Genomic DNA, 63732 nt, shown 5'->3' on the forward strand with positions numbered 1-63732 from the left:
ACCCACCTCCATCCAGGTCTAGTAAGGTGAGCATCCAAACTGCCTAGGCTCCCACAAAGCCAGTACGTCCAGTAGGATCAAAAACCCATTGCCATTGTTCGTGAGTACTCAGTAGTCCTCATTGAAAGTCTTGTACAATTCTGAGCTGAAACCATCTTGTCCTGGGCTTTTTTTGGTTGGGAGACTTTTGATGACTGTTTATATTTCTTCAACAGTTATAGGTCTGTTTAATTTGGTTATGTGGGCTTCATTTAATTTTGGTAAATGATATTAATCCAGAAAGTTGTCCATATTCTCTAAGTTTTCCAATTTTGTGGAGTACAGATTTTCAAAATATGAGCTTATGATCCTTTGAATTTCCTCTGTGTGTGTGTTGTTATGTCCCCCTTTTCATATCTGACTTTGTTAATTTGGATATTCTCTCTCTGTCTTTTAGTTAGTTTGGATAAGGTTTGTCTATTTTGTTGATTTTCTCGAAGAACCAACTCTTTGTCTTATTTATTCTTTGTAGTGTTTTCTTTGTTTCTATTTTGTTGATTTCAGCTCTCAATTTGATTATTTTGATATTTCCTGCCTTCCAGTTCTCTTAGGTGAGTTTACTTCTTTTTGTTCTAACATTTTCAAATGTTCTGTTAATTCACTAGTTTGGGATTTTTTGAGCTTCTTTATGTAGACATTTAGTGTTATAAACTTTCTATTAACACTGCTTTCACTGTGTCTCATAAATTTTAGATGTCTGTTAAGTCTATTTGACTCATAATAACTGTTAGTTCCCTTATTTCTGTGTTAATTTTTTTCTCTGACTGACCTATCCAGTAATGAGAGGGGAGTGTTGAAGTCTCCCACTTTTAGTGTATGGGGTTTAATGTATGATTTAAGCTTTAGAAGTGTTTCTTTTACATATGAATGTGTCCTTCTATTTGAGGCATAGATGTTCAGTATTGAGATTTCTTGATGGATTTTTCCTGTTACTAATATGAAATTACCTTTTTTGTCACTTTTGATTGATTTTAGTTTAAGGTCTATTTTGTTAGATACTAGGATAGCTACACCCACTTGTTTCTTTGATCTATTTGATTGGAATATTTTTTCCCAACCTTTATTCTGAGATGATGTCTGTCTTTGAGGTTGAGATGTGTTTCTTGTATGCAGAAGAAGGATGAATACTGTTTTGTATCCAATCTGTTACCCTATGCCTTTTTATAGGTGAGTTGATCCTATTTATATTAAGGGATATTAATGACCAGTGACTGCTACCTCCTGTTAATTTAGTTTTCATTGTTGTTGATGCTGATTTGTGTGTTTTTCCCCTCTTTGGGATTTGCTGCTACAAGACCATCAATTGTCTGTGTTTTTGTTGGTGTAGCCAACTCCTTTGGGTTGGCATTTTCCTTCTATTATTTTGTGTAGGGCTGGGTTTGTGTCTAGTTATTAGATAAGTCTGGTTTTATCATGGGATATCTTGCTTTGTTTTTCTATGGTGATTGAAAGTTTTGCTGGGTATAGTAGTCTGGGCTGGCATCCATGATTTTTTAATGTCTGCATAATGCTTGACCATGATCTTTTGCTTTCATTGTCTCCAATGAGAAGTCAGGTATAATTCTGATAAGTCTGCCTTTATAAGTTACTTGGTCCTTTTCCTTTGCAGCTCTTAATATACTTACATTACTCTGTATGTTTAGTGTTTTGATCATTATGTGGTGAGGGGACATTTTTTTAGATCCAGTCTATTTGGTGTTCTGTAAGCTTCTTGTATCTTCATACAACTGCCTTTCTTTAGGCTGGGAAAGTTTTCTTCCAGGATTTTTTAAAATATATTTTCTATGATTTTGAGTTGAACTTCTCCTTCTTCTATACCTATTACACTTAGATTTGGTCTTTTCATGGTGCCCCATATTTCCTGGATATTTTGTGTTAAGCTTTTGTTAGATTTAATATATTCTTTGACTTTTGAGTCTGTTTCCTCTTATATCTTCAACACTTTAGATTCTCTTTTTCATCTCTTATATTCTGTTGTTCATGTTTGTGCTTTTGGTTCCTGGTTGTTTTTTCATAATTTCTGTTTCTATAATCCCCTGAGTTTGTGTTTTCTTTATTGTCTCTGTTTCAGTTTTTAAGTCTTCAATAGTTTCTTTCAATTTTTTTTGATTGCTTTTTCTTGGTTTTCTTTAAGGGATTTTCTGATGTCATCCCATTTGGTTTTTTTTCCCCCTCCATTTATTTGAGGGACTTTCTCATTTCCTATTTATGCGTTTCAAACTGAAATTATTTTTACTGTCATTTTCTTCTGATTCATCTATATTTGGTTGTTCCAGTCTTGTTGTTGTAGGGGTTTTAAGTTTCTCTTGTGTCATGTTGCTCTTTGTGGTGTTACATGTGTTCTTACCTTTTCTACTCATCTTTTCCTCTAATAGTTGTGATTGGGGCTATCTGTGATTTTGTTGATTAATCTTCTAGGTGCCAGTGAATCCAAAGCTCAGATGGTTGTTCCATGTTGTGCATGGCACTAACTGGTTCTAGTTTTCCCATTGGTCTGTGTTCCTGGAGATTGCACAGTGCTCCCGGGCTTTGTCCACTCCCTTGAAGTTTGCTATCTCAAGCCTACTTTGGCCTAGGTTACTGGCTTTGATATGTTTCTGCAAATCATGGTCTCGATCTGCTCCTGAAGGGGTCTCTAGCTTAGCAGTTCTCTGGTAAAATTCTGGGGGCTACTTATGTATCCTATCATATCATCTGCAAATAGCAAAAGTTTGAAAATTTGGTACCTTTACACACCTCTCCCATGTCTCAAAATTATGCCTAAACTCACTGCCTTTTTTATCCAGTGCTAATTTTTTCCACCTATGTCCCTATTGTCCTGGGCCAACCACTTACCATATACTGTTCCCAATTCAAATCAGCATGAAAACAAGAAAGGGAGTAGCAAACAGATTATCAAAATATGTCCTGCATGTTTTAAACTAGATTCTATATGATTGTATTCTCAAATATAGAAAATCCTAGATGGTTCCTCCTGCTTCTGAAATGTTCCAGAAACACAACTCCAGCTAGCCATTTTATTTTGAACTCAGTTTTCTAGTAAGAAAATTAAAATAATTTCAAATTTCATGTTTTATTTTATTGACAGTAGGTTTCCAAAAAAGACAGGCATGATTATAAATTTCAGAACATTTTTATTGAGATTTACATTTTTCTCTCCTCCCTTCCTTGCTTCTCCCATCCCCTTCAGTCCTCCCTCAAAGTCCCCATACTCCCAATTTACTCAGGAGATCTTGTCTTTTTCTACTATCTATGTACATTAGATCTATGCATGTCTCTCTTAGTCCTCATTATTGTCTCAGTTCTCTGGGATTGTGATTTGTGGGCTGATTTTCTTTGCTTTATGTTTAAAAATCACTTATGAGTTAGTACATGTGATACTTGTCTTCATGTGCCTGGATTACCTCACTAAAAATGATGTTTTCTAGTTCCATCCATTTTTGAACAATTGTGTGGTTTTGAGTAAATCAACTTACCTCTCTGCTTTTGGTAGTACATAAATAAATGGAAATTCTCATAAACTCTTGACCTACTTTCTTTTGAGAGAAGAAAGAAGCCACTTTTTATCATCAATAGGTATGCAAATGTTAGCTACTCTTTTAAATAATAATTACGAAGGATCTGCTTTCTTTTCTGAAAGAGTGTAAAAGTAGACAGCAGATGTTGTTAAACAAAGCAAACATCAGCTCTAGATTTTTATTGTGGTAGAGTTTTGACATTGGTGTTAGTTTCTAATTACTAGACTAAGAAGAAGCAACTAGAGGAAAGTAAATATCCAACTCAGATATGCAGATTCTGTTCATTTCTAGGGGCAAGGATTATTTGTTTTATTTAAAACCAACTACTGTTCTTATCTATCCAGATAAATGATTAGTTGAATTATTTGGTCATAAAGAAGAAACTGAATAAAGATGGGGAAACAGCTGTGTCTGGATGGACATGGCACATTTCCAGCCCTTATTGATTCATTTCTCCAAGCAGTTTTTATTTAAGAGAGCCACCCATAATGCATTGCTTCAGGAATGAATCAAAAGCAATTGATCTAAACTGTGACCATTAATAGGTGTAACACAGCTGGGTTGTGGTGGCACATGCCTTTAATCCCAGCACTCAGGAGGCAGAGGCACGCAGATCGTTATGAGTTTGAGGCCAGTCTCATGTCAATAGAGAAAGAAATATATATATCCAATTCAGAAAAAAAATATCTGAATAGGAGATATTAGGAAAATGCTTTGAGGTGCTAGTAGAACTCTCTCAGTAAAATTCACATTTAACAAACTATAAAAAAATGACACAAGAGCCATGCATGTAAAACAACAATAGAAGAACACCAGAATCATGAACGTATGCAATATCTCATGAAAGTAAAAAGCTGAACATTCTATGGTCAAACAAAAAATTGTAGCCAGTGTGGCTCACAGAGGTGGTGAACATATGTCTGCCATATTGGACTGGACTCAGTCAAAAGGCAAAGCAGCCTTAGTCCTTGCCATATTGCTTAACATTTTAAGAAGTACTCCTGGACAGAAAAGAATCACAGATATACAATAGGACAGATTCAGACATAAAAGACTTCTAAATGAGACACAGTGTATCTAAAAAAATGTATGTAGCCTAGGGAGAGAAGAAAAAAGAGAATAGAGTTATAAAAAGAAGTAAAGTCTTTAAAGAGAGAGTAAAGGTAATATAAAAGAGTACAAACAGTCATAGATTAAAGGTGTAAAAAATAAGCCACATAAAGATGGAATAAACACAAAGAGTCTGGATTACAAATATTATTATGTTTTCTTTGAATATTTTGACTGTGAATGAGCTAAGTACAGAGAAACATTTCATCATGTGTGCTGCTAAGATAAACACATATATGACTTCAAAATTTGACTCTAAGAATATGTTACTTTGGAAAAGAGGTTCTGCTCATTTTACAACAGAAGATGTGAACCTGTGGATTCCTTCCAGGATAATGTGGTCTGATAGACCATGACCCTGCCCAAAAAGATCTCTGTGAATCCTCAAAAAGAAAATACTTTGCCCAACAAAGAACAAGAGGCAGTTTAGAGAGAACTACACCCAAATTCCTTAAGTGATTGTTCATAAATGTTTGTTTACATTTAAAGGGGGATATGCTATAGAGATTTGCAGTGCTATGGAACATGGTCTATTGATACAATTTTAGTTCAATTGTAGTAGGACATAATAAACTGTGTCCTACCACCCAGCTAGCTTACACCCAAAATAACAACACAGAAATTATTTTAATTAAAGTACTGCCTGTCCCATTATCTCTAGCGTATTATTGGCTAACTCTCACATCTTGATTTAAACCATTTCTAATAATCTGTATAACATTATGAGGTCGGGGCTTACTGGGAAAAATTCTAACCAGTGTCAATCTCAGGTAGGAGCTTCATGGTGTCTGCCACTCGCCCTTCTTCCCAGCATTCAGTTCTGTCTTCCCTGCCTACCTAAATTCCTGCCCTATAAAAGGTCAAGGCAGTTTCTTTATTCAACCAATAAAAGCAAAACATAGAGAGAAGGATTTTATATTCTGTCTGTTATATTTTAAATAAAGGCTGACTGGCTAGTAGCCAGGCAGGAAGTATAGGTGAGAAAACTAGACAGGAAGTAGAGGTGGGGCAATAAGAACAGGAGTATTCTGGGAAGAAGAAAGCTCTTTTCCTGAGTTCTGTTCAGACACTGAAGAAGCAGGATGTGTCCTACTCCACTGAAAAAGGTACTGAGTCATGTATCTAACATAGATAAGAATAATGGGTTAATATACATTATAAGACTTAATAAGAAGCCTGAGCTAATGGGTCAATCAGTTTATAACCTATGGAGACCTCTGTGTGATTTTCTTTGGGACTTACTGGCTGGACAGAAACCCCAACTAGCCTACTCCTCATGTTACAGCCGATTTTGTTATATGTATATTTCTGCTCTTGATTAAGGTATTGTGTTTGTGCAGCTCATTTAAAAATATATAATTGTTCTTATTGTATATAGTTTTGTATTAGGTATAGAACTCTCTTATTTAAACAAAAGGGGAGAAACTTTTTGCTGTAGAAACTCCTTCATCAAGTAGCCTTTAAGATACCAGCCCACTTGGGTGTGACCTCTTATACTAAAAATGTTGATTTAAAGTACTTGCTCACTCTCTTCCAGCTGCTGGATTTAGTTCCTGTTCTCCATTTGTGCAGAGGACTGTGATCTATACGTCTACTCCTAAGTAAATAACCCTTTATTATACTCAATTATGAGCTAGTTTCCATCTTCAGAGAGGCAGAAAAAATGTCAGCACTGATGGGGATGTGAGGGACATGTAGAATAAGGGAGAATACACAGAGGTATTAGCACCAACTGAGTAATAGCAGGGTGATTCAAGGCAACCTAGTTGTCCCAATCGGCTGCAAAGAGAAATTTCCTGACGAAGGGTGAAGACTACACTTCTCTATGGTTATAAGAACAAATATTTGACCTCTACTTGGATTGACTTAATCCACCTCTTCAATGGTGGGCCCTGAAGAAGCACCACCAGATGGAGGAGCTCCTCCACCAGGGAAGCCGCCAGGCATTCCTCCAGGCATCCCACTAGCAGTCTAGTACAGCTTGGTAATGATAAGGTTGTAGACTTTCTCCAGTTCCTTCTGCTGGTGTTCAAATTCTTCCTTCTCTGCAGTCTGGTTCTTATCCAACCAACTGATGATCTCATTGCACTTGTCTAGGATCTTCTGTTTGTCCTCATCATTGATCTTTCCTTGAAGTTTCTCATCTTCAAGGGAAATAATTGAAGGACCCAAATTTAGCAAGTTACATGGCAGTTTCAAATTCAAACTGCTACAATAAATTTATTGGGCATTCTCAATACTTGAACATAGAACGTGTGCACAGACAGTGAAGTAAGCATTGCACTTTATAAGCACTGTATCCTAAGTGGAAAATGCAATGTCTATAATAAAACAGGTGAAAAATGGAATGTCTAATAAAATATTTAAATTGGCAAAAAAAAAGAACAAATGCTTATAAGTTGTTGTTAGGGAGTATGTTGATTTACTAAATTAGTGGTATAAGATTCTCTTCCAATAACCATGGCTTGGTTAGCACTGAGTAGTTATAGAAAACATTACCAATCAAAATGCAGGTTGTGGAACACAGGATACCACTACCAAACACTCCTACAACTAAGGTTTAGGGAAACATGTAATAGAGGATAAGATCCTCTGGTAAGAGGCAGAGGATCAGGAGGTTTGTTATGAGATGGTCTCTTCTAGTAATGGCAGAAACTAACCCCATAAAGACTCATCAACATGACCAATCAAACAAACATGCAAAAGAGGACAGGGAAAACTCCTCAAGGCCACAAACCTACACAAAAATCTATGAACAACTGAGGGAAACTGGGATCAAGATAGGTGGTCTTCTCTACATAAGAGCACTTGCCAAATGGTCATCTCTGAAAACACACATACATATAGCAGTATATGGACAGAATTAGTTATATTTAGGAATATATGTATATAGATACAAATAGATTTATGCAATAACAATTAATGAAAAAGAGTCAGGATTTTGAAGGAGAGTAGTGAGTGGTAAATGGAAAGGTATTGAGGGATAAAGGGAAGAGAGAAACATTGTAATTATACTATAGTATCAAAAATAAAATTTAAGAAATCAAAAAATAAAAACATAAGCAAATAACAGAGTTTGCAATATAACTCAACTAGGAGAGTATTTCCCCAGCATACACGAAAAATTGAGTTCAATCTCAGAATTTCATAGACTGGTCTTGGTGGTACATGCCTATCAGCTCAGTACTCAGAAGGTAGAAACAAGGGAATATGAAGTTCGATGAAATCCTTGGCTACATAGTGTGTTACATAACAGCCTATGATCATTGGGACAATATCTCAAATGTATAAGTAAATGAATGAATGAATGCAAAATAAACACACACACACAAATTCAATATGAAGTCATTGTCAGTATAGAAGAAAATATAGGAAAAAGGAGATTTGCAAAACTTTCTATATTATTATTTAAAAAATCACCATTCCTACTTTTAATATTACTTGGTTAGTTTTGTAAGATAAAGATTTAGGATCCTCTAATATGGCTAAACCCCAAACTCTTGTACTTTGATTTCTTATCTACTATTTTATCTTCAGAATTAGAGGGAAAAAACCTCCAGTGCTCTTAAAATGGACTTCATGAATATTAGATGGAGCCCTTATTGTCCAAGACGGCCAACAAGTCTTTATAACCATTTTCTACAAAGCATTCTATAAGGGATTTCGGTTTAAGCACCAGGAAAAGATTCACAGAGAAAATATTTCAGTGATCACAGCATACACTCATCAGGTTTTCATTTTTTTCTTAGTTTTTTTGTTTTTTGAATCATGACATCTTAGTGTAAAAGCTCTGTCAGTACCACGGGATGAGTCTTAATTCCCAGTATAACTGCTACTTTATTTCATATTTGATTCCCCTTCTCCATTGCACTGAATTTTTCATTGCCCCTGTATCCTACACTTTAGAAAATCCAAGTTTTCTCTTCTCACTTAATAAAAATATTGCCAACTATTTTTGGAGGCTATATATAATACTGGAAAGTTAATTTACATATACATCTGCATATGTATATTCATGTGTATTTTTACATGCTGAATAATAAACAGAAGTCATAAACATAATGTCTTTATCAGTGCTTATTTTTTGCATCATTTTATATTCCTATTTTGTTTATACAAGTTTATTTATCTGGATCATAAGAAAATAAGGTATTTTTATGGGCTTTATTCCAAAAAAATTGATGAGATCCCTTCATAATAAGTTACAAAAGTTTTAACAGTGATGATAATGGTGGCACAACTTATAACATGGAAGTGTCTAAGACAGGAGGATCATGAGTTCCAGACAAATTTGGGCCAAATAAGGTGATACTGTTTCAAAATAAAAAGTTTTATCATGTATATTAATGTGTTATTTTATTTAGTTCTGGATTTAGTTGTCTACTACAGTTACATTTATGTTGATAAAAGGAGAGAGAATAATTGCTACTAGAAACTATAGGAAACAGAAGCCAGTTAGCCAAAGGACATATTAAGATTTAGCCATGTAAAATTCATTTCACAGGACCTAGATCTTTACTTGTTATTGATACTGCATCATCATGTATGTAAAATACATGGAAAGACATATTTATTACTATGAGCCATAGTAAAAATATGTTAAAATGTGGTTAACATAGAAATTAAACTGCACTACAGAGCCTGGCCTTTGGAAATAAGCAGCAGGGTACTCTCTGTCTACGAATCCCCAACTTATATTTTGATGGTTTTCTAACTCAAATTCCAAAACAAGCTCAAATCAATAGCAACACTCATGAGACGTAGTATCACTCTTGGGTCATATATTTGAATGCTTGTTAGAAGGTTGACAGAACTTTTTGGAAGCATTAGGAGGTATATCCTTGATCCAGAAGATATATCACCAGGAGTGACCTTAAGATTTCAAAGGCCACACCATTCCCAGTTAGATTTCCTGCTGTCTGTCTCTTGCTTGAGGATCAGACATGAGTTCTGAACTACTTATACAACACCATGGCTGCCCGCTGTCATGCTTATCATAATGGTCATGGGCTCTCTGGAATAGTGAGCTGCAAACTGAATTCTTTCTCCATAAGTTGCTTTGATCATGGGTCTTTTCACAGCAATAGAAAATAAACTAAAATAGTTAGCTGGAGAATGTTGTAACTAGATAACCTGGTTCAAATTCTGGCCCCACCTTTAAGTATTCCTCCCTCAAGCAATACTTAATTCCACCTTAAGATGTTTCTTCTTCCTCTACTGAAAATCACTGACAATAATCCTAAATTACAAGAATTATGGTGATAGTTATAAAAATAACTTAATATATCCATAATACAGTCTCTGCAAGGTGAACTATAATAATTTTTATGGCAATTATTTTATTTTTACAGCCATATTTAAAATGAATACAAATGTTTGTGCTATATCTATGTTTCTGATAACACGACATAAAATGTATATGGTGTGTGTGTGTATGCATTCTTTGATTCTCCCTCTGAAAGCAGCATAGGACATGGATTTAAGATCAGTGGGGACACAGTGGCTGATTTGCTTTAATCAAGTACAGAAGATGAACAGAATTATAAAATGGTATTTGAGTATCATCACCAGACATATTCCCTTAGTGATTATGATTTTTATACTCCTAAACAGAACACTTCTCTTTTACTATTGTTATCTAAGGAGTCTAACTCATTTTTATTAGCATAATTTTACTGATTCCTTGTGAATTTCACTTCATGCATCCCAATCTCAGTCCTTTCCCAGTCATTCTGTATTGGCTCCTCACCTCCAGAGTAACCCCAAAGAAAACTTAAAAGTATTAATTAAAAACAAAGCAATCAAAAGATTCACTTTGCTCCTCCATGATTTTCACCTCTCCAACACTTCCTCATTTGTTTTAGTGGCACTGGGAGTTGCAGTGTGTCATGGAGTATACCCTTTTCTCTACTCAAGTTTACTTACAAATGTTCATTTCAATGAGATGTTGATCTGGTTCAAGCCTCTGGCTTCTGGTATATTATCAATATGGACACTCACAAAACCTCCTGTTGGATATCCTTCTGTTTCCCCAAGTCATAAAAATTCTGTGGTTATGATTTTGCAGAACCAGTCCCTCCTGCATATCATAGATAGGGTAGATGTTCAGGTGGACCAATTCAAAGGCGAGTCTGGGTGGTAGCGGACTTGGTCAATCCTGGCTGCTGTGACTACCCCTCTTTGGCAAGGGGTCGAGCCAGCTCTTCTGCTGCAGTGGACAATGAGGTGGCAGGGCCAGCTCTACCAGAATCAACAAAGGGTGGTGCAGGTTCAACCTAACCCTCAAATTTTAACACACATGGTTCCTCTGCCCCCCTGTGGTAACATGGACCACAGATATCATCTTGAACCCCAGGTGCAGCAGGACCATGAACCTAGGCATGACCCCCAGCACCAGATTGGGCCTGAGCATTACCATGTCCCCAGTGGCAGCAAAGGCTACTCAGATCAGTATGCCCTTGGCAGCAGCATGGCCCTAGAACACCAACATAGCCTCAGGTGTGGGATTAGATCTTGGGCATCTGTGTGTGGGCTTTTTTGTCAACAAGGGCCACAGACATCAATATAGACCCCAGCTGCAGTAGGACCACAGAGCCAGACATGCTACTTAGCAGAAGTTTTGGCCTTTATGTGAACGTGGCTCCAGCTGGCAACTCAGATCAGCAGGGCTCCAATGGCAGTGTGACCCTCAGACACCAACATGGATTTGGGTAGTATGCCAGACCCAGGAATCCACATAGCCTTAGATGGTAACAGCAATCATGGATAGCACAGATTACTCATATCAGCCTGGCCGCAGGGGCAGCATGGTTCTCAGACAGCAACATGGACTCAGGTTGATGATTAGACCCCAGGTATCTGCTCAGTCTTCAGTTGTAACTGAAGCCATAGATATCAACACAGACTCTGGCTATTGTAGGGCCATGGACCCAGACCCTTAGCAACATTTCAAGCCCAGACTTCATCAAGTCCCTGGGTGGCAGCTCAAGCTACTCACTTTGGCATGGCCCTGGATAAAGCATGGCCTTGAGACAGCAACATGGCCACGTGTGGTAGCCCAGACCCAGACTGCAGGTATCCGTGTGGCCTCTGGTGCCAACATGGGCCATGGACATCAACACAGACCCCTGCTGAGGAGGACGACAGGATATCTAATTCTTAACTCAGAAATTATTTGTTAAATGTGTAATCAAAATAATAAAATACTACAATGAGAAAGTTTCACATCAAAATTTCATGTGAAACTTAATTCTTATTAAAGCTTAATTAAGACATGGGCCTTTAGGGATATGATTAAGCCCAATTGACTTTCTACCTACAAAAACTAATTAATATCGCATTAAAGAGCTAAAGGCAATAGGAATCCTCCACTCAAAAACTTTACATCTTTCCATCTCCTTTGACATGTCATGACACAACAGCTCTCTCTGACTTGAATCTCCATAAAGGGGTTTTCCTATACTGTAAACATTGTCATGCGAGTCTCTAATTCCTTCATTCATAGGATACTTGCTAAGAACTTTCTTTCCTAGTCTTCAGCGATCAATTCCAAGTCATGTAGTCACTCTAAATCACTGCTGTTGGAGTGATAAATACTTTTAATTTTCAGGCTGATTGATAAGACCACTACAATGATGAATAATGGTGGATTATACAGGAGTTACTATGCACTTGTTTTATCCCCACCAGGTCACACAGAAAAGTAAAAGAAATTTAGAAAAAAAAATAATGTAGGGAGAAAAATATTAAAGTCACCACAATTTGCAATAAATAACTACAAGATTTAATAAAAAATAATCTGCAAGATAAATTTAAAAACAATGTTTAATATTTAGAATAATGATGCTCCAAATTATATGTACAGTGTTTTAATTATGATATTATAAAGGATAGGTCATGCACATTCTACAGCTGGAAGATTCAAACAGATGCCACTTATGAAAACTCTATACTTTATTATTGCCACAAGATTGATAGTAAAAAAGTTAATTTTTATAAGAACACAAGATATTAGTTTCCCAGACCCTGCAAAGGGCCTGCACATCAATAGATTTAAAATAGGTTCAGGGAAATTGTCTCAAGAGCAATGGGGGAGGAGGAGAAGGAAGATATCTCAGGCATGATCTATTAACTATGATTTAATCTATCTTATCTAGAGGGATCCTTTATTATTCCCTTTTTAATGGAAATCTCTCTTGACAACCAATATTTCAGAATATTAATACCAAGAAAAAGTATTGTAATTTGAGGGCTTGATATGTATATATTTTTGTATATCCACACATTCATTAGACAAGCATTTTGTGCCTAATACATACAATCATGGGCTCTTAATCTTCTCAGAGCTAAGAATCTAGAAGATAACTGTAAAATAGGTGTATGACAAGTACAGAAAATAAACTGCCGCAAATCTGTTACCATTAGTTTAGTAAGAGCTTACAAAGTCAGGGTATGTAGTGAATAAAACAAAGTCAAAGTGTGTACTGAAGACGCAGAGACACAGAAAGTCCTGCTCTAAGGAAATCACAAATCACTTGACTTCCTTGTCCCAAGGATAGTAAACTTCTTTTGAATTTCTCTAATGTTTGCAATGAGAAGTACAAAGTACAGCCTGCCTGCTATATTTTTCACTACCCTATCCTTTCTGAAACACAATAAAAAAATCCTTCTGTAACATTTTGATGTGGGAGTGATTTCTTTCTAATCTTTTGCTTTCATTGGTTAATTAATAAACTGCCTTGGCCCATTTGATAGGCCAACCCATAGGTGAGTGGAGTAAACAGAATGGAATGCTGGGAGAAAGAAGCTGAGTTAGGCAGTCGCCATGATTCTCCCACTCCAGACAGACGCAGGTTAAGATCTTTCCTGGTAAGCCAGCTCGTGGTGCTACACAGAATATTAGAAATAGGTTAGATCAATATGTAAGAGCTAGCCAATAAGAGGCTGGAACTAATGGGCCAGGCAGTGTTCAAAAGAATACAGCAGTGTTCAAAAGAATACAGTTTCCGTGTAATTATTTTGAGTATAAAGCTAGCCAGGTGGCGGAATGCAGCCTTTTCCACACAACAGAGTGGCTCCGCGGGCGGCTGGGTGCCAGGAACGTAGCCCGCCGCTCATATTTCAACAACATTTAAAGCTCTTTTATTAAAAAATGTCAGTAAAGCAATAGATGTTGGATGTCTAAATCATTCTCATGGACTATGTACTAGTTCCAAAAGGACTAACCAAGATTATTCCAATTTCCAGCGGTGGAACAGTGACCCAAGAGCAAAGATTTCTTGGAGAAAAAAGCTATGTCTTTTCATATGTACTTAAATAAAGAATTCCTGCAGCAGAATTTCCTAGTGTGGTTACAGATATAGATCCCTTAAGCTAATATGGAGAACTTGTTTGAAATCCATGGTTATCGATAGCACCAGAGACCTACAGAGTTGAGAATCTGTAAACTCAGGGGTCATGTATGAATCTTTCATTCACTATATTTCAGAACTTTAAGTTACACAAGGTAGGGAGTGGGCAGCCAGTCTTACAACATTTCTGGCTATCTATGTAGAGGCAATAGAAATAATCTCCATGGGGAAGAAAATGAAAACAAAGGCAATGAATAAAGTTTACTTGGTAGACTACATATCTAGTATGTATGAAGCCATGAGTATAATTCTACCCACCACATAAAACAGGTACAGTAATCCTAGCACTTAGGAGGTAGAAACAAAGAGGATCAGAAATACAAGGTCACATTCAGCTACATAGCCAGTTCAAGGCCAGCTGAGGACTCGTATAATTCTGTTTCAAAAATAATCAAACAGAAGAACAAAGAAAAAATCCAGACAATTCACTACTGTGCCATTAAACAAATCTTTGTGGGTTCTACTTAGTAATAAGTTTTTCTACACATATTAGTACACTATGATAAACAAAACCAAGGTAAGTGTTCCTTTGATAGAAAACACTCCTGTTTTTCCTTGTCACAGAAGCCACAGACTATAATAAAGTCAAGCAAGGGATATATTTCAGCTAAAACCTCAGTTTCTTTGGATGAATTCAAGGGCTCCACAAGGTGCCTCGTGTGTGTTGCCAAAAAGTTCCTATGTGGTCACATCTGCAGTATTAATGGTACAATGGTTTCAATACCATCACTTATTTACCAAACATTTATGTAACCCCACTACTGACAGAGACAGACATAAGGAGCACTGTGCTTTTCTAGTTCCCCTTCTGCAAGCCTGGGAGATTAATTCGGTCCACTTTTATGCTTCAAGTTCTAATAGTCACATAGTCTAATAGTCAGTTTCTGCCTGTCTTCTGTCTCTCTTTGTCTCTGCCTCCACTCACCCATCCCAATACACACACACAATATAGTTGCATATGCTAGGCTGGCACTCCTAACCTTCATGCTGTACCTCATGACTTCTGAGATTAGAGGTATGTGTTATCTTTTGGAACTGAGAAATATGTTCTCTAACAAGAACTGTGTTGCATGCATTTGAAGCTTTAAACAGATCCATGTTTTATACTTGCTTACTTGCCACAGACTGAAGTGGTGTGATTCTCATTTTCTGGCATCTTCCTGTTCAAAAAAATCGGTTGTATTCTTCATGATATATTGAGGACATATGAAAGATGCCCACTGAAAATATGATCATCTTTTCTTACAATGGTTTTTTAAACATGAAAGGTCTTCTTTGGGGATAAAATCCCGAAATTCCCTTTCTCAAATTCTGGAAATAAAAAATTGATCACCGTGTTTTGTTTTCAATTATGGGGAGTTATTTAATTTTGTACTAAGTATTCACTACTCACAGTGACTATTTCTTGGCTGAGTTGTTAACTACTAATGCTTTGCTTTGTAAGTAATTAAACAAACCCAGAACTTTCAATAGCTTTTCAAATGGATTTTTGTAATATTGTAAGATAAGTAAAACAACCAATGTTTTGTGATATTCTGGAGAGTTTGGGGCACATTTCCATTGTGCTAAGTAATCAGGACTCCCTTAGTTTCACAAGTAACTCAAGACTTTGAAAGTCTACATACCATGATCCCAAGATCAGAGCCACATTTAGAGTGCAAGGAAAGGAGGAAGGACATAAGAACAACTGCAACTCTCATTAGAGTCGGCTAGAACACAGTGTGACGAATAAAGACCTGGAAATTTCCTTTAGGTTTCCTTCCCAGAACTAACTTTCCCCAAGACTCTCATGGGCCCCTTTGCATGGTTTCATAGCTAGGACTTGCAGTCACAGCAGCACACGTGGGAGCAGAAGAGAAATCAGGGCTTTGGCACTCTGAGTAAATTACTTTCCACTGTATGAATGAAAGAGAACAGACTGCAGCAGAGAAGAGCATTGTAAATAATTTTAAGTGTGCAATAGCACATAACATCGATTTGACTGACCTGGTAACTTGGCATCAGCCCAAGCAATCATTCCCTAAGCAGGATTTATATCCTGTGTTGTCAAAAAGAAGTACACATACACATTTAGGTACTGCCTTGTTAGTCTTTTCAATTAGAAAATACTATAGGATTACCTTGCTGTAAAAAATCAACCCCCATATGTTTTTCCTGTAAAGTTAATAATTTCCAGTGGTATTAAGAAATAATTTATGTTTCACATTTATTTAAGTATTCAATTGAATCTTTTTGAAGGTATATACAGAGATTTATTTGAAAAGTGTTGGAGGACTATGATACATATTTATGATTACAAATATAGGAATTAGACAGAAAAACTTCCATTTTTATTTTGGAGGTATTCTTTATCTTCATCTAAAATTATTCCTGGGATTTAAGTGAAATTGTCAAGGCAATTAAAATTGTTTAAGTGTTCCTTTCTTTCTTGGTTAAGTGGCAATGCTGAGATCCACACTTAAAAACATAAAACAGAGATACAAAAATATCCACTGTTAATGTTGTGTCTTCATATTACCAGGATAAATGCCAAGGAGTATATCAGAGTTAGTGACGAGACTTCCGTCAAGGGCTTCAGAGTCTATGGCTCCATATGAGACTGAAAAGCTTTGGGATTACAGTTGGATTGCCAGCCATAATGGCTTGCACAATTAGACCTTGTTGTATTTTTCTTTTTATTTTGTAATAGCATATTTTGTGATCATGAGGTATAAACTCAGCTTTAATTTGGGTAATAGAGATGCCTGTCAAGGGCTAACATACACTTCTTATCTGTTGTATGTCTTTTCTTGCTTATACCTTGCTAAAGCTGTACGACACATGGGGATAACCCCTAGAGAAATTTTCATCTAATGTATACAAACTAAATCTATACAAGTTTTATTAGTCTATTGTTGTAAAATGGCTGCTTGTTTGTTCCCAGCTGCCCAGACTCCCGAAATAATCACAGAAACTATATTATTTAAAACACTGCTTGCCCAAGGACTCTAGCATATTTCTAGCAAGCTCTTACATATTAAATTAACCCATTTCTATTATTTTATATTTTATCACCGGGCTTGTGGACTACCTAGAAGCTTGTGTCTTTCTCCTCTGGTGGCTCCATGGCATCTCACTGACTCTGCCTTCTCCCAGCATTCAGTTTAGTTTTCCATGCCTACCTCTATTCTGCCCTGTGCACGCCTAAGACAGTTTCTTTATTAACCAGTGGTATTCGCAGCATATAGAAGAGAATCCCTCATCAATGAATGACAGAGACAGAGATTTCTGGATTCTAACCTGTGGGTTTTATTTTTAATCACTCTCTGACTTTTCTCTGAAAATCGGCTTACAAACTAGGCTCCTTTATGTTTCTGTCCACCTTATTTTGTCGATTTTGGTTTGGCAAGCTTTCTTCAACTTTTATTCTCTTTTTTAGAATAGATACCTTTTATAATCAGGACAGCAAGGGGAGAAATTTGGTAGTGTAGCCCAAATGGTGAAAGGCAATGAAATGCAGGTTAGAAAAAGAAGAGATTATTCTGTTATCACAAAAGTGTTGAACTGTCTCACTAACCCTCCAATAGCAGCACCCTAAGTAGTCTTTTCTCCACCACAGTTTCCTATGTAGCTGTCAACTAATGTAAGACTAGAAAAAGTGACAAAATTTCTGGGGAAAGAAGAGCAAATGAACCACACAGAGCACAGCCTTAGAGGGCAATGTGAACTCTACTAAGAGAACAGAAGTGAGGACAGCCCAGAGCTGTGAGATGTTACCCCAAACTCTAGACTTTCCAGATACTTATTGTATGGAAGTGTTTCAGTTTGATGAGCACCCGGTTATGAGTCATTTAAAATGAATAACTATTTTGGTTTATCAATTGTTGGGAGCCATGTGGGATCTCAGATCAGCATATGACCCCACTGGGTTTCCTAAGAGCAAAGCATCCATGGAAATGGACTCTTCTTGAGGATCAGTAGTCTATGGGACAGCATAAAAATTTGCAAATTTGTGCAGATTGCAAGTTCTTTTCTTTCTCATTATATTGGTGATTCTTTGGGTAGGTTTTAGATTTACTTTGTCAGTCATACATACATACAATAACTGCAATTTTCCCTGGAAATTCTTCCCTTTCTCAACTATTTTTCCTTAAGTTTCAGCAGGGGACTAGTGTTTCTCAAATCTCTTATCTGGAATTATTAACTACGACTCCTAATCCTGGGCACTTTTCTCACTCAATAGACACAGTTAGGTACATATAAGAAACATCACTTGGAACATTTCCTATGTCTCATAGATCTGGAAGGGAGAGCAAGGCATGAAGACATAGAACAGGGAGAGGCCTCAAGAATACACAGTGTCAACTGTTGTGAGTGTTCCCTGGACACCAAGTGTATAGAACCAATGATAGCATCTAGTATGACCCAATGGGGGAAATGTAATAAAAAAATACAGGAGAGAGAGATCCATCTTTACCATATATAGGAGCTTATAATGGTGGAAGAAGTGTGGTATAGTGGATGAAAAAAGAGTGCCTTATCAGAGTCTGCATTTTACAGAGAGACTGAGACATGGGACCCTCTTGTAGAAAAGGGAACTGTATAAAATCATTCATGTAGACATTCAAGAATTAATTGGGTTTAAATATTGTCCATTAAGGCACTGTATCCATGCCTATTACTTTGTAACTTTGTAACCATAAGTAGCTTTCAGCTGACATAAGTGCTGCAAGAGCAAGATATGTCTGCTTCCTATTTAGTTAAGCCTGCAAAAATGCTGAACTCTATATCTAGAATAAGGTAATGTAGGGGGTGGGAGAGTGTAATGGAGAATGATAAGAGATTTCATAATTATGATGTGTTCATTAAAATATGATGCAGTTCTTAAAGGTCAAAAATTGGAGTCAATAATAAAGATGTTCATGTAACCCCGGTAAGAAAAAACTCTGTTTATGTATAAATAAAGATGGCTTGAGCTATTTGGGGCCACTTGAGTGCAATCCATTTGGTGGTCAGATTTTTTCCTGGTGCTGATGCCCCTTCCCTCAGGACCCGACCTGAACCTGATATCAGACTGGACCCCAGCAATTAATGAGAATAATTTATTCTAAGTTGAGCACAGAAATCTTGTACTAACTTGGAGGTCAGCAGAATTTTCTCAACTGTAAAATAAAAAAAAAATCAACTAGCTTAAATGCTAAATTAAATGTTCCAATTTTAGTTTAAATATACAGAAAGAGAATATTAGTGGAAGTTGACTTGGTGTTAAAAATGGGTCTTGGGTACCAGGAAAACTACTAGATAACCCAAAGCATCTCAATATGGAGAAAGTTTTCCTTTTACAGAGGGTAAATAGCCATATCAAAACAAGCAGGCAAGCACACGCGGGTCCCGTTTGGTTTTTATTCCTAACACTGAGGCAAAAAAGGTCCTGTGGCTCACTCTGAGTGGTCAAAACTTAGCTTCTCATTCTTACATGATTGGAAATTCAAAGCAGCACAGCTGATAAGCAAGGAGCAACTATTCAGAGGAGGATGCTATGCTCAACATATATTTTGATTTCAAGGAATGCTGGCCTTGGAGGAATGTAAATTTGTGCCAACCAACTTTTTTGGGGGAGGCAGTTGTTTTGAGACAGGGTTTCTCTGTGTAACAGCTCTGGCAGTCCTGGATCTCACTTTGTACAACAGACTGGACTTCAACTCATAGAGCTATGTCTGCTTCTGCCTTTGCAGTGCTAGTATTAAAGATGTGCGCCAATACCACCTGGTTAACTTTATTTTTAATGAGTTTTGCCTTAGCTAACTTTTTGATATAAAAGACAACACATTTCTATTACATTCCCCCCCATCCTGGAAAAGAGTAAGCTACAGAAATAAAAGATGTCAGTATCAACTTGTGTCAAGATCACAAAATGGCTTACAGGGTAAGTAAAACATCACAAAATTTTATCTTCTACTTCCAAATGGGGTATGTTATATGACTTCACTTATTATTTAAAAAGGGGGGGGGGGCTGTAGATCATTTCATTTCACACCTAGGACTCAGAGAAGAATGAATACTCATAGGAAGGGCTGCTGAGTTTCAAGTCAAGCGAAATTGGCATAGAGCCATGACAGAACAGTGTAGATATGGAAAGGTAGAATGCATGTTTTATGACCAGCCAAGGGATTCAAAGCCAAAAGCCATATTTAATAGAAAGAAGGCACAGAGATAACTATGATTAACTAAAAGTTAGTTTCACAGTGGTGATTTCTGGACCAATAGCATGCTTGCAAGAGAGAATGGATACCTAGAAATGCACAGAACATCTTGGCTAGGGATGTTCCAGTGGCCCCTCTAGAAATGTAGCTGTAGTTTATAACTCACATTGCATGCTTCTGAACAAGTGCAACTAGGCAAGAAAAGGAAGCAACATTGAAAGAGCTTGATGCAGTTTCATAGAGCTGCATTCTCTCCTCTCTTACACATAAAAGCTGTGAAACGGGGAGAAGACCATTCTTCTTTTAAGGATGAGGAAGGGTGCAGACAGCTCTCAACCCAGGGTTTTCTTTAGAGCTCAAGCAAGGGAAAGCATGTCAGTCCTGTGATCAACTTAGGAAATAAGCACAAGCATCGCAGGAAGCCAAAGCTGCTGTCAATCGCCCTCCTCCCCCTCAGCCGTGGATATATTTAAACCAAGTAATAATGAAACAAACTGGCAGCTGGCACTTGCACAGTGCCAACTTGAAACTCCTCACAAGGAAACTTTATTTCTAGACAGTTTTGATTTCTCTTTTGAAAATTTTCATTTGTTGTTTATTTTAAAGTTGCATTTCTAAGTAAAACATTGGAATGAGATGAACAAAATTGCTAACAAAATGTGACTTGTGTAATTTGTAGGTTTTAAATTTTTCAATCTTCTGCTACACAGGCATCTACATGTGATCCATGGTATAGCACAAGCCCATCAATTCAGATATTCAGACCACAGTTTCTCACATAGCCAGGCTCTAAATCTTCAATCAGCCCCTTAGGGCAGATGAAGAGCCCTATTTAAACTACTGGCCTTCTTATATATCACAGTCACTAAGACTACATTGTCATCCTACAGTCTGCTGGACAATTATTTGCATTCTACAAGTTAGAAAACCAAGGCTTAAAAAAATAATTTGCTGAGGGAAAGGCAGCTTTCCATGGCAGATTCCAGCCTCACATCTTTTTGCCTCTGTTGCTCTAGCTCTTCTGGATCTCTGACAACACATGATGTGCTTCCCCCTAAGAACTTATTTTCTGTTTTGTTTGGGGTCAGTTTTATTTAGCTTTAGGAAAAGGAAGCCTAAAGTGATTGCTACTTAAAACAGACACACCACTTTAATTCTTTAGGAAAAAGAAGCCTAAACTGATTGCTGCTTAGAATAGACACATCTAATTCTTTGACAGCCAATGTGAAAAAGAACATGCCACATGATGCCAGATGTTTGAGTTCATGTGACCACATCTGCATATATTATGGTAGCTGTACAGTCTTTGAGCCATCTGAAACTACTTTCCTGTCTTCACCTGTTGTATGAGAGCTAGGCCTAAATGTGTGTATTATAAAGCCAAGCACATAAACAAATAAGTGAAAAAAAATGGCTGGTATGCATTTTACCACCTAAACAAGAATATTAAAATTTAGCAACACTAAATTCAGACATAGTGGAAATTCTGTAGAGAATTTCATTACCTTGCATGCTCACTTCTAAAAACAATACAGGGAAGAATTCTATTTCTTCTGAAATAGACTCTGGAGAAGAAGCTGCAGGGCATCATGCTTTCACTAATATCTGAGAAGAAATGATCCCGCTGGTGCTGCCAACACGTGCCAATGTGTCTCAGCTTGTGCTCCCAGTAACAGGTGTTTGCAGGCTGGCAAAACGGAGGGTGAACCTCCTCCTCCCAATTTGCCTGTCTTTCACTTGTCAAGGGTTTTGACAGGCATTTTACAGTTCTCTGTCACACATTTTTCAGCATGGCTGAACAGGATGCTACTTAAAGCAATCAAAATCAAAGAACTCTGAGAATGGCCTCTCTGGATTTCTATTTAATGACAAGCATGGGGTGTTGGTAGTCTTTCCCCTTGACATATGCCCCCTTCACTCATTCTTCTGGTGGGTGGTCATTAAGTTCAAAAGTTTGTCCATTGGTAACTGGGCTGTTCTGTTGATTTAGTGTCATCTTTGGCTTTAGTCCCTGTTTAAGGGCTAAATTATTGCCTTCTTTGTGCCAAGAAATCATACATATAAATAATCCTTATCCACATCACTCTTCTTTTAGTGTTCATGTCTCTAATTTTTAACGTCTCAGAAGAGCTCCCAAATGATACTCCAATACATTATAGTATTTATTATTAGAACTAAATTTAGACACATAAAATATTTTATGAAGTAGCTTATTCTTTGCCAATTTCATGTTTGCGTATAATATATTCTTGTCATCACTCATTACTCCACCCTTTCTTATTCTTTCTTCATCTGACACCCAATCCCCCATTAAATCTCTATCCTATTTTCATGCCTTTTGTTTTGTTCTTATTTTGCCCTTATGACCACAGGTTTTAACCAGGCCAGTTCTGTCCACAAGTAAGGAGCATGAGTAAGGAGCACCAGTGGCTACAGCACTGCAGACAATGACTTTCTTCGCCCAGCAGCCCTCAGTTTCTGGTGGCTTCATCAGCAACTGAATGTTTATGGGATCAGTCCCATGGAGGCTCTGCAGAGGAACTGCAGCTGCTGTGAGACATGAGTGCCATGTCCATGCACTCCCCTAAGCCAGTATTTCACAGGCCTCCTTCCCAATCACTCAGGTTTTCTTTCAATTCTTTCCCAGTGATTTGTAAACCTTGGTATGCGTGCATGTGTGTGTGTGTGTGTGTGTGTGTGTGTGTGTGTGTGTTGGGGGGTGTTACAGGTGAATTGTTAAGTCTGAGCAGTCAACAGTCGCATGTTCTCAGTTCTTTGCCCAGCCATGAATCTCTGCACCAATTACCATGCACTGCTGAGAGACTGAGAACAGCACTGTAGCCAGAGCAAACTTTTAATGAGTTTATTACTCACTAAAAATCAGGCCACAAGCTACTCATGACTTGGGTCCCACTGATGTGCCAAAACATGTGTATAGAGGTGGGGGTGGAGTTGTTCAGAAAAGAAAGACAAACAAAATGCTTAATTAACATGGAAAATCCTAGTTAGATGTTGGCTGGCACTAGCTAATGGGAACATTTCTTTCCTAGGATATGAGCATTTGTACTGATTTTCATTTCAGTTTGTTTATAAGTGAGCTGAAGATGTTGAAGTTGTCACAGCCAAATGGTCTCCTAATAAAAGATTTTTAGCACTGGAATTTAATAATTCCTAAAGATTACACAATTAAATAAATAGTAATATGATGCATTTCCATACCTGAAAATGGTGTTTCCTTGAAGTAAATGATGTTGGTTTTCTCTTAACTTTGCAAGCTTTCTGGTTAGTGGTCAACATAGTGATAAAGTCACTCTTGTCCTACACAAACAATCACATCATCATTGAGATTCATATGGGTGTATTATCAAATATCTTTAGGCAGAAGGAAAAATGTACATTTTCTCTGATCTGCTTTGCACACTCACTGGCAGCATATTTTCCTTCATTGAAACTTATTATTCTAGACATTGCTTGCATAGCAAAAAAAAAAGTTTAAATCAATTTGCATTACTAAGCTAGTATTTTGCAGCTTAAATTGAACATAGGGTTCCTGGGAAATAAAAAGGGCCACCCTACACATATGCACACATGGATGTTTAAATACCATACACTCACCTACAACTTCACTATTAATTCTAACTTCTCATATTGTTAAATGCCTGAGAAGTTCTGCAGGCCAAGATCATATAGCCATGTTTTATTTTCAGACCTTGATCAGCTCATAAAAGGTTCACAAAAGACCAACTTTCTCCTCTAAAGAGGACTTTGGTTGGCCAAGTGCACTACTGAGTTCCTATGAAACATTGGTGTTTGCAGCTGCTGGGTGACCAGGGTGAGTGATAGGTCAACAAGTTTCTTGTTTTTGATGGCAGTTTTCAGTGATAATTTCGAGTGCTACTTAAGGGATTTTTGTCCCTTGGTTTCTCATTGCTCTACCTGTCTCTACAACCAAGGAGTATGCCTCATTTTAAAACAAACAAAGATTAAAAGGAGAATCTTAATGATGAAAAGGAAATTAAACAATTATATCATCTGATCATCTTTCATAGGATAAAATTTATGCAATAAAATAGTATGTGACTTTCCCAAGAGCATATTATAGATGGATGATGCTCTGTGTCTTCATTCCCATGATCATTCCAACATATTATACTGAGTATGCCATTCAAAGGTAGGTAAGGTTCAGGTACTGGTGAAGGCTAACTGAACTACAGATATGAGTTCCATTCTCAGAGCTTCTGATTTACCAATAAATATGACAAGAGTCTAAGAAATTACATTTCCCATGAGTTATGTCTTAGGCAGTACTGACACTGCCCATCCAGCTCAAGAACCACTGAAATATACTCGTTACCAAAAGGAATAAGTAATTTCTCTTTGTTCCCATTCATTTGTTCAGTCTTCTATTTACTCTCTTAAATATTTATTGAACACAATCTCTGTTTCTTACCTGCTGAGATGGGAAACATGAAGATAACTCTAAATCAGTCCTCTTCAGGATTTCACAAGTGGGGAGGAGCAAATGTATAATCAAGCAGTTAACAATCTTTTCAATACAATGATAATAGTCAATGCAAAAATAATGGTTGCGTATTCTTAAAGCTAAAAGACTCTTCAGAGAAGACTTCATGAGAGAGGTGGCATTTGGGTGGAGGATGAGTGGACAAGAAAAACTAATTAGGTGAAGTGGGATTACTCTCCTAAAAGAACAACCCATGCAAAAGTGTTTAGAGGGTCCTTCTTTGCTAAGAATGAGGAGCAGGAAGACGTCAGGAAACAGAAGCAGTTGAAGATAAAAGGATGTAGGGTCCATAAATGAAAGGCATTTTATACTTTACAAGTTTCAGATATTGAAGTGTTTTTACTTTAGATAATGTTATAGATGTATTCAATGAAATTTATATCTATGCCTCATTTTGCCTTTCTAATTCTCCCCAAGACATCCCCCTCCCAACTTTCTAGAATTTTTCTTTGCTAAATCACTAAGAACAGTTAAAATTGCCCATAAGTATATGGGTGTAGAGCCATCCAGTGGCGCACGAGAAGCCCACCAATGGTCACTGCCTCAACGAAGAGCAATTCCTCTTCCAGCAATTATCCACTGCCAATAAATCCTCAGTAAGAGGTCTAATTTGCTCTGTTGTTCTGAGCCAGTGGCAGCTTAGTTTATCATGTTGTGAGAGTGCAGCTGCAGGGGAGGACTGTTTCATCTCAGAGCCAAGGAACAGCATGATAGAAAAAATACTTATCCTATTTTTCCTTTTGAGAGAACACTCTGCAATGACACCAATAGGCTCCACTGGAGACCAGTTCCATAGCACACAAAACTTTAGGAGACATCGGGGATCCAAATTATATTAGATGCTAAGAAAACCACCATGTCAATACTCTTAGTACCTCAGCCAAGTCACTAAGGAGTTATCATTGAGAACTCCCTTGGGCAGATGGCTCACTACTCCAGGACTCAGTGATCTCATCTGTAAACAGGGTAGCTAAATGGATAAAATGGATCAGCTCATGGAAAACATTAACAATGCTTTGCAAAAAGAAAAAATAAAAATTTTAATTCTACACTTCATAGTGTATAAAATTATTTTAAAAAAGAAACAGAAAAAGAAAGTTATCTAAGAGGCAGGCATGGTGCACATACCTATAGTTTAAAACATGGAAGATAATGAGTTACAGGCTAGCGTGGGATATACAGTATGAGACACTATTACAGAACAGTAATGTACAATAAGTGAATAAATAAATTTCACCCAACGAAATTTATTCACCTAAGGAAAACACGAGTAGATAAAAAAAAATTATTGTAAAGAAAAATACTCCACTGACCAAGACTGTTATCATTCTCACTACATCATGATACTTAGAATTGGATAGGGATTTAATCTAGCATGTCACTCATTGTTAGGTAGGTTAGATCTTGAGGGACTGTTTAATAGGCCTTCCAAAAATAGAACAGCAAAAATAGGTAGACCTTGTCACAGCCCCAGGGAACCATGCAAAGTATTATGGTTGTATACCTGATGTATCCAAAACAGGATATGAATAACAAGGTGACAGTGGCTGAAGACAGCTAATCAGATCAGAGCAGTTTCAGGAATGGTCCCAACAGTAAGTAGAACATGTGCAAAACAGTATTATTCTTTTGGGCAATCTTTCAACTTTAATGCCTACATCTATTTCTGCATCTTACATAAATCTACTTAAAACAAACTGAGCTTTGGGGTAAAATGGGCTTCCAAGAAGATGTCTCTTCCCTGGAAGTGGAGGAGAGGAGTATAACCCCCATGCCTGCTACAATTGTTGCTGCTGCTTCTCAAATTCGTTCACTCTCTATTTCTAAAAGATGTATTCTTGCTTCGGTGCTTGTTCTAATTCACAACTGTTGAAATAGGAGCAGCGGGCTGCGTCCCACCACCCGGCTAGCTTTACACCCGAAATAATTACATGGAAACTGTATTCTTTTAAACACTGCCTGGCCCACTAGTCCCAACCTCTTATTGGCTAATTCTCACATCTTGCTTTAACCCATATTTAATAATTTGTATAGTACCATGAGGTGTGGCTTACCAGGAAAGATTTTAACCTGCATCTGTGTCAGCTGGGAGAATCATGGCGACTGACCTCACTGCCTTCTTCCCAGCATCCTGTTCTGTTTACTCCGCCTACCTAATTTTCTGTCCTATTAAAGGGCCAAGGCAGTTTCTTTATTTAACCAATGAAATCAATACAAAACGGAAGACTCTCCCATATCACCCAACTGTTTTTATTTGCTACTAGGTTCTGATTGTATTCTTTTTGATAGCACAAGAACCTGGACTGCTGATCAAGACAAAAAGAAATTGGAGATATCTAAGTAACATTATGATATTAGATTATAATAATCTCTAAGTAACATAATACACAAATCACATCTGATTCATTGTATTCATTTTATGTTGCTGTGCAACAAACGTAGCAAACTAAACCAACTTATTGGTGCAGAAAAGATGACTCAGCCATTACATGCATTGTGTGCTTGTCTAGAGGAATCAGTTTTGATTCCTTGCACACACCTGGTAGCTTATGATCATATGAAAATAGAGTTCCTAGGACTCTGATTTGCTCTTTTGTCCTCTGCAATCAGCAGGCACACATGGTACACAGATCTATACACTAGCAAAACATCCGTATACATTTAAGAAACAATTTATTGTTTCAGTTTTACAGCAAGACTTTGCTGAATCTCACAAAACTGCGACTAAGATTAGGCTGAGCTGTGGTTCTTAGATCTCACAGGGTCCTCTTCCAAGCGGATTGTTCATGACAGGAATTGAGTTCTTGTAGTTATAGAATTGAAGTTATCACTTCGCTTCTACTGTCAACTAGAAATTACTCTTATCAACTTCACATTAAGTTCCATAATAGGAGGTCTCCACAGGAAGTTCATGAGTATGTTTACTTTCATCAAGGTTATCAAAGAACTTGCAGAACAGTAAATAACCCTTATCCTCCTAACTGATGACTCTCTTGCCTCTAAAACACAAGCCAAGATTTAATAAGCTTCTATGATTGGTTCATTTGGACAATCTTGGTTTTAAGTCAACTAATCATATTCTTCAGTATGACTCCAAAAAAATCCCTTCCTTTTAGTACCTACTGTGGTATATGCTGGAATTAACTGTGAGACTGTGTGCTGTGGGAATAGAAAACTGTGGAGCCAGTACAAATTTGGTCACAGAACTGACTAGTCATTATCAGTGATTCTGCTGCATTTTAACATTCGTCCCCTTGACTCTTACTCTACACTCTATAGTAATTACATCTAAATGAAGGATTGTTCAATAAGACCAAGACACGTCTTTTATTAGTGACATACTTATGTCTGCTGCCCAGAATAACTCAGAATTATGTGTAATGATGCTCTCAGCTCTGACTCTGTGACCCAGTCACCTATAGAATCATTACACCAAGGCATATAGAATCATTACACCAAGGCAATGATTTATCTGTCACAAAAAAGCAGCTTTCAACTTGCATTTGCTTTCCATTCATTCCATCGATTTGAGAAGTAGTAACTTGATTAATGGAGTAGAACCAACAGATCATTTGGAATCAAGCCTAGTTTGAGAGATATTTTGCAGAGAACCAACCTGAAAATACATTTAATTTTAAAGCAGCATATTTTATGTTGTCAAATCAACTGGAAGTCTTCCTGCGGCTCATACTTCAGATACAAATGATCTTAAGAAAACAAGTAATAAAAAGAAGGGAACAAAAGCTAAACACCAGGGGGAAGTAAAAAAGAAACTTGGTTGAGATGTTCAGCTTTCAGAGTTACCAGAAACAGTTTGCTTTACAAGGAGGCTCATCCAAGTGACCTGAGTGTGTTGCCATCAACATCAGTCTCCGCAACAGGTTGGGAATAGAAATAAACTTCAAACTCAGCACCTCTACATTTCCAGGATTCTTGAGGGTCTGTCTCTATATTTGGTTCTTTAAACAAGATTGTATACATTGCTAGCTGATAACAGGATTCCAAACAACTTAACACCATATAGAATAAGAACAAAGGATGATACTATCCCAACATGACAATATTTATACCCACGATATAAGGGTTTCACTAACAGATGACTTGGAAATTTATTTTTAAAAGAAACAACCTAGTAGTAAATCATGCCTTGGAAGCATTATGATCTGACTTTGAGCCTCAGAAAGCATGTTTAAAACAAAAAAAAGATATAAAAGCAAATCCAGGGATGTTGGCCCAAGTTTGTAATCACAAGTACTTGGTAGGCAGAATAAGCTGGATGCCTAATGCTTTCTCTCCAGCCAATCTTGCCTACTTGATAGTTCTAGGTCAGTGAGAGGCCTTTTGTTTTGTTTTTATTTTTAAAGGGGGCAGGGATCATATCCAAACAAGGTTGTTCTCTGGTCTCTAATTGCATGTATATGCACATGCACCTCTCCAGTCCTTCAAATATTCCGTGTTAACATGTTTGCATTTTGATTCCTAAGGTCCAGGGGGAAAACATGGGTATTTCAGATTGTTGATTTTATTTTTTTTATTCATTTCCCCTTATTAATGTAATTATGAGTTTCCCTACCCTCTCATTTCAATGTTAAAAGCTAATTCAAAAGGCCACCAATTATAATTATGTTGGAGTTCTTACACTACTATGTAATGCTGGATTCATTATGAGCTTATCTCATAATGAGTTAGGGTTCACACTGCTATGAAGAGACACGATGGCCATTGCAATTCTTACAAAGGAAAACATTTAATTTGGCTATCAGTTTCAGACGCTTAGCCCATTGTCACCATAGTGGAACACGATGGCATGCAGGCAGATATAGTGCTGAAGGACTTAAGAATTCTACATCATGATCCAAAGGCAACAGAAAGTGCACTGAGACACTGAGGGTAGCTTGAGCATATAAGAGACCTCAAAACCTACCTTGACAGTGACAACTTTCTTCAACAAAGTCATACCTACTCCAAAAAAAGCCACATCTCCTAAGAGTGAAATGCCCTATGAGCTTATGGGGGCCAATTATATTCAAACTACCACCTTCTACTCCTTGTTCCCCATAAGCCTGTACCCAAATGCAAAATGCATTTAATGCAATTTCAGAAGACCACAGTCTCAACAAAATTGTAAATTTCAAAGTCTCTTCTGAGATTTATGCACTCTCTTATCTATAATCCCCTATAAAACAAAAAATTAAAAAGGTCACATATTTCCAACATATAATGGCACAGAATATATATTCACATTCAAAAATGTAGGTAGCAGAGCACAATAAGGATATAATGGACCAAAGCAAGACAGAAAACAAGCTACACAAACCCCTATGATGTGTCCCCATGTCTAATATCAAGATGCTCTTTAGATTTCTAATTCTTTTCAGTTTTGTTGACTGCAACACACTTTTCTCTTGGGTTCATCCCTGTTCCTAGTTTTCCTCAGTGGGTATCCCATGGCTCAGACATCTCCAACATCATGTGGAGCCCAAAGAAACCCGATTTTACCTTCACAGTTTCATTGATTGGCATCTCTAGGCCTCCAGTCAGGAACACCTGAGACACATACCTGGCCTTAGTGGTTTTCTTCAGAAGTTCCTTGACTGTAAAGTCAGAACCATCTAGTTAAATCTTCCAAGCTTTGTGATTTGCTGGAGTTGGAACATGGCTCACCAGCTCAATTACTTCACCAGCTTTCTGTTTTCCATGGCTTCCTTCACTGTCTAATTTTGGCTGTCCTGGAACTTGCTCTTTAAACTGGCCTTGAACTCAGAGATGTTTCAATAACATTTCACCAGCTTTATTTTTGATTTCTTTCACTGCCAAAGCTTGGCATTCTGGAACTTGCTCTGTACAGCAGGCTGCCCTAAAACTCAGAGATCTGCTAGATTCTGCCTTCTGAATACTAAGATTAAAGGCTTGAAACACCATACCAGGCTCTACGATTTTCTTTAATTCCTTTTCTCAAATTGGAACCATAGCTGGGTTGGATCTTACTCTAACGTCACTACTCACTTTAGTCCATTTCTTAATCCATTTATCTCCTAGAACATAGGCCTCAGCTGTATTCCACTTCCTGGTGCTCCTTTTTTTCCTCAAATTGTAATTTTTTTTTCTTGTTCAGGTTGCTCCTTTTCATTACAAATCTTCATTAAAATTTACATGATGGAGTCAATTCTAGGCTGTTTTGAAATTTCCTCTGCCAATGGAATTAATCTAATTCTTTTTTACTTTAGCCTCAGGCAGATTCTTCAAATAAGGGCAAAAAGCAGCCACATTCTTCAAAAAAGTATCACAAGACTGGCCTTTGGCCACATACAAACATTCTTCTTCTCTGAACCCTCTTGAGACAGGTCCCAACAGTTCATCAAATCACATTCAGCACCACTGTCTTCCATGCTCCTACTAGCATGGCCCATTAAGCAACACTTACAGCATTCTACTATTTTTCCTAACCCAAACACCCAAAGTTCAAATTCCTACAAACAAAAGCATGGTCAGGCCTGTCACAGCTTTATCACAGTCCCTGGTACCAACTTGTTTTAGTTAGGGTTTCTACTGCTATAAAGAGACACCATGACCACAGCAACTCTAATAAAGGAAAACATTTAATTGGGTGGCTTGCAGTTACATAAATTTAGCCCATTATTATCATGGTGGGTTATTGTGGTACACAGACAGACATGGAACTTTACATCCTGCACCAAAGGCAACAGGAAGTACACTGAGACACTGGGTATGGCTTAAGCATATATGAGATCTCAAAGCTCACTCCTACAGTGAAATACTTCCTCCAACAAGGCAACACCTTCTCCAAAAAAAAAAAAAAAAAAAAAAAATCATAACTCCTAATAGTCCCACACCCCATGAGCTTATGGGGGTCAATTACATTCAAGCCACCACAGATCCTGTTTTTCTTACCTAGTATTACCCAAAGAGGTAGGGAGATAAACTTAAGTGAGGGAGGAATGGGGAAAAACAGACAGAAAGAGTAACGATAGAGAGCAAGAGAGAGAGAGACGGGGTTCTTTTCTCCTTGAAATGTTTCTGTAAAGATCGCAGATTTATTCCCAAAACAAACTGAAATGACTGCTTGGTACTTCAAATTTTGAAGTATTCTTTTTTTAAAACCCAAAGGAACACTTAAAATACAAATTCCAACAACTATTTATTTTCAAGACAGGGTTTCTCTGTAGCTTTGGAGCTTGTCCTAGAACTAGCTCTTGTAGACCAACAGACTGACCTTAAAAATCACAGAGTTCCACCTGCCTCTGCCTTCTGAGTGCTGGGATTAAAGGCATGCACAACCACTGCCCAGCTCTACATATTTTCTTTTGCTTATTATGTGAGACTTGTAAGGACAATGCTTTCTTCATAGACAACTAAATTGCTCCAAGTGGGGAAGAAATAAATACATGTATTGATTAGGGATGTTCACTGGGTAGAAGCTTATGTAAGGACACAAACTCAGTGACCTTAAAGTATTTAAATGGTACTATGACCCAGGGTATCTTTTTTTCTCTTCATTTTAATTTACAGACACTACACTTTTAAAGAATGTATGGCATATGGAGGCACACACTGAGTTCAGTAGCTTCAGATCCCTATGAGCTGGAATTTTAAGTTGGGACAACCTGATAATTGGTGTCAAAACCCAAACTCCAGTACTCTGCAAGAGCAGCAGTACATGTTCTTAACAACTGAGCAATAGCTTTTGCCTTTACACTGATTGTACAAACTGAGTTTGTGGCAGCCCTGTTCTGAGTGGGTCTGTGCATGCTATTGGAAACTAACTTAATGTGTTTGTGCCACAACTGGTGATTCTCTTATCTCTACCCTATTTTTGAGACAGGATCCTTGTTTACGACTGGGTACAAACTCTACATATCCAACAATAACTTTGAACCTTGCTTAGATTATAGTTGTATGATACTACACTCAGGTTATGAAGTGCCTAGTGATAGAACCCAACATTCCCTGCATGGCAGGCAAGCACTCTATCAACCAGTTTCATCTCCAGCCCTTTAAAGTTTACATGTGTTATGATTTTTTATCTGAGTTTTTTTATGACAATTGTTTGAGGCACCTTAAATTTCACTGAAAGATGTGTAGATTGTTCCATCAACCAGTCACTGCACATCTCTTTCCACCTTACCCCATTCCCCAGCCTGTTTATTCAGAAACATGATATTGAAATTGGTTTCACAACCCTCAGTATCTTTAATTGTCAAAGTGAAAAAGTCACATAACACCCACTTAAATTAAAAGCTAAAAATGGCCAGTCTTTATGAGGAAAGCATATGGAAAGCCACAACAGGCAGAAAGTTCGATCAACACACAACAAATGTTAAGTCAAGCTGTGAATGCAAAGGTAAAGTTCTTGAAGGGAAATTAAAGTGTTAGTCCTGCAACTTTAGAAAGAAAAACAGCCTTGTTGCTGATTTGACAAAAGTTTTATCATTGGGACAAATGACCAAAGCAGCTATATTTCTCTTAGACAAAATCTAAGCCAGAACAAGGCCTTACCCTTCTCTTCAATTCTATGAATACAGATGGATGAGGAATCTTCAGAAGAAAAATTTAAAGTCAGGAGAGCTCGGTTCATGACATTTAGTGAAAATTATATTCATGACATAAAAGTGCGAGGTGAAATAGCAAGTGCTACTATAGAAGCTAATGCAGGATCCTTAGATCTAGCTAGAATAACTGATGGTAGTGATTACATTAAACAAGAAATTCAATACATACACTTATATTGAAAAATGATGCAATCCAGTATGTTCATAGCTGCAGAAAAACAGTGCCATCTTTCAAAATGTGAGTTTTAAAGCATAGGCTGTATGTAATTATGTTCTGTGCCTTTAAGAGACAAGCCACACCCACTCCCTTCCTATTTGCAGTCTCCCTCCCACCCCATCTCCTCCTCCCTTCCTTTCTCTCACTCTCTGAGAGGCAGGTTGTCTCTCTCCCCCTTTCTGCCCTTTTCCCTTCCCTTCCATAACCACTAAATATCCAACCTCACTCTCCATGTCCTGCCTCTCCATGTCTCTGTCTCTTGCCCACCACATGTCTGCCTGCTAGGGACCAGCCACTGCGCTGGGACTGAGAGCCATTTAAACATCAATAAATGATTGAGATTCTCTTACAAACTTAAGGTGATGAAACAGCTGCAGGGTTTGTGAGATTAATTCCCAGTCTTCTAGTTCTCCTTTTAGTAAGATGCTATCAAACAGCATTGCAGCAGCAAATTATCTGATGTAAAGAGCCATCTATATGGTAAACTTCCATTTTGAAAAACTATGATCACCCAACTTTCAGTACTTACCACCCTGGGCAATTAGCGGCCATAAATACTAAGGCACGGTCATCCCCAGGAAAACCAACTGAAAACAAAACCCCCAAACATATGCCCTAAAGGTTAAGATGAACAAAAACATTTTTATCAATAGCATTTTAAAATAAAGTATATATACAATATTTTCGAATATACTATTCATCTTAGTGTTTTTATTACTATGATAAAACATCACAACCAAAAGCTTTAGGGAGGAATGAGTTTATTAGGCTTACAGGTTATAGTCCATTATTAGGGAAGCCAAGGTAGGAACTCAGAGGAGGAACCTGGAGACAGTAACTGAAGCAGAGTGCTGCTTACTGGTTGTTCCCCCTAGCTTGCTCATCATGCTGTCTTATGTGCAGGAGAGGAAATACCCACAGTGGGCTGGGCCCTCCCACATAATCACTAGTCAAGAAAATGGCACACATATTTGCCCATAGGCAATATGATAAGGGCATTTTTTTAAACTGATGTTTCTCTTCCTATATATCCATAGCTTGTTTCAGGTCAAGAAAAAACCCACTAAAAGTAAGAAATAAATAAATCAGGATACTGTTACAGTAACTATAGAGTAAACATAATTTTCGGATGTACCCAAAAACCAAAAATAAAAAAAAAATCATTTACTTCATTATTGTAGTCCAGATTCCTACCTATGCTTATGCACGCAATCCTAATAAAACTTAGTGGTCATTAAAAAAAAAAAAACCTTAGTGATCATTAAAAAAAAAAAAAAAAGGCAAGTGAGGTAAGACCAAAATATTTTAAATACATGTATAAAACTGTCAAAAATAAAGTAAAATACTTGCTCAACATAGTATTCAAAACTTACTACTTGGTACAGAATTTAATAGTATCTACTATGAAGAACCACCTAAACATACCTTTGCACAGACACCTCAGTATTTCAAAGAAAACCCCCCAAACCAAGCCCTGACAGCAAGCAGACATTTCTCTTATGTCTTTATCTCAAAATCATCCCAGTTCCAATCTAAAATACTTATAATATCAATGGGAAAAACTGTCAACAGATTTTCTTTTTGAACTTTTCTCAAATACTTTGTTATTTACGTCTTTTATTGTGCAGTGACATTTGGTGGGGAAAGGTAACTCTTGCCTCTTTGGTACTACCCCAGTTGTGAAAGACACAACCAGCAAGACAATCTTTTTGCTCCATCACTGCGCTGATGAACCATAAAAGCAAACCCACAGGGTTGGTCTCAAGGCTTACCAACAAAATAACAAATTAGCAGCTATCACTCAGTGAAGGATTTACAGACACTGTGGAGAGCACAAAAAATTTTCAAATCTAGTTTCATGTACCTATCCAGGGTTAGGTTGGGAATACCTACTGATACAATTAGAAAAGTAAAAAGAACTATTTGCTATAATAATAAAATAGAAAATAGCTTACTTTACGATTAGACTATCATTTACTCCATTTTAATATCTTCTTAAAACTGTTATCTTTCAGTATAATTTGAACTACACACAACCTCCCTGGAGAAGACATTGAACCATTTTTGCTTCCAAGGGATTTATTTGTCCCTTGATAACCTGAGGGGAGAAAGTTGTAAACATCCATGACCAAAGAATGACAGCTCATGTTGTCACAGTCTTCTTGGCATGTTCTATAATGAAGTTCATCCCTGTCCACGTCTGCAAAGGATATCCACCAACACAATGCTTGTTCTTTTTGCCGCGCAGCCAGACAGGATACAATTAATTGCTGGTACTTTCAAACTTGGTGGGACTTCTTCTTGGGGTCCGCCAGGATAACTGCACCCAAACAGGCGATAGCTGAAGAAAAAGAAAATGCCTTTTTGGTATGTTGCATTTAAGTTTACTCAGCGCTCCGTATATGCCATTTTTTCAACCACCGCATGGCTGAAAAGCAGATCACTCGTGCACCTTTCTTACAAGACAGTGCATGGAAAGGCGCCCCAGCCCCTAACTTCTCACCACCTCCCACCTCCGCAGCGGCCGCCCCTGCTCACAGACGCCGAAGAACATCTGCGCTATGGGGCCTGGTCGCATAGGGAGTTCCCGATTCAGGGACCTCAGGCCCAGCACGTAGACGTAGAGGCCCGCCCCGAAGAGCGCAGACCCAGAAAGCCAGCGACAGCTCTGGCAGTTTTGAGAAGAGGAATACTGTGCGACCGAAGCTGCCGCGGCGGGTTTCGCAGGTGGGATCGCGGGGGAAGGCCTGGGCTGTTCGACGTGATAGGACAAGGAGGACCCCATGTCGGAAGAGTGCACCTCCGCCGAGCCTCTGCTTTCAACTGGCGTAAAATGCTGCCGGAAAGCAGGACGCTGGCGTAGCACCTCAGTCCTTCTGGGAAATGTAGTTTCGCCACGCAAGGATGCGGGCGGAACAGGGCGGAGCTGCCGCTGCCCCAGAAACTTTTGGAGATTGAAACCTCCGAAAGTGCAGGCAGCGTCAGCCTAGTGTTTTAGACTACTTTCTGAAAGTCTAGATTTCAGTCTCTAAGAAGTAGAAATATAGATCTATAAGTTTCCTCACTAACACAAACTAAGGTCCTGACATGAGGTCTAAGAATCAAAGATTACATTTAATACGTTCTTATCCAAGGGCTTACCTACAGGAATTCTGTGCATTCTGCCGTTTCTTTTTCTTTCTTCATTGTTTTTTCCTTTTCCTTTTTCCTTTTTTCTCTTTTTTTTGATACAGACAGGCGCTCGCTAGCTAGCGCGGGCCGGCAACGAACAAGCACAGATAAACCAACACACAGACACCTGTCCCTGCCTCCTGAGAGCTGGGATTAAAGGCGTGTGCCACCACTACCCGGTCTACACGCTGGTTTTCTCTAGAACAAAACTGCTAAGTATCACAGAAGTAGTTATGAACCGCTCTTTTTAGACCAGTGGAGGCTCAAAGTTTTCAAAGTGTACATACTGTGAAAGAAACATAGAGATATCATTGTTGTTCTTAATTCCTGGCTGGCTTTCTTGTTTGTGGGTTAGAGGGTAAAGACGTTACACGAGGAAGAAGACACAGACACGCGGCAGTCCCACGTGGGTGCACTTTTAATGGGGGAGGGGTAACAACAAACAGGAAAAGGTGTGCAGACATGGCAGGAGAGGCGGGGAAAGAGAGAGAAGGGGGAGAGAGAGAAAAAGAGGGGGGGGGGTCCTGGCAACCCCTACTTTTTAACGGGGAATGCAAAGGCTTCTGGGAATATGTCCGTATCCAGGAGAACGCTGGGAACTGTAGTTCCGCAAAGGAACAACAATCATCAAGATGTTAAAAATGTGGTGTGGCTCCAAAACTACAGAGAAACACTATCTCGAACCCTACCCCCTCTCAAAAATGTTTGAATTCCTTGGATACTTTCAATCTCTCTGTGTTTATTAAAGATGTGCTGTCAAATTCATGATTTTGGTTTTGTTCAAGAGAAAATTCGGTACAAACCAAGTTATTGACACCAGAAGAAAGATTGTTTCTACAGTTCTGCATTTTTATCATCCGGTCAGAATGAATTTTAAAGGGTTGAGGAGTTGGCTCTGTGGCTAAAGTGTTTGTTCAGCAAGGAGGAAATATAAGTTCAGACACCCAGAGCCCACAGAATGCTGGGTGGGCATGACAGCACATCTGTAAAACTACAAATCATAAGATATTACCTAGCTCAATTATCCCCGACTTTGAGCTCTGTATTCAGTTCATAGTCCTTGTCTTAAGATATAACATGAAAAGCAACACATGCACATCACACATATGCAAAACAAATGATTGTATCATTCTGACTGTATCTTTGCAAATCAACAGTAATCACCCATTCCTGTCCCAGCTCCCCTTTCTTTTCTTTGCTTACAATAGGCTATCCGTCTTTTGTCCTAGTTGATCTCAGGGGGTTATTTGTACAAAATAAAATCTTAAGTAGGAATTTCCTCTGAATCGACACCTTCTAACCTGAAGGGGGGATTCTAAGGACTCGGGAAATAAGCTAAATATACAAGGCTCAGGAAAGAACATTCACAAGGCCAGCCTAAGGTTACATGTGCTATAAAAATTGCCTGGGAGAGGAGAATCTGACCAACAGAGTTAACTTACAAATTGAGCAAAGAGCTCCAGAAGCACAGCTTTCGTAAATAATTCTCACACTGGGTGACCCTTGTAGCAATACAGCTCCCTTTGAGTCACCCATGCTTCTGGAAGCAACTCAGTAAATTTACTGTTCACTAAGCTCAGCTTGGCGTCATTTCAGCAGTAGTGGTGTGTTCATCAGTGTCTTGTCTAGGATGAACACTTGTTTGTTCTTATCTCCCAGGAAGAGTCACAGGAGAACAATGCATTTTAGAGTTTGGGTGGTTTCTTTTAGAGGAAATGGGTAAAAATACAGTAACAGGTTTAAAAAGATTATTCATTCTGATTACCATTTAAAATGTATGTGTTAATAATGAATTTACTATTTAAAACTTTCTAAAATGAAATGTGATGTTTAGGAAGACTGAAAATGGAAAAAAATAAGGATGAGATATGTTTCTGCCAATGCAAAATGTTAGATCAGACCAAATTAAAAAAACAGATAAATGCAGATTTATTGGGCATAACTCCTTGGTGGATTCACAGGTCCCAAAGAACAAGGCCAGAGAAGTCACACACCTAAACTAAGGCAGAGAACTTTTATCAACCTTAAGCAAGGAGTGTTGACACGCCAGCCAGAAGCTAAGTCCCTTGGTATGTACATTGGTGCCATTCCCTTTTTCAGAGTTTTCTCAGTGTGGGTGGGGTTGGGGGAAGTAGGGTAGATGGGGTTTTCCAGCTGATGAAAGAGGGAGCAGGGGTTTCAAGTATACAATATGAATGAATAGATCACAAAATTGTGAGAAAACTGGACTGACTTGCTGTTTAATAGGTTTCTAGCCATAAACAAAGGACATTGAGCCTATAATTAGTGATCCTAGAGAAGCTAAATAAGGAGAACCCAAAGAAAAACATATAGGCATCCTCCTGAATATTAACCTTCATCAGGCGAAAAAAGGAGACAGAGACAGAGACCCACATTGGAGCACCGGACAGAAATTTCAAGGTCCAAATCTGGAGCAGAAGGAGAGAGAGCACAAGCAAGGAACTCAGGACCGCGAGAGGCACACTGAGACAATGGGGATGTTCTATCGGGAACTCACCAAGGCCAACTGGCCTGGATCTGAAAAAGCCTGGGATAAAACCGGACTAGCTGAACATAGCAGACAATGAGGACTACTGAGAACTCAAGAACAATGGCAATGGGTTTTTGATCCTACTGCACATACTGGCTTTGTGGGAGCCTAGGCAATTTGCATGCTCACCTTACTAGACCTGGATGGAGGTGGGTGGTCCTTGGACTTCCCACAGGGCAGGGAACCCTGATTGCTCTTTGGGCTGACAAGGGGGACTTGATTGGAGGAGGGGGAGGGAAATGGGAGGCGGTGGCAGAGAAGAGACAGAAATCTTTAATAAATAAATAAATTAAAAAATAAAAAAGGACTCTTACTTATGTTTTAAAACTACGTTTACCACTTTTTTTAAATTAACAGGGAAGTCTTTTGGTAATGAATTGCATGCTCTCTGGTAATATTTTTCTGAATATCAAGTAGAATCAGTCATTTATTTTCAAATTATTTCAAACCTTATTTTCTTTGCTGTACCTTTATCTCCTTTTGATTCCTTTAAAAATTAAGTATCATCAAAAAGATTTTCTATAGCAACCAGGAAGACAAATTTATTAGAATAGAATTAGAAATTAGTCCTAAGCCAACTAGGAGTATCTCCAAAATGCAGGGAGTGGTATGTGAATTCATAAAACATCCTTATATCATTAGTGAGTGACACGGGTAACTTTGAGAAGACTTCACGATTCAGCGTTTTGATATTATTCTACCAAGAGACCAACTGCTTCCCATGCATGTGCCTCCTTGATTTTTCCTTCAAAGAGCAGAATTGGATTTTGTGATCTCGTTTTCTAGCTTGAACTGCCTTTACCTTCAAAATCTGTACTTTTCTCATTATCACTTGAACTGAAAAGCCCTTTGTCTGATGTCTCTTCTGACCAACCCAGGCTCGTGTGATCACCATACCACTAGTGATCTCATATGTACTTCATGCAATATGGTATCATTTTGGTTTCATTACCTGATAATTAGAATGAACAGACACTCTTCTGGAAATATATAGAAAATGAAATGAGTCTTTATTGTATTTGAAGATGCAAAGCTATTTATTGCTATTGTGTATAGCTAATTTTAACTGAGAGTTCTACTGGTAGAGAGCAATTAGAAATATAAGAGAAATGAGAAAGATCAAGTGAGCTGTCTTTATAAACAGAGACTATGCTTTGGTTTCCTGGCTACCCAGACCTGAATAATCACACAGAATTTATATTAATTCTAACACTGTTTGGCCAATGACTCAACCATATTTCTAGCTAGCTTATACATCTTAATTTAATCCATTTCTATTAATTTCTATATCACCATGATGCTGTGGCTTACAGGGTAAGATTCCAGGGTGTGTCTTTTTCAGCAGCTACATGCTGTCTCTTTGACTCCGCCTACGCTCCCTTTATCTCTGTTCGGATTTCCTGCTAAGCCATTGACCAAAACAGATTTATTCATTATCCAATTAAAGCAACACATATACAGAAAGACATCCCACATCATGTCTTGGTTACTGTTCTGTTGCTATGAAGAGACACCACAACCAAGTTAATTTATACAGTAAGGCATTTAATTGAGAGCTTGCTAACAGTTTTAGAGAATAATCCATGGTCACCATGGCAGAGAATGTGATGGCATGCTGGAAGTAATAATGCTGGAAGACTACATGGAGCAATAAGTAGCTTTGGTACCCAGTTGGTGGACAGTTTAGGAAGAGTTAGGATGTGTGGACTTTTGGATAAGGTATGTCACTAGATGTGGGATTTGAGGTTTCAAACACCAATGGCATGACCAATGTTGCTGTATCTGCCTGTACCAAATGTTGAAATATATGATCCTATAGTGGCCATTCTCATTCAAACCACCACATAGGGGAAAAAGCAAATAAAATGTACAGTTTTAAAAGAAAATAGAGCACCAGGAAATTTAATGTTGGAACCAAAGCTTGTGCTGAAAGAGATAATGCTAGCCTGTATGAATTGGAATAAAGGGAATAGTGTCCTAATGGAAAGACCTCACCCAAGAAAGCTTCCAACTTGTAAAATGTTGGAAGGAAAGACCTAAGTAATTATCTTTTCCTAAAAAGAAGCAACAAAGGAAAATTTATGCAAATGTAATTGAAGATAGGGACCAAGTTCCATTTTAAGGTGACAACTGAACTGGGCAGCAGTAGTCATGTGATCCTGGCTCCAGAGTCATAAAGGAAACATGAATGATCGGGTCGTAGAATCTTCTTCTGCAAGTAAGGTAAGTCTCTGTGATGGTTTGAATGAAAATGGCCCCCATCATCCCATAAGGAGTGATACTACTAAAAGTGTGATTTTGTTGGAGTAGATTTGGCTTGGTTGAAAGAAGTGTGTCACTAGTGGTGGGATTCGAGCATTGTTATGATAATTTTGGACTCACCTCTGAAATTGTAAGCCCCCAGTAAACTCTCTCTTATAAAATTTTGCTTGGTATCGATGTCTAACTACATCAATAGAGAAGTAACTAAGATGCTCAGTACAGATTTTATTGCTTAAATGATTAGGAGTACCCCCATGACAAAGTCAACAAGTGCTTGACAAACACAGCAAAATTGTCTTCCCGAAAGGAGTGATATCATTATATCTTGCCCATGTTGTATAATGTAGGCATTTTCTAGACTCCTTTTAAAAGTAATTCGTATAATTCTCATATGTGTTTCTTATTTCCTAGAAATAATGTTCATATGTGTATATTCATTTATATTCATTTTTGAAGCACACTCATACTGATGTCATGATGCTTTTTTTACCTAATTGGCATGCAGTAAATATTTGTGCACTTCCTTACTAATACATGTTTGATGAAGTGTTTTCCATATTCTGGGTACATATTAGTAAATTCAGGGTTCTCCTTTTTGCTTTCTCTAGTTTGAACTGACAAGAGGTTTGAAAAATAAACAATTGAAAATGGCATTCCTGAAGGTAGCCATCAAGTGTAATAAGGCTCAAGTCAAATGGCTGAGCTGTCACGATAAAATACAGCCTATTGACTTCCTTCCCACCAGGAAAAAGCACTGCATGCCACTTACCACAGATGGCCCAGACAAAAAGGATCACCCTGAAAACTGCAGGAGGGAATGTCCTGTTCAGTTTCCAGAAAGACACAAATCTAGCTTGTTATAGATAACCACATTGTTTTTATTCTTCACTCATATATTACATCCCAACTGCAATTTCCCCTCCATTCCCTCCTTTTAATCTCTACCCCCCACATTCTCTCTCCCTCAGATCCATCCCCTCTCTGCCTCAACTAAGAAAAGAGCAGACATCCCAAGGACGACAAACAAACACAGCCTTACAAGCTACAATAAGAGTAGGCATATACCATCAAATCAAGGCTGGATGAGGCAACCAGTAGAAGGAAAGGAGTCTCAAAAGTAGACAAAAGAGTCCGAGACAGACTTCCCCACCTGTGATCCCTCTATTAGGAATCCTACAAGAATGTCGAGCTACTCAGTCAAAACATATGCAGAGGACCTAGATCAGATACCTATAGGGTCCCCTATATCTGCAAGCCCCCATGAGACTTTGACAGTTGATTCTCATGGTGTCCCTAACCACTGTGGTTCCTATAATCCTTTCTTCTTTGCAGGAATTCCTAAGCTTTGCTTACGATTTGATTGTGGGACTCTGAAACTGCTCTCATCAGTTGTTAGATGAAGTCTCTCTTGTCTCTCTGATGACAGTTTTACTAGGCTCTGGTGAGAGAAGAATCTGCAGGGAGGACAAATTGTAAGTTGAAATTTTTTTGTGGCTAGGTTGGTGTCACAACCCCTCCATTTGAGGCCTTGCATGGTTACAGAAGATGGCTAGTTGAGGCTCCATGTTCCTCATTACTAGGAGTCTTTGCTAAGGTCATTCTCAGATTCCTTGGAGCTTTCATTGTACATGTTATTGGCATAAAAACAGACAGGTGGGTCAATAGAATTGAATCAAAGACCCAGACGTGAATTCACAAATTTATGGATATCTGCTTTTGATAAAGAAGCCAAAGGTATGCAATGGGAAAAAGAAAGCCTCTTCAGCAAATAGTACTGGTCTTACTGAATGTCAGAATGTACAAGTAGGATGGCTTTTACACAATGTGTATCCTTCTAAGCCTCTCACATTGTTGATGCACAAGCACAGCTTCCACGTCAGAGGGTAAAATAGATGATAGGTTATTCTGGAGCCAAACATTAATGAGCATGGCTGGGGAACACAGATTCATAGTGCCTCCAAATTTCATGTTCATATGTAGAAGTAGCTTCATGAAGTTTTTAGAGCATCATGACAACAACGAAGTCATAAATAATTATACCTTTCAATCACATTGGTAGAAATATCAGAAAAGTAAGCTACAGATAAGTAGAGAAAGCTCACCTATACGTGTCTGATGCTATCTGATGGTATCCATGGGGCTTTGGTTGGTGGGATCCAGGGTTTCTTAAGTTAATAGATTCCCAAAGGTTTGTTATCTGTTAGTCTCAGTTCCAACACAGTTGGGCCAGGAATGTCTCTCTCTTGTGACCTAAAGGTAGGCTAACATAAATTGTAATTAGGTTCTTGATCTGCAACATCCCATCATCTCCTTATCACTGAAGTTCTAACCCTCCAGTCAGCATATGTAGACATAACTTAAATCAATCACTGAAGATACAGCTTCTTTCCAGGAATTCTCTTTCACAACTGCATACAAGAAAACTCAGGCACATTTAGTATTTAGAGAAATAGAATTTATAAGAAAATTCAGAGAATATTGGGAAGAAAGAGGTGTTATTGCTAAATGAATGAAAGCTACTGAATTGAATTTGGGAGGAGGGGTGTTTGTGGTATTTGTAGAAAAAAAATGGGTAACCACTAAAGATTATGTAAATGGCACTGGATCCCTTATGCTAAGGCAGGGTAGAAGGTATAATGAATTAATACCAGTGAAATGTTTTGAAATTAAATAGCCTTTCTAGATTTATTAATCTTGTGGCATTATTGTTATAAATTAATGAATTATGCAACTAGAACCTTTGAGAAATCTTTGTGTATTGAAAATTCTTACAATCATTGCCACCCAAGTCTCATTTAACCTATGGTTGCAGTTTATATCAGGTCTGGCATTTTTGAGCCATGTAAAGTAGCTGACAGCCTTTGGATACTCACAATGCTTTGGTGCACAAATGGCAACTCTTTATAGTATCTCATTTCAACCAGAATCAAAGTCTAAAAATACCATTTAATGTGTTTTATGAATAAAATATGATCTTATGTAATTGAGTATCCTCATGTCTGTAATATAAATGCTTGTATTGGCTAAGTTTAAGGAGTTGTGTGCAGACTACTAAATATATACACTAAGCCACATACTCCCCTTGGTCAGGGTATTTCACATGATAGCTTAAAAATAGAACCTGGGTTCATCTTCAAGGAACGCCACCTCATAATTCTTTGAACATTTTTAAACATAGGAACATCTAAAGTGTACACAGCTGAGGGAAGAGAGAAGGTGTTCAAGGGTATATCAGCGAACATAGGCTTTAGGAACTCTCAGCTAAAAATAGTTTAATTATTTCGGGTCTTCCCATAATGCTCACTGACTTCAACAGAATATGCCTCCCTATTCCCTTGCTCCTTATTAACTGCCATGTGGAAGAAACTTCTATTGATCCCTTTTGTAATCTTTTTAGGCCTGGTGGGTATTGCATGGCTGAACATCTGGGAATGCTCTTCTTTGCTGTCTGGTGAGTGAGAGGACGAGAAGATGGGCCCCAGGTGTCTTGCAGTCCACTGCACCTTAAAGATTGCTGACACTAATCCACATCGCACCATGCTGTCAAGTCTGGGGGCTGCAGGGAAGCTGCTGATGGAAAGCATAAACAGCCCAAGGGAGATAACTGCTCTTAGTGATAAAATGCACAGTTTCCCTGGGATTGTAATTTATTCCAGAGCTTTCTTTCAGAGCATGTCTTAGTAATTTACTGACATTTGGGTGGAAAAATAAACAGAAAGTGAAAGAAAATGAAATGGCAATATGATTGAAATGTCTGTAATGTCTAACAGTTTATAGTTTATCTGATTTAATACAGTACTGGAATGGCATTAGATATTATTGTTACCATTTCAAAAAGGAGGTCAAAGTCTAGAAAGGTTAGGTAGTATGTTCAGAATTTTAGCTAGCAGAAGGGGAAACTAAAACAGAACAGAAAACAAGAAAGCAAAACCTAATCTACCATTCAGCCAGAAACTGAATAAGCTTTATGCTTATTAGCAAATTAAATTTCATAAAAACATTATGAAGCATAAGACCACACTTTCCCCATTTTGCAAAAATAAAAATATGAGGAGGGTTCAGGTGTTAGCATCACTTAGATTAGAGGTTGATGCCTTGATTTGAAACCAGACTTCAGAAGCTGTCTTCCTTCATCTACTCATAGTGGTGTGGCCCAGCTCACTGTGGCATCTTCTGACCGCACAATGGAAGTTTTGGCCATTATTGTCCTGTGATGATGCCTCTAACTGCTTTTCACAGTGCCTGGTCCAGAAAAACATTCCATATTAATGAACTTGTACAAACAGCCATGGTATAGTGGCATATTGCTTTTATTGCAAAGATTTTAGAATATTCCACACCTATTTTTGGATCAAAATGCTAAATTCACTGTGCATTTATACATTTCAGATTGTTTCTTGAAAGACCAAGGCTCAGCAACAAAACGTTTCTTTTCTAAATAATTAAGTTATCAGTGTAGACAGGGTTGGCAAGGTGAGGTATGAGAGAACATTCTTACTATGCTGGACCCTACATGGGACACTGGCACAGACCAAACACCACGTGAGTTTACAGTACCATTTTTAAATGGGTTTTTGGTGGTTTTTTTTTTTTTGTTGTTGTTATTGTTGTTTTGACTTATCTAATGTTTTGCTGAAAACGGAACCCAGGGCTTCACCTATGTGAGACAAAACTACATCTTCAGACCTACCTTTGAAGATATCAAATGCTTTCACACACATTCCTTTATGTCTTTCTACAAGTGTAGCTATTATTGTCAATTTAACAGGGAGAAAAAGAAAGAAAGAGTGTTGACGAAATAGCTTGGCTCCTCCTACTAGGGGTTAGGGTAGTCAATCAGAAATAGAGTCTCTGACTTGAAACTTGATATTCTTTTACTCCACATCACTGTCTCATATTTGTGCTAAGATTTTAGTCTATTTCTGCCATATCTGAACTACCAGGACTTGAAAATACAAATGAAGTAGAGAGTCACAGGGGGCAGCATTATGAAATGCAGGGATGCTGTATTCAGAATATGAACTCTAAGCTCATGGAATCATTTCTTTGAACACTTGATCCTGAGCTGGTAATACTGTTTAGCAAGCATGTGGAAGGAGTGTAGCTGGAGGAAGTGGATCAGTAAGGGTTACTCCTTGAGGCTTTATAAACTGGCAGGACTTTCAGTTCATGCTTTGCATCCTGAGTGTAGCTGCAGTGTACCTACCTTCCTCTTGGAACCATGTCTTCCCTGAATGCTGCCATATTTTTTCTATAATCCTCAATAAACATTTCCTCCCTTAAACTTCTTTTTTCAACATGTTTTATTATATCATTAAGAAGATAACAAAGGTAAGGGTGAGGGATAATTTTCATAGGCCTAATACTGAAATCTGAAAATTTTTATTCAATACATATACATTTATCCTTACATCATTCTTGTCATCATGTTAATTTATGTGTGGACTAATGAAGCTTAGAAGACCTTCTGTTTAAGTTCACACATTTCTACATGTATAAACTACAGGATAACTTGTAATGAGATATCTTACTTCACTAATTACACCAAAATCCAACTGGTGATGGTAGTTGTGTCTCACTTTTGTCTATAGTTCACATAATATGTGGCCAAGTTTTTTAACTTTGGATTGAGAAAATAGAACCAGAGGCTCGATTCTGTAGGAGGTTTGGATGAAACTGAAGAATGATATGAAGGTAAATTTTGTAAAATAAGAATCAATTGGTGCTTCTTTCTAATTGAGGTTATCAAGGACTGCTTCATGGCAAAGTCATTTATTGAATGAGCTTTCTGCAGGTCCTTTTTGTAATAATGTGGGTAAATTGTTCTGATAAAAATAAGAAATAGATTTAAATATTCCAGGACCTTGTATGTGGATACAGGAGTCAATTAAAACATTTTCGTTGATCCAGAAAGATGGCTCAGTGAGTAAAAGTACTGCTGCACAAGGCCGACCATAATTGTTTCATGTCTAGAATCCACATGAAGCTGAAAGAGAAAAACTGACTCTCCCAAGTTGTCCTCTGCCCTCCACATGCACCACACGCTCTACATGTCAACACACATACGTACACAAAAAAATCAAAACACTTCTATTCGACAAACGAGTAAGTAATTGGCTCTTTGCTTCATGCCACTTAGTGCTTTAGCTTGTAAATAATGTTGATGCATGTTAGTATTACTTAATACCAGTGATTTTAGAAATGTCAAAACATTCTGACCATGATGCTATGGTATTGTGTTTGACCATTCGTGAACAAAGCAACCACAGAATGTTTTTGTAATTCTTCATGCTGTCACAGACATTAAAAGGGACTATATAATTGGAAGAAATATCTTGAACTAAACAATGCAAGTGTAACTTCTTTAAAAGTGAGGATATCAACCAAAAGTCTTTGATTATGCCTTCATTCCTAAGTTATCTCTGAGAATCCAATTATAAAACTATGAGGATTCTTGCTAGATTTTTATTAAAATTTAGTTTCTGCATTAATCATTTGTTTCTATTTTTTTGTACTAAAAATAAATCACAGTGCTGCCAGGTCATTTTCAGAGTAAGAAAATGGATACTAACAATAAAGAAGGCACTACTTACCAGGTTGTGATTCTTCATCACAAGTTTTTCTTTCTTAGCAAAATAACAGCACTTTTAACTCATAGTGTATTTAAAAGAACACATAGGAATCTAAGCAAACTAAAAGTTCAGTTTGTTTTAAATTATATTTATAAATAAATATGTGCAAATATATGTATTTTCAAATACTATGATTTTACAACATTTTTAATATTTTAAAAGATGAGTATAAAGAAAAATATCAACAATGTTAATATTGCCAGTATAAATTAATGTTTTAATGATCATATTTGAAACTTCATGTAATCCACCAACCCCCAATTTTAAAAGATTTCTCACTTGGACTGAGGGAATATGTATCTATAGTAACATTCAAATAATTTGTAATATTGATATATAATGAAGAACACATAAAAATTATGTTCTAAGCTAATTTCTAACTTATTAGTTTAATTTATTATTTGTTTGTGTCTTATTAAGTTGATCAATTCAGAGTTGAGTAACACAGTGTGAATTAAGAAAGAGAGCATTTTTTTATTAAGAGAAAAAGAAATTAACCTTTCTATCCTAAATATATTCAGCCTTGAGCATATACTTCTAACCATGATGGAGCAAAGGGAATTAATCCTATTTACTCATTAAAGTGGGAAAATAAAAAAAAATGAAAATGCCAAAGATAAATATTTCAAGTCTTTAAATCTCAAGGAGTAAAGAACTTTGAGAGGTAAGAAATAAGGTGAGTCCTGTGGACTCAGTCTCCATCTCACTGTAGAGAGTGAGATTTCAGGGTAGAGAGTACAGAACAGGTAATTACAGAAGCAGGAAGTCTTCCTGAACTGAGGCGGAGCCTTCAGATGAATCCCAGTCAGCACATATGTATGAAGGAATAACCCCCTTAACAATGGACGAACCATCCTCAGAGCTCAGACAGGAACGGCCTAGTTACTGTTCCTAAAAGCCACAGTACTGTGCTCATGAAAAATAAGTCTTCAGAGGTTTTCTACAGTAATAGGGAGAAACAAATCTGAGTCAAAACTTTTTCTAAAAGATGCCAGCTACCAAAAGTAGACAGTAGAAATATGGCTAGCATAAATCTGTTAAGGATCACTCATTGTTAAAGGCACCATAGGAGCAATAACCAATCTACTGACTTTAATGGAGATTTTTACCAAGTGTGTGAAGAACTTGTGCCTTTATATACAACCTTTTACAGAAAAAAGATATGAAGAGGAGATACGTCTCATCTCACTCTATAAGGTCTGTAAGGGCACCATCATTTTGATACCTACTGCCATTACTACTACCCGTTCCCCCAAGAGAAAGGCAAAAAAAGTAGAAATTTCAGGTCAACATCTTTAAGAACCAAATACCAAAAATTTAACCACTATTTAGTAAAATTAATTCTATCCATTTTTTTAAAAGAATCGGGGTATTTATCCCATTAATATAAATTAAGTCTTCAAGCCTTAATAGATGCAAGGTATAAAAGGGCGAACAGACATATATTTGGGAAAACCACTCATATACAGAATATATATATAAACAATTTAAAAAGTCAGGAACAATCAATGATGTCCATTGTTACCATTCATAGTCACATTTTATAGAAATAAGCCAATATAACCAGGTAAGATAAATAATTATTTAACATCTAAAAGAAGGACAGGAAACCCAAGTACCTATCAGGAACCTACATAATCTAAAGAAACATGTGAATACTAACAATTGAAGTTATTTGGCTACATTCTCAATGACTAATTAGCAAAATATTGTTTTTTAATGTATGAACAAAGAGCAAAGGCTAGTATATGAAAATCTATCAGCAAAAAACACAAAACTAAATGTAAATTGTAACAAACATACATACAAAATAAAACCAAAGAAACAAAAAGCAAACCAACAGTAATAGCAATGAAACAAACAGACAAACAAGCACCACGACTAACCAATCAATAAAAGAAAACAGTGTGAGAATGAGCACAGAAGTATATGTATGAAAAGACAGGAAATAGACTGGGAGAAGTTCTTTGTAAACTGTATACCTTACAATGGTCTAAAATCCTTTGTTAAGATAAAAGAATTGTAAATTTAAAAAAAAACAAAATAAAACAAGTCAACAATTTAAAAAATTAACTTTTTTATTGATTTTTATTGAGCTCTACATTTTTTCTCCGATTCCCCTCCCTGCTTCTCCCCTCCTCTTCAACCCTTTTCCGAGCTCCCTATGCTTCCAATTTACTCAGGAGATCTTGTCTTTTTCTACTTCCCATGTAGATTAGATCTATGTATGTCTCAGTGCTGTCTAGTTTTTCTGAGATTGTGATTTGTAGGCTGTTTTTCTTTGCTTTATGTTTAAAAACCAGTTATGAGAGAGTACATATGATAATTGTCTTTCTGGGTCTGGGTTACCTCACTCAAAATGCTGTTTTTTAGTTCCATCTATTTGCCTGCAAATTTCAAGATGTCGTTATTTTTTTCTGCTGTGTAGTACTCCATTATATAAATGTACCGCATTTGCCTTATCTGTTCTTCGGTCGAGGGACATTTAGGTTGTTTCCAGGTTCTGGATATGACAAAGAATGCTGCAATGACCATAGTTGAGCACATGCCATTGTGGCATGGTTGAGCATCCTTTGGATATATACCCAAAAGTAGTATTGCTGGATCTTAAGGAGGATTGTTTCCTAATTAAAAAAAAATATTTTTGTTAACAAATGCTAGGGAACATATACAGGCATGCGGCTAAAATAAACCCGTTTTCAAGGTACCCAAATTAACTCATTGGTGATTTTCCAGGATTGATTTATTTACTTCCAACTTCTAAAGAGAAAGAATGAAGCATCTATCCTCCATTATTCAATGACTATACTTCAACATAACCAAATAATTGATTAGGATGCAAGTATGCCACATTAACTGTGAAGGAAATTTGTTCACAAAACAAAATGATTACTGTGAATATTATGAAGCATCCCAATTTGGTCAACCATTGATAAGAAATAGAAGTGAAGAAAGAACTTGGCAAATGCTGCCAACAGAATATTGGGAAAATAAACTTTCCAAGGTAGATTAATCTAGTGAAGTCATCCTCCACACCAATACTTCATCCTTATCGTAGATAATCTGAAGAATAGCCATGAGATGCCAGCCTTCAACCAAGATCATGATGTGAGGTCAAGGAGAGCAGTGAGATTCCAGCACCAAGACTCTAGCCTAGATCATAATGTGACATCAGGAGAGAACAGAAATCCCACTGCTTCTTCAGCCCATATTGTGAGGCAAGGAAGAGCTCTGAGCCTCCAGTAACCACTGTTAATGCAATTTTTGTTTACTCTTGTCCCACATTATAGCAATGCAATGTAGAGGAATATTTTTGTTCTTTTACTCTTTGGCTTTTTGGAGTTTTGGGGGGGCCAGCCACACAGCTCCCAAATACATCACACACAGAGGCTTATTCTTAGTTATGAGTGCCTGGCCTTAGCTTGATTTGTTTATTGACAATGTTTCTTAAATTATCCCATCTATCTTTAGCTTCAGGGCTTTGCTTTTATCTTTCTCTATTCCTCTATACTTTTACTTTCCTTTTTACTGTGTATCTGGGTGCCTGGCCCCTGAAGTCCTCCTTTCTCTCTTGTTCCCTGATTCTCAGATTACTTTCTTCTAGATTTTTCCTCATCTTTATCCTCTCTGCCTGCCAGCCCTACCTATTCCTATCTCCTGCCTCACAACTGTAATTCCAGCTCTTCATTAGACCATCAGGCGTTTTAGACAGGCACAGTAACACAGCTTCACAGAGTTAAACAAATGCAACATAAACAAAAGTAACATACCTTAAAACAATATTCCCCAACAATCTATCACAGACCCTCCTATATGGAGGACATCAAGACTACCATACCAAAAGTTCAACTACCTGAAAAGATGGATTTGCCTATATTAAATACCCTATTCCAACCTATCCATGAATCATATACCTGTTACTAGTATTCAAGATTTCAAAGATGAACAAGATATAGTTCTTTGCTTCAGATGTAGAAAGGATAGAAGGAAAAGACAATCAGAAAATGATTGTTTTAGTTAGTACTAAAATAGGATTTGTATAAAGATCAGAAAAAGGAATGGGATGGGACATATGTGTCTAATAGAACAGATGAGATTAAAGTAGCAGAGATAATTACAACAAGGTGGCTGTTAAGATTATGAAAGATAGGTAGTTGTGCAACAGTTTTCTTCAGTATAAAACTATTTACCTTGCATAGAACTTTATTAAGACACAGGGTCTTCAAAAGAAGCTAAGAAGCAAGGAAAACCCTAAGATAAACATACATAGATCCCCCTGGGAAGGGGAAATAAACAAGAACCCTGAGAAAATTGGGAGCATGGGGGTTGGAGGGAAAAGGGAGGGCAGAAGGAAAGGAGGACGGAGAAGAGGAGGGGCGAGGGGAACTTGAGGGAACAGATGGTTGAGATGAGGAAGGACAGAGATGGAGAGCAAGCAAAGAGATATCTTGATGTAGGGAGTCATTATGGATCTAGCAAGAAACATGGCACTAGAGAAATTCCTAGGAATCCACAAGGATGGCCCCAGCTAAGACCCTAAGCTATAGAGGAGAGGATGCCCAAACTGCCCTTGCCCAGGAGTCAGATTGATGTCTGTCTTAAATATCATCATAGAACCTTCATCCATCAACTGATGGAAGCAGATGCAGAGATCCACAGAGGAGCAGTGGACTGAGCCTAAAGTACAGCTGAAGACTGGGAAGAGTAAGAATATGAGTAAAGAGCTAAAGATCATGATGGGATACCTAATGAAACAGTTTACCCGAGCTAATGGGAGCCCACCAACTCTGGTCTGACAGTGAGGGAGCCAGCATAGAAACAAACTAGGCCCGCTGAAGGTGGGTGACAGTTATATGGCTGGTCAGACTGTGGGGCCACTGGCAGTGAGACCAGAATTTATCCCTCCTGCTTACACTGCTTTTTGGAATCCATTCTCTTTGGAAGAATACCTTGCTCAGCCTAGATATAATGGGGAAGGCCTTGTTCCTGCCTCAAAACAATGTGCTAGACTTTCTTGACTCCCCAGGGGAAGACTTACCCTCTCTGATGAGTGGATGGGAGGTGGGGTGGGTGGGAGGTGGAGGGAGCAGGAAGAGAGGAGGAAGTGGGAGCTGAGATTGGTAGGTAAAATGAGAAAGTATAGTTGTTGGGTGTTTTTTTTTTTTAAAGTTACAGAGCGTTTTAAAATATTGCTGAATATTCCACACTATAGGGAAGTTCCTTTTACTCAGGAGCTAAATATCTCAAAGGCTCCAGAAAGTCCCTGAAACTGAACAGATTCCCTTTTTCTAAACATATGAACTCAGAAAGAAAAAAAGGCAAGATGTTCTTGGAAAAACAGAGCTATTTAAAAGAGTCTTGACCACCTGAGTCTTCTGGAAGATGTGAAAACCACCAGGACCAGCTGAAAGAAGCAGAGATCAGCCCATGTGCCTACCTGTGAGAGACACTCTCCAAACTGTAGAGCTGATTGCCAATTGTGGAGTGTTTCAGCTTTCATACGCTGCCACCCACACTGGGGAGAAATTTGGTGATGCAGATGCCTTTGAATCATTTCTTCTCCCCTAAGTAATCCCTCAACTGTATTCCCATTAGTAACCTCTGTAAAACCTATGGGTTCACAAGTAAAACATTGTTGGTATTCTTGCTTTGGTCTATTGTTAGTGCCCCATCTGGAGTGAATAGACATTTGTTCATATCTCACCAGCAATAGTATCACCTAACAGTGGTTTTACTCTACAGGCAAACTAACAAGTCTGTCTCCTAGGTACCTAGTAAAGAAATGAATTATTCTTGGTCTTATAATTTCCTTGTGCTTCCTGTTTCTACCTCAAGTCCTATAGTGGCATTTCAGAGAGGATGAGGCAACTCAATGAGAATTATATAACTGTGGGAGTTACTCAATCTACGCTTAGTGAGACTGAAGCTCTCATAATGAACTACAGGCAGGCTTTCTTAATCTTTTCCCAACAGAAACATTATCTTTATTAAACCTGAAAGAAACAACTGACATCTGAGTCAAAAGGATAAATCACCCCTGTGTGCCAAGGCTTAATATATAGCCATTGAAGGGCTTATCTAGAACAAAAGCTACCTTTTCTTTATAAGGACAATATATAGAAATGAGAGAACACCATGGGTAACTGCCATCCAACAATACCTACTCTTTGCTTTTATACTATCTTGTTCTGTAAAGTATTTTCCAACATATATTTATATATACATATACAAATAAATACATATAAACATATATGGACACTAAGATTAATGTTATATGAAGAAAATAAGCAAAATGGTTTCAATTTCTCTCACAGCATATTCATGAAAGGCATTTGGCTTATTTATTTCATATAATATTTATTTTTATTTATCCCATATAGCATTTATCCAAACCTATTTGTGGACATCAGATGCTGAGACATGCAAATGAGCCTGAGCCATCTGAGGATGGGAGTGTCTGGGAGAAAACCTAATATAGCCAACTTTCCGCGTGTGGTGTTTGATAGTGCAGTTCTTAAGATGGCAAGAGTTGCATGAGCCTTGCTACATGTAGTAAGACATCTAACTAAGACCAAGTTGTTGGGTAGAATGTTGGGTGGTAGTAATTCCTATGTGGTAGTCTTTTTCTTTGTGATATAAAGTGGCACACTTGTTTGGTTAATGAGACCTGCTCCACTATTATAAAGATGTCCTTAGAAGAGGTAAAGATTTAGAGCAAATTTTAAAGTATCAGAGTGTCATATATAAGGAAAAAGAGTATCAGAAAGCTGATGTAGATTGCCTGTCCAAAATAAATTCATCTGAGGCCAAGATGACTGTTTCAAAGAAGCTTGTCTATATAAATGAGTAATTGCAATGGAAAGGAGACATAGGATAAGAGGAGATAGAGGTGCTGCCTTCCCATTTCTTATGATTTAGGACAAAAGGACAGGCAAAGAGAATACAAGTTAGATCTGTGCTAAAGATTGCTTCCTGGGATCCCTAAACATAGAATTCACATGAAGAATCAGATGGTGAGCAGGAACAGAAGACAGTAAAATTGATAGAAGAAAACCCTCAGAGTCAACTGTTAATAAAGAGGAAGGGAAATCACTAACTAACTATGATCCAATATGTGAAACTATGCGGTCAATGATCTTTAATCCAACTTGTTAGGAGGTAGAGGCAAGAAGGTCTCAATGAATTTGGGGCCAATCTGGTTTATAGAGAGCTACATAGTAAGACAATGTCTCAAAAACAAACAGAAAATTAAAAAAGAAAAACAAACAAAATGCCCTATCTATAAAAATCAGAAAAACTCCACACCCAATTTTTTTGGATTGTGAAAGACATATAGAAGCAGTGGCCACATTACCACAGCTTAGTTCCCAAGGCTGTAGGAAACTGGGACAGATTACACAAGCCCGAGAGCTATGGAAGCAAAAAACCGGAGGAATGTTACTACCCATCTCTCCCTAAGACAAAATCTTCAAGACTTAATGCAATATGAGAAAATCAGTCACTAGCAGATTAGCTTACTTAAGGCATAAGAAACACCAAGTTATTATTAGCTGAAATCCCCATCATTATCATTGTTATAGAAGACAATAAATAAAGGACAAACATTACTGTTGTGTGTTTACGACCCCCAGAGAGAGACCACCAGAGAGGTCCAGACTGTAATAAGCAAGGTTTAATCAGCGTAATACAAACATATTTGGAACTCATTTCCATTCCCGTTGCAGTGAGGTGGAGAGGAGTTTTCGTTCCTCTGTGGGATAGGCTTTTTAAGGAAAAACTACAAAGAGGTCTTACTACAAGGAGGTCTTTTTGAACTTGCTTTGGCACCAGTGCAAGATCTTTTGCTCTATCTCATCCTACTTTGCAAGGCCACACCGTTCCTGAGTCAGTACATCCTTATCACCAGATGGTCCCATCCTGACTCTATGCTTTGTATTCTCCCAATTCACTGATAAGGGGGTGTCATTGTCCTTTCTGGGAGCATGAAGCTAGCCTGGGCTTTTAAATTTTAAAACATTTTGCTAGGAAATTTCTTTTCATCCCTTTGAGAATAAGGGGACCATAATTGCCGGAGAGCTTGAAATAAGAGGAGTGATGTTTGATGAACAATTCCCCAGAGTAGATGAACTGTTCATAGAAACATAATAGAAGGTGACTCAGTAGGGACCACAGGACTGGTATGGGATTTTGTGGCTTTGTTGAGTCCTACCAGGATGTGATCGTTACAAGGTATGAAAGGCCGTGAATGAGCTGAAAGATTTATAATAGTGTATAAATCACAATCATAGGGTGCAAAATCATTCAGGAGAAGATGAGCAAAGGCTAAAATATAATGAGTCCTCTCTAAATTATTTTAACATAAACGTACAAAGATTTAGGTTTAACTGGAGTTTCTAAGGAAAAATTTGAGAGAAAGAAAATCCTGTGCTTGTGAGCCTTTTGAAAACTTTAGAGCCTGAACAGCAGTTAGAATTGCGTTTGAGTGGTCTGCTATTAATACAGAAAGTACTTGGGCTTCACTGGATACTGGAGCTGAGTGTATCTTATATATAGAAAGTCCTGCAAAACACCATGGAAATGGGCAGTAGTGGATGGATATGAGGATAAGACAATGAAGGTAAAAATAACCAAATGTTATTCTAGAGATGTTCAATTATCCCTGCCCCAAAGAGTGTACACTATGCAATTCTACACTGTGAGAGAACATTCTTGGGATGGAGGTATTGTGGTGGCACACAGAATGTATTGCTGTGAATACAACTATGAAGAGAGTCCTGTATAGGAGAAATTTAAACTTGTGAAATTGCCTACATTGAGTAAAGTAGCAAATTGTAAACAGGATACATTACCTATAAAATTAAAAAAGCCATCAAGGACTTAGAAAAGCTAGAGATTCTTTGCCTAGTCCAAACCACTTTCGGCAGCCCACTATGAAGAAGCCAGGTGGCTTTTGAAGAACAGCTATGGATTATAATGAGCTAAATAATATAATTCCCCTATCCATGCCACTGTGCCGAACATTACACTTTTGACTAGGCTGACACAAGCGATACAGTATTGTAGTAGATCTTGTTAATGCAGTTTTTAGCATTGCCTGACAGCTGAATTTCAGGGAAAATTCATTCACTTAGAGTGGTCAAAAGTGGACATTTTGAGTATTCCTCTAAGGTTAACTTACCAGTCTCATGGCATAGTGACCTGAGATCTTTCTTTGTTATCCTGTCTGCCCTCTGTAAAACAGTTTTATTACATAGATGGCGGAATATAGGCTATCTGCCCATCAAGTCTCCTAGAGCCTTCTCATTAGGTTCAAACAAATTCAAATCACAGGAGAGCTAATATAGGCTAGAAAATACCTAATTCTGCCAACATTCTTGTAGAATATTATCTTACATGCTCCCCAGTTATGTGAGGTCTGTCTTCTATTAGAGGTCAAGGTTATGAGGCTATTATGTTAACATAACATGTTATGACAGAACATTTATGTAAGTCAACTAGTGCCATAGAATGGAAAAGACTACTTGTATGTCCTATGCCTGTCAATGAGGGATCTAAATATGCCCTTGCCTGGGTGGGTGCTGTTTATTTTATTTTTTATTTTATTTATTTATTTATTTATTTATTTATGATTTTTCGAGACAGGGTTGCTGTTATAGGTCTCTTAAAAGCATGCCCATACAAGTGAGCAAAAAGAGAAGCCACCATCAGGAGTATCACACAGGAGCCCCTAGAATAGGAATAGAGATAGTCATTTGACAAACACTGATTTTCAGAAGTATTCCGAAGACAACCAAGTGCAGTGGTACTTTCATCTACTTTATTTGCTACCCTAAAGAGGCTGGGTTAATTGACACAAGGAATGGGTTTTAAAATAGCAAATGAAAAAAGGCACCTTGAGTATTTGAGAAAGGACACTCCCAAAGACCACTGGTTATTAAGTGAAATCCTGGTTCCTCAATAGGAACTTTTTCTAGGAGGTCTTTGAGGTCCCCCAAACCATAAAGTCTACTGCTATTGCTGTTAGCTGAATGCCAGGAAAAGACCTAAGATCCTATTTCCAAAGGATCCTGTTTGTGCCTATCAAAGTGCATTGTAAACATTTTTATTTATACCCACAGATCACTGTTGCTATCAGCTATAATTGGTGATGGAAGGAAACAACCTTTTTGCAATGGATGCTGTAACACAACAACTGATAAGCACTGATGTTGCTCCTGAGAACAAGGGACTCTTGTGGCATAGTAGCTAAACGATAAGCCATAGATGGACATCTGCAACATTGTCCTGTGTTTGGGGGCCACTGAGGAAAATGGAGGTGCAAAGAAGGTAGAAGCAGGAAGAAGGGGTGGTGAAATTTCACATTTGAAACCATAAATCTAGATAGGGGATCTTAAGGCTCAAGGAGTTCTGAATTGAAACTTTCTATCTTGGACGAAATCTTTTTTAAATAGGAAGTTCTAAATCGAAACATTAAATGGGGGTCCCTTTCTTTCCAATGTTATATGAGCCCAGTTTCTTCTCTCTAAAGGAGGAAGACAGAGTTTGTTTCATTTTGAAGAACTAAAAGAAAAGAAATACAAGTATAAAATTGTCTTTTTATTCTTTGCTCTTTATTCCTAGAATCATAATGGTCTAGGCAACTTAGGATAGCCAGGTCTAGCAAGGCTCAGGCATCTGAAAGTCTCCTATAGACATAATGTAGACACTACTAAACTTTCAGGTGCAATTACATTGATGCCTTCATTCCACTTGAGAAGTACAGTCCTGTTGGTGGTTTGAATGGGAATGGTCCCCATAGGCTTGTATATTTGAATGTTTGGTTCTGAAATGGACTGTTTAGGAAGAATTATGAAGTGTGGCCTTATTGGAGGAGATGTGCCACTTGGGGGTGTAGATTTGGAGGGTTTTTTGATTTGCTTTGTTTTCCACAATGGAATTTATTATTATTTTTACTTGTTTACTTATTTATTTTTTATTGTTTCTATTTACAAATCCCCCTGTACATCTACCCTCTCCCATAATCCCCATGCTCCCAATTTACTCAGAAGATCTTGTCTTTTTCTTCTTTCCATGTAGATTAGATCCATGTATGTCTCTCTTAGGGTTCTCTTTGTTGTCTAGGTTCTCTGGGGTTGTGAATTTCAGGCTGATTTTACTTTGCTTTGTGTCTAAAAGCCACTTGTGAGTGAATACATATTATATTAGTCTTTCTGGGTCTCAGTTACCTCAATCAATATGATGTTTTCTAGAATCTATCTATTTGCCCACAAATTTCAAAATGTCATTACTTTTTTTCTGCTCTGTGGTACTCCATTGTGTAAGTGTACCACATTTTCCTTATCCATTGCTTGGTCGAGGCGCATGTAGGTTGTTTCCAGGTTCTAGATATTACAAATAATGGTGTAATAAACAGAATTAAGCACATGTCCTGTGGTATGATTGAACATCCTTTTGGTATATACCTAAAAAATGGTATTGCTGGATCTTGACTTAGTTGGTTCCTCCTAATTTTCTAAAAATCACCATACTAATTTCTAAAGGGGCTGTACCAGTTTTCACCCCCACCAGCAATGGAGGAGTGCTCCCATTATGCCACATCTTCTCCAGCATAAGCAGCCATCAGTATTTTTGATCTTGGCCATTCTTACGATGTAAAATGAAATCTCAGAGTTGTTTTGATTTGCATTTCCCTGATGGCTAATGATGTTGAATATTTTCTTAAGTGTCTTTCAGCCATTTTAGATTCTTATGTTAAGAGTTCTCTGTTTAGTTTGGTACCCCATTTTAATTGGATTATTTGTTCTTTTGATAACCAATTTCTTCAGTTCTTTGTAGATTTTTGAAATCAGCCCTTTGTCCAATGTGTGGTTGATAAAGATCTTTTCTCATTTTGTATGCTGCCATTTTGTCTTGTTTACTGTGTCGTTTGCTTTACCAAACATTCTCAGTTTCAGGAGGCCCCATTTATTAATTGTTGCTCTCAGTGTTTGTGCTACTGGGGTTATATTTAGGAAGTGGTCTTCTGAGCTAATGTGTTCACGTGTACTTTCAACTTTCTCTTCTGTGAGATTCAGTATGGTTAGTTTTATGTTGAGGTCTTTGATCCATTTGGACTTGAGTTTTGTGCATGGTGATAGATATGGATCTATTTTCATTCTTCTGTATGTTGATACCCAGTTATGCCAGTACCATTTGTTAAATATGCTTTCTTTTTTCTATTTTATATATTTTTAGCTTTTTTATCACTAATCAGGTGTTCATAGGTGTGTGGATTGGTAGACTGATTAAATTTCATTGGTTCTTTTATCTCTTTTTATGCCAAATCCAGGCTGTTTTTAGTACTATAGCGCTGTAGTAAAGTTTGAAGTCAAGAATCGTGATGCCTCCAGAAGTTGTTTTATTGTACAGGATTGTTTAGACTATCCTGAGTTTTTCTGCTTGTTCATATGAAGTAGAATATTGTTCTTTTGAAGTCTGTGAAGAATTTTGCGGGGCATTGCATTGAATTTGTAGATTGCTTTTGATAAGATTGCCATTTTTACTATGTTAATTCTACCTACCAAGAGTATGGGACATCCTTCCATTTTCTTCCTTCAAAGATTTAAATCTTTTGTCATACAGGTCTTCCATTTGTTTGGTTAGACTTACTCCAAGATATTTTATGTTATTTGTGGCTCTTGTGAAGGGTGATGTTTCTCTGGTTTCTATAGAATGATGAAGGGGCAGTTATGGGAATAGAGAACAGATAAACACCTGGAGGTGGCAAAGAGCATTAAATGTAAGAGAAAATTAAGGATTAAATTATTGTCAATTTTTCTTGACTCTTATGGCACTCTCCACAGTCACTGGACGCATACAATTCTTTTCTTTTCTACATACAACTTCCTAGAAAGTAGAGTGCATAACAGATGCAAATTCTGTTGTCACAGCTGAGAGGTAAGAGAACCCAGCATGAAAAGTAAGGAGAATTTTTTTATGTTATGGTTGAAAAAAAATGAAGAAAGAGAGAAATGTCATTCATCTTTTTTTATTAATTTGTCGTATTTATTATTATTGTGACAGGAAGAGTGCACTTCTGAAAATGAGAGAACAAATTGCTGGGAGTTTATTCTCTCTCTCTTTTTAAAAACATAGTTCTACATTTATTCTTTGGGAATTTCACACCATGTACTCCATTCCTGCTCACCTGGATGTCACCATGGCCCCAGTGGCACACATGCCACCACATCAACCTATACCTCACTGTCTTAGCGTCTTCAATTCTGCCTCTTTCCACAGCACACGAACCACTCTGCTTCTTTGTCTCTACCATGTCTTCATCATACATTTGCTCATCATAATGGCATCTATACACCCAACATTGCAAGGGCCTATGGATGCCTTCAGCCAGCCCTATTCTGAGAACACAGGTTGGTCTGTGGGTGTCTTTCTACCATCTGAGCCAAGTCCAGTTTATTACCAATCACTGAATGTTTTTACATTAATGACACTGACATCTCTAACTGTAGTCATTTAGTAAATTATGTTTCTCGGGTAGAATAGTAGCTATGGGAGGAAATGGGGAGAATAAAGTGCCAAGTTATTCCCTTACCTACTAGAACAGAGTGAGACAGCGTCATTAACACAGGACTATCATTGTAGTGCAGCCACTGCCACTGCTCTGGGAACATCTTACAAATTGTGGAGGTAGACAGTTGATGGTTCATTTCAGCTAAATCATTCTAAGATTTCACATGTACTGTATTTCTTTGTTCATTGAAATTTTTCAAATGATAAATGACCAGGTGTCAAGCTTCCTGTCACCTACTAGACATTGCCACCCCTCCTTGCTCAGTGAGATGACAGGGCCACTACTGATGCACTGCTGCTGTTCTACTGATAGGCATTTTGCCAACCATGGACAGGCTGCATGAACATTGTGAGCCCTAGTCCTAAATGCAAGCTGCCCAGCTTCATTCTTAAGCTAAAGCATGAGCTGCCGAGTTAAAAAGCAAAACAAAACAAAACAAAACAAAATATTCTGCATTTTGCCTCATTTTAAAAAATAAAAAGAAGCCAAGAAATACAAAATGGTCTTTCATTCTTTTCTATTTTGACAAAAAAAAAAAACCCTTACCATTACCATTATATGCCAAGTTTACCTACCTTTTGTTTTATCACGAGCCCTCATTCCTTTTTCTTTTCTCCCTTGTTTCAATCCCACTGTAATTTGTAACCCTTTGAAATTGTCCAGTATCCCTTAGGCTCAAAAGGACTCTTGTCTTCAAATGCTAAGTAAATGACAGTACAAGGTTCCTCCTGCAGGCTGCACACATTGGTTGGCTTTGTTACATGGAGTCAGATATTTGCCTACAAGAAAGAGGCTTTAAGTTTAGGTACAACTATAGTTTCCAAGGCAGTACTGGTAGTCATATTTTCCTTAACACTGTAATACTCTTTGTAGTGATCAAGTGACACTACCAACTCATAACCTTCCAAATTATGACATCACTTTCATTCACTCTCAATAAAACTTTAAAATGGTAAAGGATACTTTATCTGGAAAGAGAGATCAATACAGAAAGAGTGGTAGAGAGGAGGCACATATATGGGAATATGTAGCTTAAAATTAAGTTGTGCCACTTGGGCTGACAATGTTTACCATAAGAACTAGAAAAACCTGTAGACAGAGATGGCTTGTTTGACCCGAAATGATCACACAGAAACTGTATTGATTACAACAGTGCTTGGCCAATAGCTTAGAAATATTCCTGACTAACTTTTATTTCTTAAATTAATCTATTTCTATTATGTTGTATTTTACCAAAATGCTCATGGTTTACTGGTAAGATTGCTAGGGGTCCATCTCCTTCAGCAGCTAGATGGTGTCTTCCTGACTCTGCCTACTCTCTGTACATATCAGATTTCCCACCTGGTTATATTATGCCTTGCCATAGGCCCAAAGCAGCTTCCTTATCAACCAATGGTAATAAAACATACTCACATCACACAGAGGGGAATCCACATCACCTCCCCTTTTCTGTCCCAACCAAAAAGAAGGTTTTAACTTTAACATAGCAATATTACATACAATAAAACAGTTATCCATCAAGAATTGTAGGTACAATATTCAGTACACTTACATTTGGCAATTTAAAGAAAATACTCTATCATTTATCCCATCTTTGTGAGTCTAAAGTTTGATATCTAATCTATCTTTTATCATAACTAAGGAAAAGTATAACTTTAATTATCTGTTCCTCAACTCCATCAAAGACCCCAGAAGGATATAATATTACATAAGCAAACAGGAAGTTCATTGTAAGCAACTTCCAAAACTCTAGAAGTGACAGAGACATCTCACTGCCTGAACAGTCACCCAAAGTTTTCTTGTAACATTGGGACATCCATCTTCAGCCTACAGCCATAGTATCTAGCAGGTAAATATGGGTACCAGACATGAGAAACTTGTAGTCCAATTAAAACCTAAAATAATATATAGATATTGTTTCTGCTCCTGGGTGTTTCTTAGATCTTGAAAACAAATCCAGCCGGGTGGTGGTGGCGCA

At 37.7% G+C, this 63732-nt stretch overlaps 1 protein-coding gene across 1 annotated transcript; it reads right to left on the reverse strand.

The window, feature by feature from the left end:
* Nucleotides 1-34312: 34312 nt before the first annotated feature.
* Dmac1 (distal membrane arm assembly complex 1) lies at nucleotides 34313-36405 on the reverse strand. The gene is made up of 2 exons (XM_005352662.1): nucleotides 36107-36405; nucleotides 34313-35909 (listed from the first exon to the last, which is right to left on the reverse strand). Exons 1-2 carry the CDS (start codon nucleotides 36351-36353, stop codon nucleotides 35848-35850), a joined length of 309 nt encoding a protein of 102 aa, XP_005352719.1. The 5' UTR covers nucleotides 36354-36405; the 3' UTR covers nucleotides 34313-35847.
* Between the last annotated feature and the right edge of the window lie 27327 nt (nucleotides 36406-63732).

This window comes from Microtus ochrogaster, chromosome 10 (assembly GCF_000317375.1).
Source record: "Microtus ochrogaster isolate Prairie Vole_2 chromosome 10, MicOch1.0, whole genome shotgun sequence".
Lineage (NCBI taxonomy): Eukaryota > Metazoa > Chordata > Mammalia > Rodentia > Cricetidae > Microtus > Microtus ochrogaster.

What these genes read in the sequence shown, in the direction of transcription:
- Dmac1 (XM_005352662.1), bottom strand. Translation starts at nt 36,353, where the DNA reads ATGGGGTCCTCCTTGTCCTATCACGTCGAACAGCCCAGGCCTTCCCCC. An exon ending in GCAGATGTTCTTCGGCGTCT is followed by an intron (nt 35,910 to 36,106) that starts GTGAGCAGGGGC and finishes CTTTTTCTTCAG; the next exon opens with CTATCGCCTGTTTGGGTGCA.